Below are 72,089 nucleotides of genomic sequence, written 5' to 3'. Positions count from 1 at the left end.
GGAGACAGCAGCAATGGGAGGCCGTACAGGGACCCATGAGAGACTCTGGACTTGGCAGCAGCATGAGGAGGTGGTATATAGGGGCCCATGGCAGATTAGGGGCCTGGCAGCAGCTATGTGAGGCCCGTAATCTGCCTGCACCCTATGTCAAAAAATTTAACACACCAGCAGTGTGAAGAGACCTGAAAGTGGCACATGGCAGCAGAGTGTGGCGATGGAGACAGCAGCAATGGGAGGCCGTACAGGGACCCATGAGAGACTCTAGACTTGGCAGCAGCATGAGGAGGCGGTATATAGGGGCCCATGGCAGATTAGGGGCCTGGCAGCAGCTATGTGAGGCCCGTAATCTGCCTGCACCCTATGTCAAAAAATTTAACACACCAGCAGTGTGAAGAGACCTGAAAGTGGCACATGGCAGCAGAGTGTGGCGATGGAGACAGCAGCAATGGGAGGCCGTACAGGGACCCATGAGAGACTCTGGACTTGGCAGCAGCATGAGGAGGCGGTATATAGGGGCCCATGGCAGATTAGGGGCCTGGCAGCAGCTATGTGAGGCCCGTAATCTGCCTGCACCCTATGTCAAAAAATTTAACACACCAGCAGTGTGAAGAGACCTGAAAGTGGCACATGGCAGCAGAGTGTGGCGATGGAGACAGCAGCAATGGGAGGCCGTACAGGGACCCATGAGAGACTCTAGACTTGGCAGCAGCATGAGGAGGCGGTATATAGGGGCCCATGGCAGATTAGGGGCCTGGCAGCAGCTATGTGAGGCCCGTAATCTGCCTGCACCCTATGTCAAAAAATTTAACACACCAGCAGTGTGAAGAGACCTGAAAGTGGCACATGGCAGCAGAGTGTGGCGATGGAGACAGCAGCAATGGGAGGCCGTACAGGGACCCATGAGAGACTCTGGACTTGGCAGCAGCATGAGGAGGTGGTATATAGGGGCCCATGGCAGATTAGGGGCCTGGCAGCAGCTATGTGAGGCCCGTTATCTTGCAGCACCCTATGTCAAAAAATTAAACACACCAGCAGTGTGAAGAGACCTGAAAGTGGCACATGGCAGCAGAGTGTGGCGATGGAGACAGCAGCAATGGGAGGCCGTACAGGGACCCATGAGAGACTCTAGACTTGGCAGCAGCATGAGGAGGCGGTTTATAGGGGCCCATGGCAGATTAGGGGCCTGGCAGCAGCTATGTGAGGCCCGTAATCTGCCTGCACCCTATGTCAAAAAATTTAACACACCAGCAGTGTGAAGAGACCTGAAAGTGGCACATGGCAGCAGAGTGTGGCGATGGAGACAGCAGCAATGGGAGGCCGTACAGGGACCCATGAGAGACTCTGGACTTGGCAGCAGCATGAGGAGGCGGTATATAGGGGCCCATGGCAGATTAGGGGCCTGGCAGCAGCTATGTGAGGCCCGTTATCTTGCAGCACCCTATGTCAAAAAATTAAACACACCAGCAGTGTGAAGAGACCTGAAAGTGGCACATGGCAGCAGAGTGTGGCGATGGAGACAGCAGCAATGGGAGGCCGTACAGGGACCCATGAGAGACTCTAGACTTGGCAGCAGCATGAGGAGGCGGTTTATAGGGGCCCATGGCAGATTAGGGGCCTGGCAGCAGCTATGTGAGGCCCGTAATCTGCCTGCACCCTATGTCAAAAAATTTAACACACCAGCAGTGTGAAGAGACCTGAAAGTGGCACATGGCAGCAGAGTGTGGCGATGGAGACAGCAGCAATGGGAGGCCGTACAGGGACCCATGAGAGACTCTAGACTTGGCAGCAGCATGAGGAGGCGGTATATAGGGGCCCATGGCAGATTAGGGGCCTGGCAGCAGCTATGTGAGGCCCGTAATCTGCCTGCACCCTATGTCAAAAAATTAAACACACCAGCAGTGTGAAGAGACCTGAAAGTGGCACATGGCAGCAGAGTGTGGCGATGGAGACAGCAGCAATGGGAGGCCGTACAGGGACCCATGAGAGACTCTGGACTTGGCAGCAGCATGAGGAGGCGGTATATAGGGGCCCATGGCAGATTAGGGGCCTGGCAGCAGCTATGTGAGGCCCGTAATCTGCCTGCACCCTATGTCAAAAAATTTAACACACCAGCAGTGTGAAGAGACCTGAAAGTGGCACATGGCAGCAGAGTGTGGCGATGGAGACAGCAGCAATGGGAGGCCGTACAGGGACCCATGAGAGACTCTAGACTTGGCAGCAGCATGAGGAGGCGGTATATAGGGGCCCATGGCAGATTAGGGGCCTGGCAGCAGCTATGTGAGGCCCGTAATCTGCCTGCACCCTATGTCAAAAAATTAAACACACCAGCAGTGTGAAGAGACCTGAAAGTGGCACATGGCAGCAGAGTGTGGCGATGGAGACAGCAGCAATGGGAGGCCGTACAGGGACCCATGAGAGACTCTGGACTTGGCAGCAGCATGAGGAGGCGGTATATAGGGGCCCATGGCAGATTAGGGGCCTGGCAGCAGCTATGTGAGGCCCGTAATCTGCCTGCACCCTATGTCAAAAAATTTAACACACCAGCAGTGTGAAGAGACCTGAAAGTGGCACATGGCAGCAGAGTGTGGCGATGGAGACAGCAGCAATGGGAGGCCGTACAGGGACCCATGAGAGACTCTAGACTTGGCAGCAGCATGAGGAGGCGGTATATAGGGGCCCATGGCAGATTAGGGGCCTGGCAGCAGCTATGTGAGGCCCGTAATCTGCCTGCACCCTATGTCAAAAAATTTAACACACCAGCAGTGTGAAGAGACCTGAAAGTGGCACATGGCAGCAGAGTGTGGCGATGGAGACAGCAGCAATGGGAGGCCGTACAGGGACCCATGAGAGACTCTGGACTTGGCAGCAGCATGAGGAGGCGGTATATAGGGGCCCATGGCAGATTAGGGGCCTGGCAGCAGCTATGTGAGGCCCGTAATCTGCCTGCACCCTATGTCAAAAAATTTAACACACCAGCAGTGTGAAGAGACCTGAAAGTGGCACATGGCAGCAGAGTGTGGCGATGGAGACAGCAGCAATGGGAGGCCGTACAGGGACCCATGAGAGACTCTAGACTTGGCAGCAGCATGAGGAGGCGGTTTATAGGGGCCCATGGCAGATTAGGGGCCTGGCAGCAGCTATGTGAGGCCCGTAATCTGCCTGCACCCTATGTCAAAAAATTTAGCACACCAGCAGTGTGAAGAGACCTGAAAGTGGCACATGGCAGCAGAGTGTGGCGATGGAGACAGCAGCAATGGGAGGCCGTACAGGGACCCATGAGAGACTCTGGACCTAGCAGCAGCATGAGGAGGCGGTATATAGGGGCCTATGGCAGATTAGGGGCCTGGCAGCAGCTATAGGAGGCCCGTAATCTGCCAGCACCCTATGTCAAAAAATTAAACACACCAGCAGTGTGAGGAGACCTGAAAGTGGCACATGTTTGAGGCATGATTCATGGCGGATTTAGTCAGTTGTGTCAGGAACTGGTGGTTTGAAATCCAGACTAATCCACGCCTGATTCATTTTCACAAACGTGAGTCTCTCCACACTTTGGGTGGACAGTCGTGTCCTCCGCGGAGTTACAATACCTCCTGCCGCACTAAACACGCGCTCCGATGCCACGCTACTGGCCGGGCATGACAGCCTTTCAAGGGCAAATTCAGCTAGTTGGGGCCAAAGGTCAAGTTTCGTTGCCCAGTAGTCAAGGGGATTGTCTACCTCGGTTGGCAGGGTGCTGTCCAAGTAGGCCCAAGCCTGTTGTTTGAGCTCCTGCTCCAGGTCCACCTGATGCTGCTGCTGCTGCTGCGGCTGGTTAGTAGTTTCCTCACTGCGCTGGTGAAGAAAGCTACTCATCATCGACTGCAGACTGAGGCAGCCACTGCTGGTGGAGCTGCCACTGCTCCTACCACCCCACCCCTCCCCTGCTGCCATGCCAGCGGAACGCGAGCGCACAGGGCCCACAGTGTCTGAGGATGGACGTTGGCGCACAAAGGCAGAGACCAACTGACTACATAGGTGGTTTTTATAGTACTTTATTTTGGCCTCCCTCTCAGCAGGTGTGAAAAAGGCCACCATTTTGGACCGGTAGCGAGGGTCCAACAAGGTGGACAGCCAAAAGTCATCCCTCTGTCTGATGGTTATTATTCGGCTGTCGCTACGCAAGCAACCGAGCATGCTATGGGCCATTTGTGCCAAGGAATGCGAGGGACTCCCTGCCTCCATCTCCACAGCATACTGCCACGGTGCGTCTGGGTCCTCTGTCTCCTCCTCCTCCTCCTCTACCAGATGCTCCTGCTCCTCCACTCCTGTCCGCTGAGTGGAAAAACCACCCATTTCACTCAATAATTCCTGAGCACAAATGTCCTCCTCTACCTCCTCCTCTTCTTCCTGTCCTGCCCCCACAGGGGTCATGTGGCGTTGAGATCTGTGCGCCACGTCTACCGCACCCTGACCAGCCATTGTTAACAGCATTTGTTCCAGGACGTGCAACAGAGGAATGACGTCGTTCATCCCATAGTCCTGCCGACTCACGAATAGCGTGGCCTCCTCAAAGGGCCTGAGCAAGCGGCAGGTGTCACGCATGAGCTGCCAATGGCTGACATCTAAGTTACACAGGGGAGTACCTTTATCCGCTTGTAACATCAGGAAATCGGTGATGGCCTTTCGCTGCTCGTAAAGGCGGTCTAACATGTGTAGGGTTGAATTCCACCTTGTTGCAACGTCGCAGATCAGGCGATGCTGTGGAATTCCGTTCTGCCGCTGCAGCTCAATGAGGGTGTTCTTTGCGGTGTAGGAATGGCTGAAATGCATGCACAGTTTACGTGACATTTTAAGGATGTCTTGCAGTGGGATGGTGGATTTTAGGAACCGCTTGACAACCAGATTGAACACGTGAGCCATGCATGGCGCATGGCACAACCTTCCTTGACGCAGAGCAGACACCATGTTCTTTCCGTTGTCAGTCAACATGGTTCCGATTTTTAGTTTGCGCGGAGACAGCCATCTGTCGATTTCTCTGTTCATTACACTCAGCAGTTCCTCCCCTGTGTGACTACGTTCGCCAAGGCATACCAGGTGCAGCACAGCGTGACACCGTTGCGCCCTGCACATGTGATATGCCGGTCGGGTAATGGGACTTGGCACGGGGGTGGCGGCTGAGGACACGGCGGAAAAAGAGGTGGTAGAGGCGGACATGCTTGCTGGACCAAGGACGTGCAAACGTGGAGGCAAAAGCGTCGTGACCTGTCCAAGTTGCTGGTGCGGCTGTGCCGGCACCACGTTCACCCAGTGGGCCGTAAATGACATGTACTGTCCCTGACCGTAGTTACAGCTCCACACGTCGGCGCTGCCGTGCACTTTGGCAGAGACCGACATGCTCAAAGACTGAAAAAATAAAATAACAGCGCAAAACATAGACCTCTACATAAAATCAAAAAAGTGCAAAAAAAAAAAATTTTGTAAAACAAAATACAATTTTAAATGGTGCAGTCCATCAAATTCTTATATAAATAGTGAAATCCATCAAAATAAACAAAAGTTCAAAAATATTCAAAAATATATATGTGCAAAAAAAGAAAAAAAGAAAGAAATCTTTTCACATTCTTCTTGTAAAGAAACTTCCACCTTCCACCCGTGAAAACCAATATCAAATGCACTCACCAGATATAGGTGAATAAACCGCCTTTTAGGAATTTTATGGGATCCTACACCCTCTTTCGTATCCACTCTATAGGAATCCTCTCCTCCAACATGGGCTCCACCATCCGACCAGGGAGAAAAAAATCTCAAATAGTGTGATATTGTAAGACACCATTTCATATGTGAAATCAAGGATTAAGGCCACTCACATTAATTTCACTTTAAAAAGGCATATTTATTGAGGCAAGCTTCTCTCCAGATGAACAGTAGATGCAAGGTAACCTCTCACAGAATCTCACATCACAGTCCCAGGTTCCAGCAGAAGCTCCACAGAGACCACACATATATAAATCCCACAAAGATGGCCGCTGGAACGCACCACTCAGCGTGCGCTCCACTCACCGGAAGTGACGTCGGACATGCAAAATAAAACCGGAAATGCGTCAACGCGTTTCGCCCCTCCCACAGGGCGTTCTCAAGACCTTGAGAACGCCCTGTGGGAGGGGCGAAACGCGTTGACGCATTTCCGGTTTTATTTTGCATGTCCGACGTCACTTCCGGTGAGTGGAGCGCACGCTGAGTGGTGCGTTCCAGCGGCCATCTTTGTGGGATTTATATATGTGTGGTCTCTGTGGAGCTTCTGCTGGAACCTGGGACTGTGATGTGAGATTCTGTGAGAGGTTACCTTGCATCTACTGTTCATCTGGAGAGAAGCTTGCCTCAATAAATATGCCTTTTTAAAGTGAAATTAATGTGAGTGGCCTTAATCCTTGATTTCACATATGAAATGGTGTCTTACAATATCACACTATTTGAGATTTTTTTCTCCCTGGTCGGATGGTGGAGCCCATGTTGGAGGAGAGGATTCCTATAGAGTGGATACGAAAGAGGGTGTAGGATCCCATAAAATTCCTAAAAGGCGGTTTATTCACCTATATCTGGTGAGTGCATTTGATATTGGTTTTCACGGGTGGAAGGTGGAAGTTTCTTTACAAGAAGAATGTGAAAAGATTTCTTTCTTTTTTTCTTTTTTTGCACATATATATTTTTGAATATTTTTGAACTTTTGTTTATTTTGATGGATTTCACTATTTATATAAGAATTTGATGGACTGCACCATTTAAAATTGTATTTTGTTTTACAAAATTTTTTTTTTTGCACTTTTTTGATTTTATGTAGAGGTCTATGTTTTGCGCTGTTATTTTATTTTTTCATATATTTGTGTTGTTCACATTGCACAGCAGCAGGATAGTACCTGTAGTAGAGTGTCTCACTAGGCGCAGGAAGATATCTTATAAAATGCTCAAAGACTGGCCCACCATCTCTTCTACATGTGAATGCAGGGCTGGCACTGCCTTTTGGGCAAAGAAATGACGGCTTGGCACTCTCCACCGCGGCGCGGCACAAGCCATCATTTCTCGGAAAGGTGCTGAGTCCACCAGTTGGAAAGGGAGGGACTGCAGCACCAGCAACTTGGACAGGAGGACGTTCAGCTTTTGCACCGTCGGGTGCGTGCTCGCAAACTGTTGTCTCTTGGATACGGATTCCAAGAAAGACTGTTGACGGAATCCGAGAAGAGGAGTAGCAGGAGAAGGAGCATCTGAACGAGCGGAAGATGCCAACGAGCGACAACTCCCCTCAGCAGAGGTGTTGGAGCCTTGACTGGCTGATAGAGGGCGATTGACGACGTCGGGTGACGGAGCAAGTAACGGAGCGGGTGATGGAGCGGGGGCTGGGGCAGGCAGAACCGCCGTATGTTTATCACGGTTTTCCCAGGCCACCGAATGGTGACGCTGCATATGCTGACGCAACGCTGTAGTCCCAACATGGGCCCCCTGGCCACGCTTGACTTTCTGGCCACATAGTCGACATACGGCTACGTTTACTTCCTCGGGCGGCTTGAGGAAAAATTGCCACACCACCGAGTAGGAAACTTTGCCCCCGCTACTCTTCACTGGCTGACTGCTACTTCCTCCGTGCGCACCGGCACCACTACTGGCCGTGGTGGTAGGCTGCAGTGGAGCTGGTGCTCTACTCCGTGGACGTTTGGCTCCACTGACACTGATGCGACCCTGCTGCTGTCTCCTGGGCAACCCACCGACTGTTTTGCTCGCTGCCAAGCTGCCACCCTCTTCTCCTGATGATGCGGAAGAAATTGCCTGATGACGACGAGGCTGCCAAGTGCGATCAACCTCCTCATCATCAAGTAGGGTCTCCGCCTCACTACTAGCCCCCTCGGCTGCGTCTGGGTCAGGAGACAGACCTGTCTCTAGACCGGCTACCGAGCCACTCTCCTCGCCAGTACTTGTTCGCTTGGCTGCTGAAAAGGCCGATGTCTCCCCCCGTTCCTGACCGCCCTCTGTTAGCTCTTCCTCACTGTACAGTGGGGCTGAGCCCACAGCATGCGATACTTCGCTTGGTGAGGGAACAGCAAAGGACAGGGGCAGGTAGAGGACACGTGATTTCAGTGGGCTTGGTCCCGGGCCATGCCAACTAACGGTTGTGTCTGACGTACCCACCGACCGTTGGCTGTAGGTGTCAGAGGTGACCTGGGAAGAGGAAGACGACCGAGCCAACCAATCAATGACGGCAGGGTTGTCGGTGGAGACACGACCGCTGGATGACACCGGGAGCACTGGCCTCTGGCTGCGAATACTGCTGCCTCGACCCCTTCCTCTGCTGCCACGTCTGCTCGCTCCTAAAACATTGCCTCCTCTGCCACTCCTCTGCATGTTGTCTGACATACTATTTAATTCAACGATTAGGTGTCCCTGAGTAACAATTCTCTGGCACTCAGTAACAATTCTGTCTGTCCCTGAGTATGAATTCTGTGGCCCTGAGTAACAATTCTGTGTCTGTGCGAGTAACAATTCTGTGTCTGTGCGAGTAACAATTCTGTGTCTGTGCAAGTAACAATTTTGTGTCTGTGCGAGTAACAATTCTCTGGCACTCAGTAACAATTCTGTCTGTCCCTGAGTAACAATTCTCTGGCACTCAGTAACAATTCTGTCTGTCCCTGAGTAACAATTCTCTGGCACTCAGTAACAATTCTGTCTGTCCCTGAGTATGAATTCTGTGGCCCTGAGTAACAATTCTGTGTCTGTGCGAGTAACAATTCTGTGTCTGTGCAAGTAACAATTTTGTGTCTGTGCGAGTAACAATTCTCTGGCACTCAGTAACAATTCTGTCTGTCCCTGAGTAACAATTCTCTGGCACTCAGTAACAATTCTGTCTGTCCCTGAGTAACAATTCTCTGGCACTCAGTAACAATTCTGTCTGTCCCTGAGTAACAATTCTCTGGCACTCAGTAACAATTCTGTGTCTGTGCGAGTAACAATTCTGTGTCTGTGCAAGTAACAATTTTGTGTCTGTGCGAGTAACAATTCTCTGGCACTCAGTAACAATTCTGTCTGTCCCTGAGTAACAATTCTCTGGCACTCAGTAACAATTCTGTCTGTCCCTGAGTAACAATTCTCTGGCACTCAGTAACAATTCTGTCTGTCCCTGAGTAACAATTCTCTGGCACTCAGTAACAATTCTGTGTCTGTGCGAGTAACAATTCTGTGTCTGTGCAAGTAACAATTTTGTGTCTGTGCGAGTAACAATTCTCTGGCACTCAGTAACAATTCTGTCTGTCCCTGAGTAACAATTCTCTGGCACTCAGTAACAATTCTGTCTGTCCCTGAGTAACAATTCTCTGGCACTCAGTAACAATTCTGTCTGTCCCTGAGTAACAATTCTCTGGCACTCAGTAACAATTCTGTCTGTCCCTGAGTAACAATTCTCTGGCACTCAGTAACAATTCTGTGTCTGTGCGAGTAACAATTCTGTGTCTGTGCAAGTAACAATTTTGTGTCTGTGCGAGTAACAATTCTCTGGCACTCAGTAACAATTCTGTCTGTCCCTGAGTATGAATTCTGTGGCCCTGAGTAACAATTCTGTGTCTGTGCGAGTAACAATTCTGTGTCTGTGCAAGTAACAATTTTGTGTCTGTGCGAGTAACAATTCTCTGGCACTCAGTAACAATTCTGTCTGTCCCTGAGTAACAATTCTCTGGCACTCAGTAACAATTCTGTCTGTCCCTGAGTAACAATTCTCTGGCACTCAGTAACAATTCTGTCTGTCCCTGAGTATGAATTCTGTGGCCCTGAGTAACAATTCTGTGTCTGTGCGAGTAACAATTCTGTGTCTGTGCAAGTAACAATTTTGTGTCTGTGCGAGTAACAATTCTCTGGCACTCAGTAACAATTCTGTCTGTCCCTGAGTAACAATTCTCTGGCACTCAGTAACAATTCTGTCTGTCCCTGAGTAACAATTCTCTGGCACTCAGTAACAATTCTGTCTGTCCCTGAGTATGAATTCTGTGGCCCTGAGTAACAATTCTGTGTCTGTGCGAGTAACAATTCTGTGTCTGTGCAAGTAACAATTTTGTGTCTGTGCGAGTAACAATTCTCTGGCACTCAGTAACAATTCTGTCTGTCCCTGAGTAACAATTCTCTGGCACTCAGTAACAATTCTGTCTGTCCCTGAGTAACAATTCTCTGGCACTCAGTAACAATTCTGTCTGTCCCTGAGTATGAATTCTGTGGCCCTGAGTAACAATTCTGTGTCTGTGCGAGTAACAATTCTGTGTCTGTGCAAGTAACAATTTTGTGTCTGTGCGAGTAACAATTCTCTGGCACTCAGTAACAATTCTGTCTGTCCCTGAGTAACAATTCTCTGGCACTCAGTAACAATTCTGTCTGTCCCTGAGTAACAATTCTCTGGCACTCAGTAACAATTCTGTCTGTCCCTGAGTAACAATTCTCTGGCACTCAGTAACAATTCTGTGTCTGTGCGAGTAACAATTCTGTGTCTGTGCAAGTAACAATTTTGTGTCTGTGCGAGTAACAATTCTCTGGCACTCAGTAACAATTCTGTCTGTCCCTGAGTAACAATTCTCTGGCACTCAGTAACAATTCTGTCTGTCCCTGAGTAACAATTCTCTGGCACTCAGTAACAATTCTGTCTGTCCCTGAGTATGAATTCTGTGGCCCTGAGTAACAATTCTGTGTCTGTGCGAGTAACAATTCTGTGTCTGTGCAAGTAACAATTTTGTGTCTGTGCGAGTAACAATTCTCTGGCACTCAGTAACAATTCTGTCTGTCCCTGAGTAACAATTCTCTGGCACTCAGTAACAATTCTGTCTGTCCCTGAGTAACAATTCTCTGGCACTCAGTAACAATTCTGTCTGTCCCTGAGTAACAATTCTCTGGCACTCAGTAACAATTCTGTCTGTCCCTGAGTAACAATTCTCTGGCACTCAGTAACAATTCTGTGTCTGTGCGAGTAACAATTCTGTGTCTGTGCAAGTAACAATTTTGTGTCTGTGCGAGTAACAATTCTCTGGCACTCAGTAACAATTCTGTCTGTCCCTGAGTATGAATTCTGTGGCCCTGAGTAACAATTCTGTGTCTGTGCGAGTAACAATTCTGTGTCTGTGCAAGTAACAATTTTGTGTCTGTGCGAGTAACAATTCTCTGGCACTCAGTAACAATTCTGTCTGTCCCTGAGTAACAATTCTCTGGCACTCAGTAACAATTCTGTCTGTCCCTGAGTATGAATTCTGTGGCCCTGAGTAACAATTCTGTGTCTGTGCGAGTAACAATTCTGTGTCTGTGCAAGTAACAATTTTGTGTCTGTGCGAGTAACAATTCTCTGGCACTCAGTAACAATTCTGTCTGTCCCTGAGTAACAATTCTCTGGCACTCAGTAACAATTCTGTCTGTCCCTGAGTAACAATTCTCTGGCACTCAGTAACAATTCTGTCTGTCCCTGAGTATGAATTCTGTGGCCCTGAGTAACAATTCTGTGTCTGTGCGAGTAACAATTCTGTGTCTGTGCAAGTAACAATTTTGTGTCTGTGCGAGTAACAATTCTCTGGCACTCAGTAACAATTCTGTCTGTCCCTGAGTAACAATTCTCTGGCACTCAGTAACAATTCTGTCTGTCCCTGAGTAACAATTCTCTGGCACTCAGTAACAATTCTGTCTGTCCCTGAGTAACAATTCTCTGGCACTCAGTAACAATTCTGTCTGTCCCTGAGTAACAATTCTCTGGCACTCAGTAACAATTCTGTGTCTGTGCGAGTAACAATTCTGTGTCTGTGCAAGTAACAATTTTGTGTCTGTGCGAGTAACAATTCTCTGGCACTCAGTAACAATTCTGTCTGTCCCTGAGTAACAATTCTCTGGCACTCAGTAACAATTCTGTCTGTCCCTGAGTAACAATTCTCTGGCACTCAGTAACAATTCTGTCTGTCCCTGAGTAACAATTCTGTCTGTCCCTGAGAATGAATTCTGTGGCCCTGAGTAAGAATTCTCTGGCACTCAGTAACAATTCTGTCTGTCCCTGAGTAACAATTCTCTGGCACTCAGTAACAATTCTGTCTGTCCCTGAGTAAAAATTCTGTGGCCCTAATAACGTTTCTGTGGCCCTAAGTAACAATTCTCTGGCACTGAGTGAAAATTCTGTCTCTCCCTGAGTATGAATTCTGTGGCCCTAACTAGCGTTTCTTTGTCCCTAAATAACGATTCTGTGGCCCTCATTAACAAGTCTGTGTCCCTGAGTAATGGTTCTCTGTCCCTAAGTAACTTCTCTCTGTCCCCAATTCTCGTTTCTGTGGCCCTAACTCTGTCCCTGTCCCTAGTACAGAGCGGTCTGCCTCTGTTCAATGACTGCAGGCAAATGAAGATTTCCAAAATGGCCGCTATATATACCTCGACCATTACACAGTGCTGGCTGGCTGGCTGCTGATTGGCTGATGCGATCACATGTCGTTGAGGAATGCATTATGGGGCAGCGCGCCTTGTCTGCGCGCCTTCCCCGACATCCCCGCTCCGTCGCCGCACATGTCAGCCGCCATTTTCGGAAAAATTTCGATTCGCGCGTCCGAATTAGGCTGTTTTTCGGATTCGGCACGAATCGAAATTTTTCCGATATTCGACTCGAATTCCACTTCGGATACTTCGATTCGCTCATCTCTAGCCCTAATATATAGGTGGGTGGCCTATTGATTCATTTATCTATTTATTCATATATATTTTTTTATTTATTCACCCATGTATTAATTGATTATTATGCACTTTATTTAGGTTGTGACTTACAGTGCAGCATTATTTATTTATTGCTTTGATTACATGTGGTATGTGCTATGTCTGGATTTAGCTGTGTGCCTGAAGTTCATCTTTAAGCTCTTCATACTCAGCAAATGTGCACTTGCGTTACTGGGAAAGTTCTTATGCTTTGATGATGAAACACCTAAAACCTAACTCAGGATAATTTCTTTTTTAATATCGGCCCTTCAGCAGGGTATAAAAGCAGCTCAGGCTGCAATACTTAAAGTGTTACTAAACCCAGGACCCTGCACTCACTATATCTGGTCTCCCACAGTACACACAACATGGAAATGTATTTATTTATTTCAGGTACTTATATAGCACCATCAATTTACGCAGTGCTTTACATATATATGTTGTACATTCACATCAGTCCCTAACCCTCAAGGGGCGTACAATCTAAGGTCCCTAACTCACATTCATACATACTAGGGCCAATTTGGACAGGAATCAATTCACCTACCAGCATGTCTTTGGAGTGTGGGAGGAAACCAGAGTATCCGGAGGAAACCCACACAAGCACAGGGAGAACATGAAAACTCCATGTAGGAGGTGCCATGGTCGGGAATCAAACCCATGACCCATTTACTGCAAGGCAGACATGCTAACCATTAAGCCACGGTGCCGCCCAATGCAAATGCAAATATTTTAGTAAATATAAACTGCTAAATACTTTTTCTCATCAGCAGTTAGAGCAGTCTTGTGACTTCTATCAGTGTCCAGCCCAGCACTAGCTAAAGCTTGTAGGAGGAGTTTTCTTTCTGCTCTAGGAGGATGCAAAACCTCTGACCCTCTGTCTGGAGAGTGCTGATTGGCCCTGTGCTGTTCACATGCACTCCCCCAAGAAAAAAAACATTCTAGCAATACACACCAAACTGAGCATGTGCAAAATGCCTGTGGTTCAGTCTGTCTTATCAAGAGATAAGAGGTGGTCACTTGAAAAAGGGGAGAAACCGAGAAGAAAGGATCAAAGGGCATTTTTACACAATGCAGAAGATTAACCCGTTAGGTTCCACATTGAGTGTAACAAACATCCTTTACTGCATATACAGACTGATTTACTTTTGTGGATTTTGTAACAATTTAACCTAATCCAGAGATGCCCTCCATCTTCCTGGCTGAATGAGATGGCACCACCCTAGGGGAGAATCACCATAGCCTCTTCATTTGAAGTATGTTGAAGCAGAGAGCAGTGCTGATGTCTTCATGTCAGTGATGCTCTCTGTATCAGCATAGGACTGCCCAGGACTAGAGAGTAGGCCAATAGGAAGAGGACCCAGAGCATCATCTGACCAGCTTTAACTGCTTTCCCATGCCCTATAGAAGATATACTGCTACAGGGCAGCAGGGGTGCGCAAAATCACATATATACACGTGATCTTGCATTTCCAGCTAGGGGGCACGCACGAGCCTCGCGCGCACAATACCAATGCCGCTATTCGCGGCCGTCAACCACTGGGTGCTGGCCGGTGATTACTCGCTGGCACCCGGTGATCGAGGAGCTTTACCGACGGAGGGAGAGAACTGTATGTAAACAATACTGTTCTCTCCCGTCAGCTCCTGCACACTGTTTTGCATGGCTCTGCATAGCACAGCCATACAAAGCAGTGTGCTTGCACAAAGTAAAACAGCACACAATTAACCCTTTGATCGCCCCACATATTAACCCTTTCCTGCCCGGTGCCATTAGTACAGTGTCAGTGCTTTTTATTAGCACTGATCACTGTATAGGTGTCATTGGGGATGTCAGTAACACCAAGTCGCTGATTGCCGCCATTACAAGTAAAAATAAAAAATAAAAAAAAATCCCAGCATTTACCGTCATTTGAAAATGCTATAACTTTCACGTAAACCAATTCATTTACACATAGTGGGATTTTTTTCAGCAAAGACATGGAGCAAAATACATTTTGGCCTAAATTTATGACAAAATTTGATATTTTAAAATTGTTTACTGGACACGTTTAATAGCAAAAAGTAAAAAATATTGTTTTTTTTTCTCAAACTTTTTTTATAGTGCAAAAAAAACCCCGTACAGGCGATCCAATACCAAACAAGCTCTATTTGTGGGAAACCCCATAAATTTAATTTGGGTACAGCGTTGCATGACCACACAATTGTCAGTTAAAGTAACGCAGCGCCGTAACACAAAAAATGGTCTGGTTAGGAAGGGGGGGAAATCCTCTGGAGGGCAAATGGTTAATAAAACTAATGAAATAAGTGTGTTTAACCACTTGCTCTCCAGAGAATTTCCCTCCCTTCCTGACCAGACCAATTTTTGCAATACGACACTGAGTTATTTTACCTGACAATTGCGCGGTCATGCAACGCTACACCCAAATGAAATTTATGTCCTTTTTTTCCCCCCACAAATCGAGCTTTCTTTTGGTTGTATTTGATCGCCTGTGAATTTTTTATTTTTTGAGCTATAAACAAAAAAAAACTTGACAATTTTGAAAAAAAAAACAATATTTTTTTACTTTTTGCTATAAAACATGTCTAGTAAAAAAATGTAAAACTCAAATTTCCTCATAAATTTAGGCCAAAATGTATTCTGCAACGTCTTTGCTAAAAAAAATAAATCCCAATAATTGTATATTAATTGGTTAACATGAACGTTATAGCGTCTACAAATTGCATTACCGGTATATATACTGAAATATATATATTTTTTTATACTAGTAGTGGCAGCAATCAGCGACTTATAGAAGGACTGTGGTGAGCATCCCAATGGCATTGACATCCTTACTGACACTAATACCGTGATCAGTAATAATAAAAAGTACTGACTCTGTTCTAATGGCACTGGGCAGGAAGGGATTAACATGTGGGGCGATCTAAGGGTTAACAACATATTGTGCTTTGTGTGTTTTACTAGGGAGCCATGCTGTGCAAAGAAATACACAGCAGCATGTCCTTGCTGGCAGGAGCGAGACCTGTGTTGATTACACACAGATCTCTCCCCTGTCAGCTTTCCCTGACGATCGCTGGGTGCCTGCAGGCAATCTCTGGCTGGGAACCGATGACTGACATCGGTAGCCGCCAATAGCAGCGCAGGTAGAGCGGTGTGCCTCCCTACTCGGAAATGCAAAATCATATATATGTGGCTTCTTGCAGCCCTGCAGCAGTAGTTCTACAATAAGGAGTTGAGCAAGCAGTCAAAAAAAGCAAAACATACACGAAGGGGGAACTTTGATGGGGGGATTGGAGGGCTGAGCCTGGAGTTGAGCTTGAAGTCTATCTTACACATCAAAGTATGACTGTAGGATCCCCTTTAAAGTACAACGACAGGCAAAACTTTTTTTTTTTAACTTCTGGATAGAGTGAAAATGGATTAGGACAGGGCTTAAAACTTCAAGTCCTGAGCTACTAGCCAGGCCTTAAGAGTTACTCGCCACCAACAAACACACACAAACGGAGACACGTGCACACACACAGGCATGTACATACACACACGCACACACACAGAGACACATGTACACATACACACACAGAGACACATGCACACACATACACAGAGACACATGTACACACACACACACAAACACACACACATACACAGAGACACGTACACACACACACAGAGACACATGTACACACACACACACATATACACACACAGAGACACATGTATACACACACACACAGACACATGTACACACACAGAGACACCACACACACAGACACATGTACACACACACACATGTACACACACAAAGACACATGTACACACGCACATACACACGCAGAGACACATGTACACACACAGACAGATACATGTATACACACACAGGCACGTACAGACACGCATACACACAGATACATGTACATACACAGAAATACACATCTTCCCTCTCTATCTCTTCTCTCTCTCCCCTCTCTCTCTTCCCTCTCTCTCTCTTCCCTGTCACCCCCTCTCTCTCTCCCCTCTCTCTCTTCCCCCTCTCTCTCCCCCATGCTCTCTCGCTCTCCCCCTCTCTCTCTCCCCCTCACCCCCTCTCTCTCCCTCTCCCCTCTCTCCCCCATCTCTCTCTTCCCACCTAACCCCACATGCTTGCTCTCTCTCCCCTCCCTCCCTCTCTCTTCCCCCTCTCTCCCCCCCCTCTCTCCCCCCTCTCTCTTCCCCCTCCCCCTCTCTCTTCCTCCTCCCTCTCTCTCCCCTCTCTCTTCCCCCCTCTCCCCTCCCTCCGCCGCTTCTCTCTCTCTTCCTCTCTCTCTCTCTCTCACCCCGCTCTCTCTTCCCCCTCTCTCTCTTCCCCTCCCCCGTCCCCCTCTTTCTCCCCCCTCTCTCCCTTCCCCCTCTCTCTCTCCCCCCCTCTCTCTTCCCCCCTGCTCTCTCTCTCCCCCCTCTCTCTCTCCTCTCCCCCTCTCTCCCTCCCCCATCTATCTCTCCCCCCTCTCTCTTTCCCCCGCTTTCTCTCCCCCCTCCCTCTCTTCCCCCTGTCTCCCCCTCCTCTCTCTCTTCCCCATCTCCCCCCTCTGTCTTCCCCCCCTCTCTCTCTTCCCTCTCTCTCTCTTTCCCCCCCTCTCTCCCCCCCTCTCTCACCTGCTCCGGGCTTATTCCGCTCCGACACTTCTCCTCTCCCTGCTCCAGGCTGTCCCTTGGTCTCAGCTCATCAGCTGCTGGAGGGAGAGGTACAGGAGCATCGCTCTGCAACTGCCCTCCCCCACATTGATTCTCCTGCTGTCTGGGCCACTGCAAGGGTACCGGTGCAGCCCCTCTGCTGGCGATCCTGCTTGGCTCTGTTCGCTGCTGCCCAAAAGGTCCCTTCTTCTGGGGAGCGGTGTCGCCCCCCTAAAAATTGCCACCCTAGGCAAACACCTTGTTTTCCTCGCTGTAGATATGCCCCTGCCATGGGGGACACACTCGCCCCCACCATGATTCACCATTGGTGAGCAGGAGAGTGGAAATTTCAAGCCCTGGATTAAGACACCTGTCAGGTTTTTATTGCTCTTTGTGTCCCTGTTTTACCCTCTCTATTTTCCCATTTACCATTATCATTGAAAGTGAAAGTAAAATAAAACCCCAAATTTTGGGTTCTCCCTAGAAAAGTAATAGAGGAGAAATCTTACAATGGAAATGAGGGTAAATATCCCTAATGGGGCAGAAATGGCAAAAAATAAACTGACGGGTTATAACTGTAGCACTACTCCCTTAGGAGTTGCAAGATATTGGGGTCCCCCTATAGTCCTGCACAGCCAGGCATCACACATTTCCTCATTCAGACTTGCATTAGGAGACAGAAACCAGTTCTTGAGCTTGTCTTGAAGTGTTATTAGGGGTTTTAGAACTTATATTAGGTAAGGGGGTTTATGGGATGCCTGAGGGTTTGCCTGAGGGTTTCTGTTCTAGAGAGAGCTAGCCAGCATCTCCTGTAGTACCGCCGCAGACCCCAGATGACTCCTTTCTTCATCCAGCTGTACTGGGTGAATCCTTGTGCAGGGAATCCAGTGCCGGCCACTGCAGTGTGAAACAATCCTGGATAAGATAGCAAATCCAGTTCCCCACTAGAGTGCTCATTCCCCTTACTGGCCCAGAGGGTGCAGGTGTACTCTCTTGGTGCCTCTCCTGTGCTGCCGGTGGGTTGGTGGCTGCTTCTAGCTGGGCCGCTCCTTCCCTGCCACACAGGGGGTCCTTCCTCAGAGGGCTGATGAAGTCCAGGTTTTCCATCTTCCAAGGTGAGCCCTCTTCAATTGGGCCCCCTCACAGGCTCCTGCATCCAGCCTCACGTTCTTTTCTCTCTTCTATGGCTCCCCTCCAACTCTCCTCTGCTGAACAAGCTCTTTTACTTTGAAGGGTTGCCCTGGCCCCTTGCCAAGCCTCCTGTTGAGGATTGGCCAGGATCCCTCAAGAGTACAAACCAGCCACTCCTCATGTATTAGCCTGTGCACAGAAGTTCGTCAGGAGGAGCCAGCTTGTCTACTGGCATGCCCTACCTGGTCCAGTCCCAGTATGTGGGGGACCATCTGCAAATGAAGTGGTCAAGCATAACACCCGTTCACTACCACAGTAACCATCACCCTATGCCAAGTCACTTGGCTGGTTTGCTGCCTTTAGCAATAATACATACACAATTGTCCCCAACAATGGCAATATAGCCTTTGCTAGACAGCAAACCATCTTCTGGACTAAAATGTACAGTACCTATGCTAACCTACAGTCCCCTTTTGATGTTTTTTTATACACCATACAATGCAGTTCTTTGAGAGACTCCAGACCATGCATTTAAAGGACTAACAGTCTTTATTGAAGTAGTGCAAACATACAGGAACAGTTCTTCAATAACAGTATCACATACATTCCTGTCTAGAGGCTCTCTAGTGCCCAAAGAGTGATCAAACCTGAATAGCAACAAGTCCATAAACAGTCCTTTAGTCCATTAAGACAAATAAGCCACGAAAGTAGCAAGTAGTCTTGAGAGTCCATTACTGACATTACCCTCCCTGGCAGTATTCCCGAGTGTAGCTCGGGGTTAAGTTTCAGCACCACAAGCGGTAACCCCGAGCTACACTCGGGAATACCCTGCAGCATTGCTCCGGGATCTCTCATCACATTTTGTCCCTAGTGCTTTGTCCTGTGTCCTGCCTGCATTTTTACTGTTCTTTCTGCCTGGAAACTGAGAAACGTCCATGGCGTCCAAAAAGTGTCCCTTTAGGTCAAAAGCGGTTTTAGACCAGCTAGAGAACAGCGATAGTAAATTAGAACCACTTGCAGAATTGAGTGATAATGATTCGTGGGGAAATTCGTCATCAGACACTGAAAACGATTTTGCGACTTTGCTCAGTGATGTGCGAACTTGGCGCTGTATTTCAAATTTCAGTGTTTTTGATTTGCTTATATTATTTAATTAAATGTATTATTATTATATTATTATTTTTATGATTATATATTATATAATAATTTATGATTTTGTGTTTCAAATTTTATCATACCCGGGATGTTTACTAGACTCTTGTTCGGACAGATTTCAGTGAGTTATTCCTAAAAATTACAGGCCTACAATAAAAAAATACATATTTCCATGCAAAAAAATGTACCGCTTTGATCACAGAAATATGGACATAATCAGACCGCTAGGGAGGTTAATCCACAGAAGGGTAACCAGTCCATGCTGGACAGCTAAGGGTCCATAAAGTTATTATTATTATTATAATACAGTATTTATAAAGCGGCAACAGTTCACTCAGCGCTGTACATTACAAAGGGGGACAGAACATGCAACAGTACAGTAACAATACAATACAATACAATGTGATACATGAGGGGTTCGAGGGCCCTGCTCTTTCAAGCTTACAATCTAGGAGTTCTCCGGTTCCTAGCCCCTGTAAGAAGCCCAACTGCCCCCCCCCGCCCCAGATTTTGTAAAACAATACACCAGTCTGTGTAAGAGTTGTGAATTCATTAGAGCAATCAAAAAACAGCTTTCTAATTTTATATTCAAATACTTTTTATTAACGTTTTAACATACAAAGAAAATGTGTGATAGTCAATCATAACTGGTTCACATTTGAGAAAAGTAACATTAAGAGCATAAACTTGAATAGATTGAGAAGTGATGGTTCCCCACCAGGTGGCCGGGGAGCCTATCTTCCTTTACGTATATAAATGAGAGGTATGCTCAGTGTGTTGTGAACCGTTCAAGGAAACTGGTGAGATATAAGGGGGGGAAGAACATAGGATTTGGGGGGGAGAGGAGGATAGGAAATAGTAAACTAGGAACACATGGAGGGGAAGGGAAGAGCACCTACTCAGTGTGGATAGGGAGCCTTGTGCTAATATTGAGAGTAATCAGATTATTGAACATTTGGGGTTGTTTAACCAGCGTGACCATTGGGTTGTAAATTTATGAAAGGAGAAGTTATTGAGTGCTGTTCTTCTTTCCATCTCGCATTGGAGATTTAGGTCAGATATAAGACGGGACAATGAGGGGGCAGTGATGGATCTCCATAACCTGGTGATGTTGGATTTTGCAGCTGCTAAAATGTGGATAATAATGGTGCGTACAGTTATAGGAAATGTGTCTATTCCAATGTGGAGGAGCGCTAAGGCGGGGTTTGGAGTAGCTAAAGTACCTGAGATTGAGGAGATTATCTGAAATATTTTATTCCAGTATGATTTGAGTGATTTACATTCCCAGAGTATGTGAAGAAGTGATCCTCTTTCTCCACAATGTCTCCAGCATGTCGGCGAGTGTTGGGGGTAGATTATGGATAGTTTGGTTGGGGTTAAGTACCAGTGATGTAGGATTTTCAAATAAGTTTCCCAATGGGAGCTACATTTGGAAGCTTTAAAGGTGGTGGTAAACGTTTTTTCCCAGGTGTTTGGGTTTATTGTCTGGGAAAGATTTCGTTCCCAGTTAATTAAGGAGGAGGTGTATGTAGTGAATTGCATTTCGGTTATGAGTGAATAGAAAGTCGAAATTCCTTTCTTAGGGTAATGTATTCTCTGGAAAAAATGTTGTGCAGTTGCAGGAATTGTTATTTCAATTGGAATTTTTGTTTTGTAAATGGAGTGGGCTATTCTTATATAGGTAAATTGTTCCTTGTCAGGAAGATGGAATTTTTGTTGGATAGCGGAGAAGGAGTCTAATTTATGGTTTGTAAAGATATCCCGGATATGAAGTATACCGAGGTTTTTCCATATTGATATGTTTAAGTGAGGGGTTAGGAAGTGCAGTGATGATAAGGGGGTTGGGATTTTCACGTTACTTTTGTTTGTTTGAGTGCGGGTGCAGAAGTCAAGCCAAGCATTAAGTGAAGCCTGTATACAGGGGTGTGTTTGTAGGGTTTTAGGTTGAGCTGCTCGGGGTATGAATAGTGTATCTGTTATTGCTTGTGGTAGGCTCAAGGAGGTTTCCAGTTTGGTCCAGATCTTCTCCTCAGTAGGATGCCACCAGAAGAAGAGCTGGTCCAGTAGAGCAGCTTGGTAGTAAGATTTTAGGTGTGGGAGACCCGCTCCACCTCTAGAGGGTGGGCGTAGTAGTAGGTTCGTGGAGCATCTAGGTCTTCTATAGTTCCATAAGAATTTGTTTAGTGTGGTTTGAAGTTTGGAGAAAAAGGTGTGGGTGACTGGAATAGGAAGTGTCCGAAAGATATACAATATTTTAGGTAAAATGCACATTTTCATAGTTGCTACTCTTCCTAGAGTCGATAGAGTGGTCGTGCGTAAACTTTTTAACTCTTGAGGAATGGTTTCCAGTAATGGTTTGTAATTAGTTGCGTAGAGCTGGTTGGTAGTTGCGGTAAGTTTGATCCCTAAATAGGGTATGCTATGTGTTTCCCAGGTGAAGGGGAAGTTTTTGGATATTAAGGTTTGGGTTTCAATAGGCGTATGTAGATTTAGTATAGATGATTTGGGTTCATTAAGTTTGTAGTATGAAACATCCGCATATCTGCGTATACAGTTGTGACCAAAATTATTCAACCCCCACTGAAATTGAGTGTTTTGGCCAGTTTGACATTGCTTTTGATCATTCAGTCATCTTGCTTACATTTACATTAAAGAGGCACTTGTAGGTCAGACAAATATAACATAACAGTTATAATGAAATAACCACAAATGTCTTTTCTGTGCTCACAGCATTATCAGTTTTATTCAACCCCCAAGTGACATTCAATCTTAGTACTTAGTACAGCATCCTTTTACAGTTATAACAGCTTTTAAACGTGAAGCATAGCTTGACACAAGTGTCTTGCAGCGATCTACGGGTATCTTCGCCCATTCTTCATGGGCAAAGGCCTCCAGTTCAGTCACATTCTTAGGCTTGCGCACTGCAACTGCTTTCTTTAAGTCCCACCAGAGGTTCTCAATCGGATTTAAGTCTGGTGACTGCGATGGCCACTCCAAAATGTTCCAGCCTTTCCTCTGCAACCATGCTCTAGTGGACTTGGAGGTATGCTTGGGATCATTGTCCTGTTGAAAGGTCCAACGTCTCCCAAGCCTCAGGTGTGTGACGGACTGCATCACGTTTCCATCCAATATCTCCTGGTACTGAAGAGATTTCATGGTACCTTGCACACGCTGAAGCTTCCCTGTACCTGCAGAAGCAAAACAGCCCCAAAGCATGATTGACCCTCCACCATGCTTCACAGTAGGCAAGGTGTTCTTTTCATCATAGGCCTTGTTCTTCCTCCTCCAAACATAGCGTTGATCCATGGGCCCAAACAGTTCTAATTTTGTTTCATCAGTCCACAGAACACTATCCCACAACTTTTGTGGTTTGTCCACATGGCTTTTGGCATACTGCAGTCGACTCTTCTTATTCTTTGGAGACAGCAAGGGGGTACGCCTGGGAGTTCTGGCACGGAGGCCTTCATTACGCAGTGTGCGTCTTATTGTCTGGGCTGAAACTTCTGTACCCACATCTGACAAATCTTTTCTCAGTTCCTCAGCAGTCACACGGGGACTTCTCTCCACTCTACGCTTCAGGTAGCGCACAGCAGTCGAAGTCAGCATCTTCTTTCTGCCACGACCAGGTAGCGTTTCAACAGTGCCCTTTGCCTTGAATTTGCGAATGATGCTTCCTAAGGTGTCTCTTGGTATGTTTAACATCTTTGCAATCTTCTTATAGCCATTGCCCTTCCTGTGAAGAGAAATCACCTCTTCTCTTGTCTTCCTGGACCATTCTCTTGCCTTCACCATGTTTGTAACCACACCAGTAAATGTCTAGAAGGAGCTGAGTATCACAGTCATTTTAAAGCTGCCTAATTGGTGCTTATTATGCTTGATTGCTGCTCGGTGACATCCACAGGTGTTTTCAATACCTGATGGAAAGCACCTGTATGAACCTCTGTTCTTCAGAGTGGTAGTCTTTAAGGGGTTGAATAATTGTGGCAATGAAGAAACCACATAAGAACCATTTACTACTGTATTACATAAACAATTGATGTCATTTTAGTTGCATTTGGGTAGTTACAACGTCCTTGTAGGATTTGATTCTGAATACAATTCCAAATGTACACTATAGTCCCTAAACCCCTTTACAGCATTGGGGGTTGAATAATTTTGGTCACAACTGTATGTGTGCGTATAGAGTGAAGTGATTTGTAGGGGTTTGTAATCATAAGGATAATATCGTCTGCAAAAAGACTAAGCTTGTGTTCCTGTTGGTGGAATTTAATTCCCGTGAAATTTTGGTCGTTTCTAAGATTAGATGCTAGTGGTTCAATAAGTAAGGCAAAAATTATGGGGGATAAAGGGCATCCTTGTCTAGTACCGTTTGAAATGCAAAAGGGCTGAGAGAGTGTACAATTGGTCAGTAGTCTGGCAGTGGGTTTGGAGTAGAGGGATAAGATTGCCGAGAGCATCCAGTCTGTTATTCCGAATTTTTGTAAAGTGAGGGTCATAAATTTCCAGTGAATTCCGTCAAATGCTTTTTCCGCATCTAAAGATAGGAGAATAGAGGGTTGATTATTGGTCTCAAGATGGTGTAGAAGAGATATAATTAGTCTTGTAGCGTCAGGAGCTTGTCTACCGGGTATAAATCCTACTTGATCGGGATGGACTAGCGTGGGTAGATACGAGAGTAATCTTAGGGCGATTATTTTGGCGTATATTTTTATGTCTGTATTTAGTAATGAGATCGGTCTGTAGTTTTGTATTAGTTGGGGATCTTTGCTCGGTTTCGGGATGGTGGTGATTATAGACTGTAGCATGCCAGGGGGGAATTCTCCATTGGTTGCAACATGGTTATATAATGCAGCTAAGTGAGAGGTAAGATTGGGTTCTAGTGATTTATAGTATTCATTGGTATAGCCGTCGTTCCCTGGTGATTTATTTAGGGGAAGAGTATTTATGGCTTTCTTAATTTCTGCTGGTGTTATCGGTACCGATAGCAATTCAAGTTGAGAAGGGGTAATGCGAGGAAGATTTATGTTCTGTAAGAAATTTACAATGGAGAGAGTAGTTGGTTGGGTTGTTCTTGAGTCGTCTTTTATATTGTATAGGCTCTGATAATATGTTGCAAAAGCGTTAGCTATGTCCTGTGGGTTTGTTAATATGGTGTGTGTATTGGGGTGTTGGATTGTGGAAATTTTAGCTTTGATTCGTTTTTGTTTGACAGTTTTGGCAAGGAGGGCGTTTGCCTTGTTTCCTAATGTGTAAAATTTGGTTTTAGTTTTTAGCAGATTAGCCTCATAGTTGTGAAGTAAAATAGTGCGTAGTTTGTTTCTGTCTAAGGTTAGGGCTGCAGATGTAGAAGGGTTCGGGGTCTTTTTGTTAATGTCTTCATGTAAGCGGATGGAGGTCAGTAATTGGTCAATGTGTTGGGATCTCTGTTTATTTATGCGAGATTTCAGTTGTATGAGGATACCTCTCATGTAGGCTTTGTATGTTAACCAAAGTGTAGTGACAGAGACATCTGGGGTAGAGTTCGTATCGAAAAATAGGTTGTGGGCCTCTAGAATGTGCTTCTGGTTTTCAGGATTTTTTAAAAGTGAAGAATCCAGTCTCCAAATGGGTGGAATTGCTTGGCGTATATCGTCGTCTAAGGATATACTGATTGGAGCGTGATCCGACCAAGTTATGGTTCCGATTTTGGATGATCTCACATGCTGTAATGACCATTTGTCCGTGATGAAATTGTCTATTCTCGAGTACGAGAGGTGTGAAGGGGAGTAGTAGGTGTAGTCCCTCTCGGTTCCATGTTGACATCTCCAGATGTCATATAAGTCGTGGTCATGTAGGAAATGGTTAAAGTCAAGTTTGGAGGGTTTTTTAATGGAAGAGGAATCTAAGAGCGGATTACCCATGACATTGAGATCGCCTCCAATAATAAGTCTGCCTTGCTTATGACGTGATATGGTTTTGTAGAGCTTGCGGAAAAAAGACGGTTGTTTACTGTTTGGGGCGTAAACGTTCACTAAAGTGTAAATTATATCGTTCATTTGACACACTAAGATATGGTATCGACCATGTGAGTCGGATATGTTTGAGATGGTTCGGAGTGAGATGGTGTCTTTAATGGCGGTAAGGACTCCATTTTTCTTTTTAGTGTCAGTTGCCATAAATGATTGAGAGAAGTGTTGAAGCTGTAGCTTAGGGACTTTCCCTGTGGCGAAGTGAGTCTTCTGTATGAAGAAAATTTCAGCCTGGGATTTCCTGACTTCTTTGGATAGCATTGATCTTTTGTAGGGGGAGTTGAGGCCTCGTACATTGAGGGATGTGATTTTAATCATTTAATGACCTGTTTCTGAGATGTGTACTTGAGTGGTTTGTTATTTGAGAGATGCGTAGTTTGGTGGATGATTGTTTGCGAGAGATGGGGTTTATATCACTGTGGTGTGGATTAGATGCGAATGGTGAGCTGGATTTAATCTTCCATGTAGAGTCATGTTGAGTAGATCCTGGGTTGGGGGTGTCCAGTTGATGGTGCCACATTTGGGGAGGGAAGGGGGAACATAGAACAATAAAAAAAAACTTGCGAAAAATGCAAGCATTCCAGGTAACTTTCATAGTTACTGTAAAACTGGGGGTTTTGAACGAGCTTTGACCGTTTGAAGGGTCAAGCCAGGTGTAAGCGTGTATAGCGAGTTTCATCTATTTTTGGCCGAAAGCCAGTAGATCGGTGTTGAACAAGAGCCTCTGGGGAGAGGTTTAAATATGGTTTTGCCTCAACGCATCTTGGTCTGCGTTATTAGTTATGTCGCCTCCATATGTTGGACAGGAGGAAGAGTATTTCCCTGCGTATCTTCTGGTATGATGTTCCAGGCTTTTAGTAAATCTAGGCCTGCTTCAAGGGATCTGATCGTGAAAATTCTGCCTTGGTGTCGTACTGTCAGTTTCGTTGGAAACCCCCATTGGTATGGTATGCTGTGGTTTCTTAGGGCCTTGGTAATGGAGATCATTTTTTTTCTATTGAGAAGCGTGGCCTTCGATAGATCTGCATACAATCTGAGGTTAGCATGTGTTGGCGGGAGTGGCGGTGGGTTTCTGGCCGCTGTCATGATGCGCTCCTTGATATGATAAAAATGTATTCGTGCTAATACATCTCTTGGGATCGCTGCTGACAAGAATGAGGGTTTGGGCAATCTATGGGTCTGGTCGATCGCTATCTCCAAGTCAGGAATCGATGGAATAAGGATTTTAATGTATTGTTGTAGATAAGGGATCAGTGCCTCATTGGTGACTGATTCGGGGATCCCTCTAAACTTGATGTTGTTACGGCGCGATCTGTCTTCCAAATCGGCCAATTTTAGGTTGATTTGCTCAATGTCAGAAGTGTGGTCTGAATGGGCGTCTATCAGATCATTATGTGCTTTTATTATATCTCCTATGCTGGTTTCAATGTGATTTATTCTGCGTTCTTGCTGATTTATAACGCAGGTAATTTGATTGAGCGATGCAGAGATGTCAGAATGCAGGGTCTGACGTAGTGACAATAGCATGTTTTTCATGCATATTTCTGTCAGTGATTGGTCTGAGGCAGGGAATGCAGCTATGTCAGGAAAGGGTGCTTGTGGTTGCTGAGGTGGCTGAGGTAAGGAATTTATGGCCTGATATGCAGGGTCCAGGTCTTGATCTAGCCGTGGCCGAGATTTGGCAGGGCTACTTGTTGTGGGGGACAGTGGAGGTGACAACTCACCAGGGTCCCCTGGGTAAAGTGGCTGTTTTAGCCTAGGATCGGTCTGCTGCTCCCTGTAGTCCTCCTCCTCCTGTCTGTGTCTGTCTCCCTGTGCGCCGCCGCGGGCGCCATCTTGGATTCCCGACCCGACGGCCGGGAAGAAATTAGTCAGTTTCCCCGGGTGCCCCGGGGTTTTCCTTCTGCGGGGCATGTTCCCGGAGGTGCGGGTGCTTGTCATCAGCGTGCGTGGGCTGCCTGCGATCCCCAGAGCCGGTGAGTGCCGCTAAATACTGGTGGGTGGACGGAGCCGCGGTTAAAGCACGTCCATCTTAGTGCCGGCCGCGCATGCGCCCCCCAGCTTTCTAATTTTATATTTAATGTCTCCAGGATGGCAGTACAAAAGGGATTCAACACAGAAAAAGTATTTCTCCTGCTCCTGGCAGAGCAAAAAGCTGGAGTTCAACGCTTGGAGTCTAACATCATCTCTGTGCAACCAAGCGTTTGCACAAAGTTTTATGATTATGCGCTACAGGGAATGGAAGTTATGAGCTACAGGATCGGTTTAGACAGGGGCGGACTGACCATTCTAGCACTCGGGCACTGCCCGAGGGCCCGGGGTCAGTAGGAGGCCCCATGAAATGCCCCTGGTACCTTTTTATAGGCTTTTTTGGGTGTGCTTTGAGTGTGGGCAAGGACACGGGGGCCCCATGATCCCCTATTGCCCGAGGGCCCCATGAGTTGTCAGTCCGCCCTTGGGTTTAGATCAATTTTAACACTCCATGCACACTAGCATTATTTAGGCTCCTAGAAGCTATTATGAGCACTCTTTTCAGCTACAAGACGCTGAGAGTGTTATTCTGTGTCCATGCACACTATTTTATGCTAGAAATGTTTTTCAAGCTTCAGCGTTTAGAAACAAGAAAACATTTTTTTGTGGAATTTTTGGGAGCGTTTTCCTGGCTGAAAAAAAAAACGCTGAACGTGTCCTATTTTTTCAAATGTTTTTTTTTTTCTTCATGTACTACAGAAATGCTAATAAATCACTAATGCTCCTAAACACTACTACAAGCCAGCACAAAAACGCTATTATCAGCATTTTTCATCCAGCATTTGTTTCTAGCGTTTTTTAGAGTTTATAAAAAATGCTAGTGTGCATGGAGCCTAACATGCGGCTTGTATTCTTCAGTGGGAGGGCATTGGATAGAATGACAATGCAGAAGAACAATTAGGAGACGCAGTATGACCACAGTATAAGTACAGTCACCCCATTAATAGGAAGTGCCTGAACAAGGACCTTCATAAGATGAACACCTAGTATTATTTCAAGTAAAGCTGTAAATTTAAAAAGATTAAAAATAATTTTATTTAAATTATTAAAACGTATTAGCGCTTTTATAACATTTTAGTGACAGTGTTTACTTATACATTAACCAGTTAAGGACCGCCCTACAGCAGACATACTGCTACAAGGCGGCACCTGAGCACAGAATCATGTGTATGTATATGTGATTTTGCATCTCTGGTTAGGAGACGCGCATGAGTGGCCGCAGATATCAATCACTGGGTCCCGGCCGGTAATTTCCCGCCGGCGCCCGGTGATTACCAAGCATTTCCGACAGGAGGAAGATTGTTTTGCTTACAAACAGTCTTCCTCCCTGTCAGCTCATGCACACTGCTTGGGATGGCTGTGCACAGTACAGCCATCCTGATCAGTGTGCTTACAGTGAAGAACCCACCCCCTAGTAAAACACTCCCTGCACAAGGTTAACCCTTTGATCACCCCTCACATTAACCCCTTCCTGCCCAGTGCCATTAGTACTTTTTTCTAGCATTGATCACTGTATTGGGGTCACTGAGGTGTCATTGACACCAAGTTAGTTCCCCCCCAGTGTCAGAATATCCACCGAAGTCCTGCTAAAAGTCGCTGATTGCCACCATTATTAGTAGAAAAAAAAATCCCATTATCTATACTGCCATTTGCAAATGCTATAACTTTGACGTAAACCAATTAATTTACACGTATTGGGATTTTTTTTTTTAGATAGAGCAGAATACATTTTGGCCTAAATTTATGACGAAATTTGATTTTTTTAAACTTTTTAACTGGACATGTTGAATAGCAAAAAGTCAAAAATATTGTTCATTTCTCAAAATTGTCGGTCTTTTTTTGCTTATAGCGCAAAAAATTAAAAGCGCACAGGTAATAAAATACCTCCAAAAGAAAGCTCAATTCAATTTTTGTGCAGCTTTGCATGACCGCGCAATTGTCAGTTAAAGTAATGCAGCGCCGTAACTCAAAAAATGGCCTGGTCAGGATGGGGGGTAAATCCTCAGGAGGGCAAGTGGTTAAATCTGGAAGATGGTATATTTTGATATATTTATTGTTTTAATTGTTTTTTTGCTTATGTCAAACTTTACAAACCAGGAATGCCCAGGTTCTCCGCATCATTTAACTACTTGAATACTAGATACTTTCACCCAGGGTGGATTTGATTTAAATCAAACTGATTTAAATCACGATTTAAATCACGATTTAAATCACTAGTCAGTAAGGCTTGATTTAAATCCTAGTTTTTTACATAAAGACTAATTCTTGCTGGTATAACTTTAATATGCAAGTAGATGAAGATTTTTAGAATAACAACTTTTCATATTAGTTTTTTTATCCCCAGTTTAATATATTTGGACAACTTTTCTGTTGTATGTAGGAAGGAGAAAAATAATCATTACCTTAATAATAACAATTTAAATAGATTTATTCAACTGAAACAATAACATTACAGCATATGTTATTTGCTTAAACAAACATCCATGTTTGTTAACTAATTTGGCTAAACAAAATATATATATTTTAAGAAACTTAGACTGTCAGCCCCTTCCTCCTCACACTTAGTTTCACTTTCTTCTTGTGCAGATCTATTCCACTCCAAACAATCAGAAAAATATTGTTTCTATTGTATTCACCGAACGTCTTGAAACTTAGCACTGAAGGGGTTGATTCTGTATTCATAGGTTTGTAGAAGTTAGGATTAAGGTCTTTTTCTTAACTCTGTTCATGTTATAACATTTTTGCTGTGAAGAAGAGGCATGTGATCTCTGCTGAGTCAAATTCAGTTTTGAGAACTGCAAAAGTAAACCAAGCATCTGTGATAATATCTTGTAGGCAGAGAAACTGCCCAATAATCTTACAAAAACCTCTGGAAGAGCATGACATTGTGAATGGATTAATGGAATTTATTTACCAAAAAAATTAAACATATGCAGCCTTATTCTACATAATTAAAAAACTAATCTTTATTTCATGATGGAATAACCTTTGGATGGTAATATATTTTCCTCAAAAAGCATTTTATTTTAAAAAATCCGATTTAAATCAAAAAAATCCAATTTAAATCAAAAAAATTTGATTTTTTTGATTGTTTTTGAAAAAATCATTGATTTTTATCCACCCTGCTTTCACCCTCTTTTTGCCCCAGCCAATTTTCAGCTTTCAGCACTGTTACACTTGAATTGCTTAGTCATGCAATACTATACCCAAAACAAATTGTTATCATTGTTTTGAGATAGTTTTCTTTTGGTGGCATCTAATCACTACTAGATGTTTTTGTTTTTTATAAAAATATTAAAAAAACAAATTTTTTCTTTGCTTCTGTTATACAATTTTGCAAATTCATAAATTTAGGCCAAAATGTAAACTGCTGCATTTTTTTTTGGTACAAATAACCTGTATCAGTGTATATTATTTGTCTGTGTGAAAGATATTGAGTCTACAATCTATGGTATATATCAGTGTTTGCCGAATACGGCCATTTGCTTGCCTTTATCAGGCCCTTGAAGCATTATTCCTGCCACTGACACCAACCATAGGGCATTATTCCTTCCACTGACACAAACTATGTGGCATAATTCCTTCCACTGACAACAAAGTTGGGGCACTATTCCTCCAACTGACAGCAAAGTTTTTTTCCTCCTAATACCAAAGATTGGGCAGTGTTTACTCCCATTGGGCATAGTTCAGCCCACCCTAAAGTCTAAAGTCTGTAAACTGGCCATTTATTTAGGCAGTATGGAGACCCCTGGTATTTATCTTTGAATTTTGATTGACCCTGATATACTGACAGCCTATCTCATTTCTTGAGTATCTAAAATGTCAGGACAGCACATGTATCCTCCAAATTACCCTTTATATAAAGTAGACAGTCTGAGGTATTTATTAAAAGGTGTGGTGAATTTTTCTGAGTTGTAATTTTGTGTCACAATTTTTTGGAAAATGCAGAAATTAAATAGAATTTTTTTCACAATTTTTTACATACTGTCACCAGAGCAGTACAATTTCATTATATGACTGGTGTGGCAGTGATCAGAAATATTGACTGGTGACAATATGTAAAAAAAAAAAATATTTATTTTTTTACATTTTTTCTTTTTTTTTCCAATTTTCATTTTATTTTTCACAATTTTTTCATTACACACGGAGACCAGAGCAGTGCAGTGTTGTACTATTCTGGGGAGTTGATCAGGATTTTTTAAAGATATGATTGCATATAACATTGATAATTGCATATAACAGTTTAATGTTTAAGTTTCATTTAATGAATGGCTTTCATTCATAGCCACTATGTACTATTGTGAGAGCTTTGACTGGCCACAGCTATCACATGGTACAGATGGGCTGTGATTGGCTCTGTCTGTACCAAGTGATCACCATGACTAATCACTGATATCATAACAATAGTACACAATGAATGGATAGGAATGAAAACCATTCATTTTGTACAAATGTTATGTGATCACTGTGTTTGGTCACAGCAGTCACATAGTACCAGGACCGGCCTGCTACACAATCTGTTCTCTCTGCAGCACGACTGCTAGGGCCATAAGATGTCTCCCCAAAACCAGGGAGCTCTCGCTCGCCCGGCTTTTGACAATATTCAGGGCGGGAGGGGATTAATAAATAAAAGTCATCATAAACATAAATAACAGCAAAAATACGAACAGATTAAGACAAATCTTCTTCTTCGTGGAAAATGAAGTCTTTTAGTTGCATTTTTGGGGTTTGATAAATAAAATTAAATCATTGGGGATACACAGTCTTTTGGGTTGTTGGATGATGGAGAACGATTATCTTGAGCTAGAAAAAAAGTGAAGTTATTTAGGTGGCAGGAAAATTATGTTAGTTTTTTTACATTGATTTAATTGTATACACCATATAAAAACAACAAACATACACATTGTGCTCACACTTTAGAAAAGTATTTACCCTAATGCAGACCATACATGGTTTGAATCCCTAACGATTTTTCGTCCGAAAATCGAAAACTTTGTTTGCTCGGTAATCCGATGATGCCATCAATGATTTCGACCAAGTCATAAAGTTCACCCCATATAACAGGTGAAAATTCTGTTCCTTCTAGGTCACGGATCATGCGCATATTCTTTTTGGAAAAACGAGTGTACAATTTGACCATCATTGAGTCGAAAATCTTCATGAATTTTTCAACATGCCCGATCACAGAAAAGGGGAGGAACCACGAAAATCATCCGGTGCCATTGATCCACTAACAGAGCGATAATCAGCCAATTATTCTTAGGTCTGATTTTTGGACAAAAAATCTGTTGAATTTCGACCCAAGCATAGCCTGCCTTAGAGCTGGTAATGTTAGCTGTTTGGTTATTTCTACTAGTATATAATAACGTAGAAAATAACAGCTGTGTTAATTGTGCAGTGTTCCTGCAGGGATTCTCATCTCCTTATCATGTTCTATATACACCACACACTATGGAGTCTATGTATAAAAAACTCACAGTGTAGATGTCTTAAGCATTTACACATGCACAATGAATGATCACTGTATTGTTTGTAATATGATTTTTTCCTATGACTGTCAGTTCCAGCTAGTAGTGATAATGTGGTATTTTTCTGAAATACCTCAATAAAATAATACTGCAATATGGCCACTAGATGGAGCTGACACTTATAGGAGATAATCAGGATACATTTATTATACTGCAACAATGTGATGGATGCATTAGTTTTGTTATTTAGGCTTGTCTTCCTTTATCTTGCCAGTAAGTCTGTTATTTTTCAACAGAACAAGCTGTCCTGTGGATGTAGCAGTTAGGGGGTTAAGGCAACTCATTTAACACTGACAGGGGTGTTTACAATGATCAGCTTTTATTTGTGTAAAACCTTTATCCCAAAGGTTCACCTTCTGTGGTTGTCCCAGTATATGAAGTAGAGGGGTTTCTGGCAAGGCACTCCCCATGCTTTCAAGGTCTGACAATACAAGTTTCCAGTCCCATATAAAAATTCTTTCACTTAACACCAATAAGGGCTTGAATATTCCAGAGAAAGGATCTCCTCCATGAGTTTCAAAAACATAGGGCCCAGGGTGTATTTATTCAGGAGATGCATTTTAAGTCTCATTGTGTTCCCAATCACAGATGCCAGACAGTGTATCATGCCACTGCTCAGAGCTCTAAATCCAGAGGAATACCTATGTGGTTTTTCAGACACACTCAGTTCATTTTAAGCACGCAAATGTGGACCGGAACGGCCGCTTCTTATTTTTGAAATGTAAGTGCAGATCTAGGCCAGTGATGTTGTCTAATGTGTATTATCCGAATGAGAGGCAGGTTGTTGTTTTTTTTCAGGGAAGTTTGTATGCAATTAAAGGAGTTTCATGAAGGGTTTTTGTGCTAGGGGGTAACTTTCATGTCCCCTTCACCTCTGCTCTTTATACTTTGATGGGCTTACCCTCCTTGCCTTACCGGGCTACACCGTGTATCAAGTCATACCTGTTGGAGTTGATACTTCAAAAAGCTTGGTGCACATTATATCCTTCAGCGAAGGATTACACTCTCTTTTCTGCATCACATCAGCAATATTCACACATTTACTACTTATTTCTTTCTCAGACAGGCTTGAGATAGCTCCACTCAGCTTCTATAGAACTAATGTTCCTTTCAGATCATCACCCCATCACTCTAACTCTTCATTTTCCTCAGCTTGAGGGATGAAAACTTGGCAGTTGAACCCACCTTTTTTGAGCAACCATATTCACCCAGGGGCTCTTCAGTTGCCTATGGGCAGTAGAACCCTTCCTTTTTGAGCGACCATATTTGCCTACAGGCTCTTCAGTCGACCCTACAGTCCTACTTTCAGCTGAATGACACCCATGTCACTTCCCCACTTACCCAGTTGGAGGTGCATAAATGCATGATGCATGATGACTTTATTGCTTTAGCAATTTCTCAAAGGCCAGTCAGCAGAAGGTTAAAGAACTTGTGAAAACCGTTACCACACTAGAAAAGGTCCATAAGGGTACGTTGGTTCAGGCTGCGCTTTTGGACCTCATTCGGGCCAGATCAAAGGTCAAGGAGGAACTGGGAATTCATACCAAGAGTAATTTCCTCTTGACTCAAAAGCTCTTCCACGAGCATGGGAATAAACACGAGAAAATGGCAAGATCCCTCCACGCCAAACACTCCAGATCCATGCGATCCATGACAAGGAGAGTCTACTCCATCACAACACAGTGGCAATTGCAAAACAAATTCAACACTACTATGAAAACCTGTATAATTTGAAGGCGTCAGACAATTTGCCTTCTTCTGTCGATGCAAAAAAGGAGTGCATACAATCTTTTCTGCCAGGTAACTCAATGTTTGGAGGCTTCCCTTTTGGCCAAAGAGCCTGAGCAGGCCTTCAGGCTTATGAAACTTGGAAAGAGCTCAGGCCCAGATTGTCTCACTATCTAGTACTATAAATGCTTTCATCAGATTTTGGCCTCTCATTTTCTGGCTCACTTCAATTCTCTATCCGCTTCTAGTGTGCACTTTCCCTCCTTGCTGGAAGCCCATTTTACTTTGATTTCCAAGGAAGGTAAAGATGTAACTCAGGTCAAAAATTATAGACCTACAAAAATATTGGCACCCCTGCATTTCTTTCAGATAATGTACCACTTCACCCAGAAAATTGTTGTAATTTAGGCATTCCCATGTTTATGTCTTTTGTTTGTATTGGTATGACAAAAAAATTAAGAAACAAAAGCCAAATCTGACACAGTCTACACAAAACTCCAAAAATAAACTGGACAAAATTATTGGCACCCTCAATTAAATATTTGGTAGCGCACCGTTGGAAAAAATAACTGAAATCAATCGCTTCCTGTAACCATCAATGAGTTTCTTACACCTCTCTACTGGTATTTTGGACCACTCTTCCTTCGCCAACTGCTCCAGGTCTCTCAGATTGGAAGGGTTCCTTTTCCCAGCTACTGTTTTGAGATCTCTCCACAAAAGCTCTATGGGATTGAGATCCAGACTCATTGCTGGCCAGTTCAGTACACTCCACTACTTTGTCTGAAACCAATTCTGAGTACTTGTGACTTGCTTTTGAATGTGCTTTGGGTCATTGGCCTGCTGTAAGACCTATGGCCTCTGATGGAAACCCAACTTTCTGACACTGGGCCCTACTTGCGCTCCTGAATTCCTTGGTAGTCTTTCTGATAATGTCATGCACACGGTCAAGACATTCAGTGCCTGAAGCAGCAAAGCAACCCCAAAACATCAGTGAACCTCCACCATGTTTGACTACAGGGCCTGTATTCTTTTATTTTTCTGAAAACAGTAGAATGATGAGCTTTACCAAAAAGCTGTAATTTTGTATCGTCTGTCCACAGCACATTGTCCCAAATGGATTTTGGCTTCCACAGGTAAGTTCTGGTAAACTCCAGTCTGGCTTTTTATATGTTTCTGTGTCAGTAGTGGGGTCCTCCTGGGTCTCCTACTATAGCATCCCTTTTCATTCAGATGGCAAAGTATAGTGCGAGCTGACAATGTTGTACCCTGGGCCTGAAGGTCAGCTTGAATTTGTCTGAAAGTTGATCAAGGTTCTTTATTCACCATTTGAGCAATCCTTCATTGATCAGTTTTTTTTATCCATGTCCAGGGAGATTAGCGACTGTAAACGTCTTAACAATGTTGCACATAGTGGACACAGGAACATTAAATCTGGAGATGGACTTGTAACCTTGAGATTGTCCATGCTTTCCACATTTTTTGTTCTCAAATCCTCAGACAATTCCTTTCATGCTCTTTCTCTTCTCCATTCTCCATGTGGCACACAGAGACACACAACAGAAAGGTTGAGTCAAATTTTCACCATTTTAACTGTCAGTACCTGCTAATTAATACAGGTGAGTTTAATTACAAATTACAGCAGCATCACAAACTTGAAATGCAATTATTTCTTACAATTTTGAGAATGTGCCAATAATTTTGTCCAGTCCATTTTTGGAGTTTTGGGTGGAATGTGTCAGATTTGGCTTTTTGTTTCTCCACTTTTTTGTGGCATACCAATACAAACAAAAGAAATAAACATGAGAATGCCTAAACATTTGTAATTGCAACTATTTTCTGGGCGAAGTGGTGTATTATCTGAAAGAAAGGCAGAGGTGCCAATATTTTTGGCCATGACTGTATTTCCCTGATTAGCGTCAATGTTCAGCTTTCGGCAAACAGGCTTCTTCCCTTTTTGCCCAAATGGATGTCTCTTGATCAGTTGGGGTTTGTCCTGGGCAGAGAGACCCAGGACAACACCCTTAAAGCCCTGAATTTTCACCACTGCATGAGGACCAATGGGCAGAAGAGGTTTTTCTTTTTGTTGGATACTGAAAAGGTGTTCAACTGGATGGCCAGGAGAGATCCTAAATTGACAGCAGTTGCTGATGATATTTTACTGTTCCTCTTTGACCCACAATCATTTTTGCCCACCTTACTGCATGATTTGGACAATTTTAAGCTACTTTCAAACTTGAAAATTAACTATGCAAAATCGAATGCCCTTAACATCTCCTCCCTGGCTGAAGGGGTTTCATACTGCAAAAGGCACTTTTCCTTTGCGTGGAAGGCAGGTGCTATTACCTATTTGGGAGAGAGTTGCTGGCTAATCTGTCCAACCTGTATGATCTTCCTCTCCTATCTCGCATCACCCATGATTTGGACTCTTGGGATAAATGTGTTTTTTCCTGGTTTGGCTGGGCTGCCATTTTGAAAATGAATGGTTTGCCCTGTATGCTGTATATATTACATATAATCCCTATAGCTCTCCCTACAGCATTCTTCTCATCCTTGAAGCATACAATGCTTAAATTTCTTTGGCAGAGTAAAACTCATTGTCTCAGCTATACTTTCCTAACCTTTCCCAGAGCACTGGGCAAATTTGGCCTCCCAGATATCAAGAAATACCACTGGGCCTGTCATTTAGCAAGAGTGATTAATTGGTCAGTCCATTAGTGCATAAAGCACTGGGTTATGGCAGAACAGATGTTTTCTCACATCCCTCATAATTATGTCCCCAGGCTTCTGTAGACCCCCTCCTCTAGAAAATTTAAACTGCATTCTTTCAAAGGCTTGACCCTCCACATTTTCCACCTTGCCTGTAAGGCATACTCCATTCCCTCGTTAAAGGGACCCATTATTCCTCTCTCCCTCCCGTGTGTTTCAGGTAGGTGTTAGGTTTTTATTAATTTTTCAATAAAATACAATTGAAAGTGAAAGGGACCCATTATGCCCCTCTGCTTTAACCCGGACTTCCCTTCATGTCTTGGTAGCCTATTCCTACCCTGCTCATGGCCTAAATCCATGATGAGAGCTTGCCATATTTTCGACAGGGGACTCTTCCTGGATGGCTCCGCAGTGCCCACCTGATCCTCGGATATCCCAATGCTCCTCTGGACTAATTTTCAGGTTCGCTACTTTTTAAAAGCTTCACCTGTTCGGTAGTTAATGCACAGCTTTTGAATCTGCTTTCACTTCTGAAACACCTTGAGTTCATACAATTTCTTCTACTTACCTGTAATAATTTACTCCCTTGGCTCACAGTCTCATTCAAAATGAGAAAGACTTGGGGATCTTCCTTTCTGAGGAGGACTGGGAGCTGATTTACCTGATGACTCATAAGGGCTCTCTATCAATGTGCAGGAATGAAGCTTTAAGCTGCAAACTCGCTGGTATCGCACTCCTTCGGTTTTAGACAAATACCTCACCAAAGTCTCTAAAGAATCCTGGAGATGCCATAAGGAAGTTTGCTCTTTGATTCACATCTAATGGCTGTGTATGGTCTTGTAACCTTTCTAGAGCGAGGTTCACTGCATAACAGTGGAAGTTTCAAGTCTCCCTCTGGAGTTTACTCCTGCACAATATTTAATATACCATTCCAAATTCCTCAAACACCAATAATTTAAATAATTAGCCATGCATACGGTCAATGCAGCCAGACGATAGTGGAATGGTTCTTTCATCTGAATAAAATCTCAGCCATGGAGGAACTGATCCATATCTCTCAGGACAGACTCACACAGTTTCTCAATACTTGGCCAAGTTGGATACACTACAAATATGCCACAGTATGCTGCTCATCATGTTTGAGTGTGCATATGTGTACATGAGATAATGATCTACAAGGGCTTAAGCATGGAATTATCAAGTCTCCTAGCTCACAGTCTTGGTCTCCTTCCTCTGGTTACTCCCTGTCCAAAAGTGACCCAGGTGTCCCTCTGCTCCTTCATCCAGATTGGGGGCACCCTAATACAGGAGGTGTGTTACTGTCCACATCACAAGGTGAAAACAGAGGATAAAAAGCCTATTTTAATGATTGGTATCTGCAATATATTTTTGTTTTGGGTTCAATAACACTTAAAGCATTTGCATATGCACAATGAATGATCATCATATTGCTTGTAATATGATTATCTCAATCTCATTTCATCTATGATTCTCAGCTTCATCTAATGGTTATAGTGTGGTATTTTCCTAAAATAGCTCAATAAAATAATGCTGCATGACCACTAGATAAAGCTGACAATCATAGCAGATAGCCATGATATAAATAATACGGCAATCATTTCTTATTCTAGTGTAAATGCTTAAGTCATTCATATAACAAATGTTTTATACCTAGACCCCCCAAAATAACAAAGATAACAGGTCATGATGGAATACTTACTACTGGTTGTCCTGCAGCCAATCTTCCTCTCTAAAATAAATAGTAGGTAGAATTAGAAACATGAAAATAAACACTACAAGCTCATCATAAACTGTCATATAGAATGTAAAAATTAGCTATATAAGCTGTATGGCCAAACAGTTCCCGCCTGCCCACAATACATTTTCTGCCGGTGGACAGCACAAGTGGGCTAGATAGCGTATATGTATGTCATCCAACCTGTTCCTGGCTAGGGTACACTTCTCTTGTGACTGCTGTGTCCACTGAACACAGCAGATTACTGTTACCGGTAACCAGCCCTTATGAGCCAAGGTATCATGTGAGCGCTATGACTGATCATAGTGATCACATGATTACAATTACAGCCATAAATGGTTTCTATTCATGACTGCTTGTTTAGTGTCGTGAAGCTGTGATTAACTCACAGCTATCATATGGTAGCTGGCTACCTGTACCATGTGATTAGCTGTAGCCAATCACAGTATGTCAATAGTAACTAAGCTGTCATGAATGTTAACCTATGCATGACAGCTAAAGCTATTGCTTATAACAATGAACTTTACTGTTAAAAGCAATAGCAGTGAAAAAAAATCCTGAGCAACCCCCCAAAGTAGTACAGTGTCACTATGGTGACACTGAACTACTCTGATGACAGGATGTAAAAAAAAAAATATAAAAAGAAAAAGTAAAAAAAATGGAATAAATACAGTTTACATTTTTTACATACTGCCACTAGTCAGTATTACTGATCACTGCGCGCATTTAAGAAGGGGAATACCAACACCTTAGGATCTCCAGATTGCATTAAGCAAAAATTGAATGACAGTTGGCAGCAAGCAGGGAATACCTGGGAGTGGATTACAGAGAAAAGAATATACTGAAACATTCCAACAAGTTATAACAGGACTGGCTGGTGAGCACAGCCACCCAGAAACACAAGCAAAACTCACAACAGTGGTCTAGAGGTTTGCAGCGATGCTGACAGCATCTCAAGGAGGAGTGGAAGTTCGGCTTGGCTAAGCTCTGTCCTCACCCGAGATCTCAGAAGGGGTCATGTGGGGACCAGCACCCAATCAGAAAGTTGCTCCCAGGTACCCACAGGAAATCATAGAGGAACTAATCTCCCCAGGACTTCCTTCCCCTGCTGCATTGCCCCTTTGGGTCAATCGGCACCTACAGTGGGGAGTACAGACTGCACCTGCCTACAAGCACATGGTACACATCAGGAATGTGAAATGTTGGGGTAACAAACACTTCCTTAAATGTATATTGTCTTTTTTAAGTGTAGCACCACCCTCTTAGGAGTTGCTGAAGATTTAGGTTGCCCCATAGTCCTGCACAGCCAGGCAACACACATTTTCCACACAGACTTGTATCCAGGGGACAGTAAACAGCCTTTTAGCTTGGTTTTTATGTTTTATTAAGGGTAATTGAACTTGGATGGGGTAAGGGGTGTATAGGATGCCCGATGGAACTGCAACTTCCTGCAACTATGTACAAGTCTTTACACAGCAAAATTCTCTTCTTGGAGAGCTCTCCAGCCCCTCCTGGTGTACCACTCCAGAAACCAGATAATCCTCCTCTATCCAGCTGTCTAAAGGAATCCCTGGACAGGGGATTCAGTGCCTGCCACTTTAAGGTGAACAGTCCTGAGGAAGGAACTAATCCAGGTTCCCACCAGAATGCTTCTTTCCCCTTAACTGGCCCAGGGGGTATACATTCAGTCCTGTTCATATGAGCTGGTGGGTTGGTAGCTGCTTTCAGGCCTTCCGCTGGGCTGGCTCCTTCTCTGCTGCGTAAGTGGTCCTCGCTCTGGGGGCCAATGAGGTCTGAACTTTCTTCCTCTCCAGCACCACTGCCAGGAGGTGAGCCCCTTTCCAACTGGGCCCTCCCACTGGCTCCTGCTTCTCAGCCTTTTCTCTCCATCTTCCACCCAAACTCTCCTGCTACAGAGCAGGCTCAAACACTCTTAAGGGCTGTACTGACCCCATGCCAAGCCTCCTGCTTGGGGGTTGGCCAGGATCCCTTGAGAGTGCAGACCAGCCACTCCTCACCCCTCCCACTGCTTCTAGAACTTTCTCCAAAATTTTAGAGCAGGGGAAAGTTCCAGAAAGCTGGTCTGCAGATCATCCCTGATCGAAATTTGACCCTCTCTGACTATCACCGTAGGTTGCTACTCAGCCTCTAGCTAATAATAATCAGCTAGCTCCCACTAGATACATAGGAGGGTGCTACATACGGTTAATGTCACCTAAGCTGATCACAAGGCTTTAGAGGCTGATTTTAGCTAGATTACAGCAAAGGTGCAATTGATCATTTTGGGGTAAAATCAAGTTCAACAAAATTCATTCCCAATAGATGGTGAGGCCTGAGATAAGCAGTTCTAAAATCATAAAGATTGCTCAGTTCTTACACTTACTCTTGTATACAAATACTCCACAAATAACAGCTGCAACAACAAGACAGATGATGGCAGGAACAATCACAATGGTCCATGGTCTCATGTTGGGTTCTGAGACAGAAACACAGTAGAATGAAACATCATAAGACACTTACGGGTATTCTAATCAAATGATAACATAATTATTACTGGGAAATATAACTCATATGCAAATAAAGAACATTCAGCTCCCTTCCACTAAAAATTTTAAGTGAACAGATTTTCTTGGCGTTAAATCTAGGCAAACAGTTATATATAGTAGTGTAGCACACACGTAGGTGTTGGCTGGTATTTTGATGAATGTTTTCTGGCTCAACCTGATAACTCCCCAGGCTCCCTTTATTAACATGTACAGGAATAGCATATTCTGATTTTATTTAGCTGGTGTACTCTTAAATAGTATATATTATATATTGATATTGTGGAGAATTCAGCTCAACGGTAGAAGCAGTTTTAGTAAACTGTGGTTTTAGAACTTGTAGGCCCGCTTCTATTAAAAATAAAGCCCTTACATCAGGGTTTACCACACAGGATTATTCACTATCAAACAAAGTCAAAATAATACGGAGCCACTTGTCTCTCTCTCTCCAGCAGTGCGACTGCTTAGGCCCCAAACCTTGCTCTTTGACTTTTGATTGGTCGCTCAGACCGTCTCACCCAGCTTTCCTGGCTTCCTGGGTTTTCCCTGCTCTTAGCTTTTAGTTGCATCACCCTGCAGCAAGGGTCCACTTTTTGTCCTCTCCCAGCCTGACACCTCCTGGCTTTTGGGTGGAGCTTGCCTGTCCCCTCAACAGGGCAGACCCGTCTCCTGGGTGAAGCACACCTGGTTCTGAATGGGAGCCCTGAGCTATGCCTAAGATTATTAAAAAGGCTGTGTGCCTGGACACGCACCCTGCTGTTCTTCACCAAGACATGGATACTGAGTTGGAGATTTCTTCCTTCCCAAAGCATGTAGAAATCTCTTAAAGTGGAGTTCCAGCATGTGCAAGCGCAGTGGGCACCAGTGTGAAGCCGCAAGCTTTTTCTTTACAGGGTTGATGGTGAGAACCCCCTGCATGGGAAAATGTGCATGTGAGCTTTTGTGTTACTTTTAACTAAAAGTGGACAGAAAAGGCACTGAAAATGTATCTCAGGTGTGCACTAAACTCACTGTTTTTGCGCTAGCAATAAGCTAAATTTCCACAATCATCACAGTATACATAGAAAAGTAAGAAGCTACTGAAAAAGCTATGTTGTTGTTTTTTTCTGTTTTACTCACCCCATTTCACACTGAGAGTTTCAGTCCCCAGACTGCTGTGGTCCACATGACAGTAGTAAGTGTCTCCCTCCTTGGTTGGCACTTCCACACCGACTCTGATCTGATAGGTGCCATCAGGATGGGGGAGAATTGGACTCATTTCATCTGAAGGTACATGGTCTACCCCATTCCTCATCCACTTCACATCCACAGGTCGGGGGTCAAATCCATACGCCAGACAGTGAAGTCTTGTTATCTCATCGGACTGAGTACGACCCCACACCTTTACCTCTGGAGGAACTGAAAGGAAAGTCAAAGACATGATAGAGATTGTAACCACACATGGGAATATATTTTATATCTCATGTAATGCGCAAAGGCAGGGGAACTGCAAGGATAACATCATACTATGACATCCAGTACGTTAAAAAGTCAACAAACTATAGCCTAATTTATTATGCTTTGCCTATATCTCCCTAAGATTATTACCTTGGCTTTCACATCAAGAGAGGATAATTTACTGTATATAATCTGTATATTCATATATTCATCTTTCAGCTCACAACAATTTCAAGATCACAAGGATAACAAAAGGGTCCACCCAGCACTGAAATTATGTGACAGAAATTATGTCTATCTACTGTACTCAGGGGCGTATTTACCACAAGCCACTTGCCTAGGGTGGCATTTTTCAGGGGGGCAGCACCTCTCCCCAGAAGAAGGGGTGGAAGAAGGGACACGCACGTCATGGGAACCAGGTGGGATCCGAGAGAGGTTGCGGGCTGCTTTATGGTTTATGTAGAGCCTGACTCTCATTACCGGGGATATCCAGAGCTGTGAAGATGAGTGTCCTTCTCTCTATTGCTGGGGGGGGTAGTGGAAGGATCTCCCAGGTGGGGGGCAGGGGTGTTGTTGGTCAATGTCTGGCTCTTTCTGCAGGAGAGGGAAGGGGGGTGGTGTTGGTTCATGTCCGTGGGGGCAGACGATCTTTGTGTTGCCTAGGGCAGCACAAAATCTAAATACACCACTGACTGTAGTATTGATGATCATATGTCCCCATAAAGGCACTGTTAGTTCCAAAACAAAAACAATCAACAGAGGAGTTGCATGAAATACTAAGTTCCTTTCCCCCCTTTGAATTCATAATATGTCTTCAGTTTGTGAAATTAGCAATGCTTATGCTTCTCAAGAAAAACAAATGGCTATATACATGTAACATTGTAATGCAAGTATCACAGTACTGTTCCTGTTTATAAGCTTTAGTACATTACAGTACAAATACAATTTCTCTATCTGACTAGCTAATAGCATGCAAACGTCTTAACAGAGTGAGTCTCTAAAACAGCAAAATTATCTTTAGCTCTATCTTTTGTAATGGCAACATGGAAGCAACCATATTTCAGTGCAATATCAGTAATCAGAATAATCAACCCAAATGTCTGTGAAGGTTCTAAAGGGGAAATTGGTAGGATGCAGGCAGCTGCATCCAGAAGGAAAGACCTGGTGCTGGAGCCTGGAACAGGAGAGCATGAAATTACCCCCGTTTTATAGGACCTCCCCACTGGCAAAGATCCAGGATTCAAAGGAAAATGGAGATTAATTATTTTGACCAGGAGGGAGCAGAGGTATCAGAAGCTGGGATTCATCAGAAGGCCTTCCAGTCTATGATGTAAAGGAATTTTCCCCAGGAGAGCTTGGAATCCAGGATCTGGTGGACTTCTTATTCCTGGGATGGATTGACAGGAGGTGTGGTCAGAGATGAAGGACAGGAAAACTTGTTCAAGAATAACGATTTACTGTAAGAAGCTAAATATAAAAGTAGGTGGGAATATTGTAATTTGGAAGTAAATGGAGCTTGTAACAAACTGGATTGATCCTTGTGGTAATAACATAAGGCCAAATTTCATAGAGGGAGCTTTAAGTCAGAAATTTTTTGTTGCAAGCTAAACTATGTACCGGGGTTGAATAACTGTATCCTTTTGTCGATGTCAGTCAGTTTTATTTTTCGGAGTAGATAATGTAAGTTGACTCTGAACTTGATAATAGATCTGATTCGTATTCTTCTATAAAGCATCCAGGGCAGGAACTTCCAGTTCATTCAGTCTGCCCACTGGATTGCAGATGATAAACTGAAGGAAACAGTAGCTCCAAGGATTTACAGAGACAGAAGGATTACAGAAGTGCAAGGTGAACTGGACCCCACAGTCAAACACTTTAGAAGTTGGCATCCCATGAAGTTTGAAGATCTCTCAAATAAATATTAGCACCAAAGCAGCTGCCAAAAGGTAGAGATAAGATAGGTGGGAAATGGACCATCTTGGAGAATTTACCACTACCCAAATTATGGTACGGCACCAGGGTTCTTCTGGAAAAGGCAGTGGCAGAAGGGGCCCTGCAGGAGCTTGAGAAAATTTTGCCTGGGCACAGACCAGACAAGCTTTAAAATACTGTTCTATATCCTTTCACAGCCCAAGCCACCAGTTCTAGATAGGAGAATAAATATTCTATGAACTCTGGGATGTTAGGAAAACTTAGAAACATGGGCCCAGCAAAAAAAAGTTTGGTGTATATATCCACAGGCATAAAGGTTTTGCCAGGAGGAATGGTTGAGTCTCATATAGAGGTTATATCGAGGTTATGGTTGAGTCTCATATAGAGGTTATGGTTGAGTCTCATATATAGGATTCAAATAGATGGAGCAATAAACTTTGGCTCAAAAAAAGTTTCAGAGTCTTGCATGTCAAATAAATGGGAAAGAGCATCTGCACATGAAGGTAATGACTAGAGATGAGCGAATTATTCAAAAATTTGATTCGGCTGATCCTCCGAATTCGCGGAATAAATTCGATTCGAGGCGAATATATTCGCTGCGAATTTAACTTATAAAAAGGGTGTTTCTAGGCTTCAGAGAGCCTTTATATTAGTGCAGAACACTGTACCTTTAATTTAAATGCCCTTGGAGTCTGCTGGGGAAGAGAACTAATACTGTCAGTCAGTATGACATGCAGATGAGTGCCGTCGATCTAAGAATCACCGCACACTTCACTCATTTGGGCAGTCACGGGGCCAAAACCAGAGTGTGGAGCCACAGTGTGGCGGTGGAGGCAGCAGCAATGGGAGGCCATAGAGCACCCTATGACAAAATGGAACCCACCAGCAGTGTGAGGAGACCTGAAAGTGGCACATGGCAGAGTGTGGCGATGGAGACAGCAGCAATGGGAGGCCGTACAGGGACCCATGACACACTCTGGACCTGGCAGCAGCATGAGGAGGCGGTACAGGGGCCCATGACAGATTACGGGCCTGGCAGCAGCAGTGGGCGGGCGGTGGATGCAGCAGTATTCGGAAGCCAAACACAGGCCTCGGTTAAAAAGCGGAAGCCGTCAGCAGCGTGAGCAGACGACAGAGGCACATGGCGCAGGGTGGCGGTGGAGGCAGCAGTATTCAGAAGCCATAAACAGGCCTAGGTTAAAAAGCGGAAGCCGTCAGCAGCGTGAACAGACGACAGAGACACATGGCGCAGGGTGGCGGTGGAAGCAGCAGTATTCGGAAGCCAAACACAGGCCTCGGTTAAAAAGCGGAAGCCGTCAGCAGCGTGAGCAGACGACAGAGGCACATGGCGCAGGGTGGCGGTGGAGGCAGCAGCAATGGAAGGCCATACAGCACCCTATCACAAAATGGAACCCACCAACAGTGTAAGGAGACCTGAAAGTGGCACATGGCGCAGGGTGGCGGTGGAGGCAGCAGTATTCGGAAGACATACACAGGACTAGTTTAAAAAGCGGAAGCCGTCAGCAGCGTGAGCAGATGACAGAGGCACATGGCGCAGGGTGGCGGTGGAGGCAGCAGTATTCGGAAGCCATACACAGGCCTAGGTTAAAAAGCGGAAGCCGTCAGCAGCGTGAGCAGACAACAGAGGCACATGGCGCAGGGTGGCGGTGGAGGCAGCAGTATTCGGAAGCCATACACAGGCCAGGGTTAAAAAGCGGAAGCCGTCAGCAGCGTGAGCAGACGACAGAGGCACATGGCGCAGGGTGGCGGTGGAGGCAGCAGTATTCGGAAGCCATACACAGGCCTAGGTTAAAAAGCGGAAGCCGTCAGCAGCGTGAGCAGATGACAGAGACACATGGCGCAGGGTGGCGGTGGAGGCAGCAGTATTCGGAAGCCATACACAGGCCTAGGTTAAAAAGCGGAAGCCATCAGCAGCGTGAGCAGACGACAGAGACACATGGCGCAGGGTGGTGGTGGAGGCAGCAGTATTCGGAAGACATACACAGGACTAGGTTAAAAAGCGGAAGCCGTCAGCAGCGTGAGCAGACGACAGAGGCACATGGCGCAGGGTGGCGGTGGATGCAGCAGTATTCGGAAGCCAAACACAGGCCTCGGTTAAAAAGCGGAAGCCGTCAGCAGCGTGAGCAGACGACAGAGGCACATGGCGCAGGGTGGCGGTGGAGGCAGCAGCAATGGGAGGCCATACAGCACCCTATGACAAAATGGAACCCACCAGCAGTGTGAGGAGACCTGAAAGTGGCACATGGCAGAGTGTGGCGATGGAGACAGCAGCAATGGGAGGCCGTACAGGGACCCATGACACACTCTGGACCTGGCAGCAGCAAGAGGAGGCGGTACAGGGGCCCATGGCAGAGTGGCGAAGCGTAAGCAGCTTAAATTGAAGGCCATACAGAGGCCTATGTTAAAAATAATAACATGTTTGGGGCATGATTCATGGCGGATTTAGTCAGTTGTGTCAGGAACTGGTGGTTTGAAATCCAGACTAATCCACGCCTGATTCATTTTCACAAACGTGAGTCTCTCCACACTTTGGGTGGACAGTCGTGTCCTCCGCGGAGTTACAATACCTCCTGCCGCACTAAACACGCGCTCCGATGCCACGCTACTGGCCGGGCATGACAGCCTTTCAAGGGCAAATTCAGCTAGTTGGGGCCAAAGGTCAAGTTTCGTTGCCCAGTAGTCAAGGGGATTGTCTACCTCGGTTGGCAGGGTGCTGTCCAAGTAGGCCCAAGCCTGTTGTTTGAGGTCCTGCTCCAGGTCCACCTGATGCTGCTGCTGCTGCGGCTGGTTAGTAGTTTCCTCACTGCGCTGGTGAAGAAAGCTACTCATCATCGACTGCAGACTGAGGCAGCCGCTGCTGGTGGAGCTGCCACTGCTCCTACCACCCCACCCCTCCCCTGCTGCCATGGCAGAGGAACGCGAGCGCACAGGGCCCACAGTGTCTGAGGATGGACGTTGGCGCAGAAAGGCAGAGACCAACTGACTACATAGGTGGTTTTTATAGTACTTTATTTTGGCCTCCCTCTCAGCAGGTGTGAAAAAGGCCACCATTTTTGAACGGTAGCGAGGGTCCAACAAGGTGGACAGCCAAAAGTCATCCCTCTGTCTGATGGTTATTATTCGGCTGTCGCTACGCAAGCAACCGAGCATGCTATGAGCCATTTGTGCCAAGGAATGCGAGGGACTCCCTGCCTCCATCTCCACAGCATACTGCCACGGTGCGTCTGGGTCCTCTGTCTCCTCCTCCTCCTCCTCTACCAGATGCTCCTGCTCCTCCACTCCTGTCCGCTGAGTGGAAAAACCACCCATTTCACTCAATAATTCCTGAGCACCAATGTCCTCCTCTACCTCCTCCTCTTCTTCCTGTCCTGCCCCCACAGGGGTCATGTGGCGTTGAGATCTGTGCGCCACGTCTACCGCCCTCTGACCAGCCATTGTTAACAGCATTTGTTCCAGGACGTGCAACAGAGGAATGACGTCGTTCATCCCATAGTCCTGCCGACTCACGAATAGCGTGGCCTCCTCAAAGGGCCTGAGCAAGCGGCAGGTGTCACGCATGAGCTGCCAATGGCTGACATCGAAGTTACACAGGGGAGTACCTTTATCCGATTGTAACATCAGGAAATCGGTGATGGCCTTTCGCTGTTCGTAAAGGCGGTCTAACATATGTAGGGTTGAATTCCACCTTGTTGCAACGTCGCAGATCAGGCGATGCTGTGGAATTCCGTTCTGCCGCTGCAGCTCAAGGAGGGTGTGCTTTGCGGTGTAGGAATGGCTGAAATGCATGCAAAGTTTACGTGACATTTTAAGGATGTCTTGCAGTGGGATGGTGGATTTTAGGAACCGCTTGACAACCAGATTGAACACGTGAGCCATGCATGGCGCATGGCACAACCTTCCTTGACGCAGAGCAGACACCATGTTCTTTCCGTTGTCGGTCAACATGGTTCCGATTTTTAGTTTGCGCGGAGACAGCCATTTGTCGATTTCTCTGTTCATTACACTCAGAAGTTCCTCCCCTGTGTGACTACGTTCGCCAAGGCATACCAGGTGCAGCACAGCGTGACACCGTTGCGCCCTGCACATGTGATATGCCGGTCGGGTAATGGGACTTGGCACGGGGGTGGCGGCTGAGGACACGGCAGAAGAAGAGGTGGTAGAGGCGGACATCTTTGCTGGACCAAGGACGTGCAAACGTGGAGGCAAAAGCGGCGTGACCTGTCCAAGTTGCTGGTGCGGCTGTGCCGGCACCACGTTCACCCAGTGGGCCGTAAATGACATGTACTGTCCCTGACCGTAGTTACAGCTCCACACGTCGGCGCTGCCGTGCACTTTGGCAGAGACCGACATGCTCAAAGACTGGCCCACCATCTCTTCTACATGTGAATGCAGGGCTGGCACTGCCTTTTTGGCGAAGAAATGCCGGCTTGGCACTCTCCACCGTGGCTCGGCACAAGCCATCATTTCTCGGAAAGGTGCTGAGTCCACCACTTGGAAAGGGAGGGACTGCAGCACCAGCAACTTGGACAGGAGGACGTTCAGCTTCTGCACCGTCGGGTGCGTGCTCGCAAACTGTTGTCTCTTGGAAACGGATTCCAAGAAAGACTGCTGACGGAATCCATGAAGAGGAGTAGCAGGAGAAGGAGCATCTGAACGAGCGGAAGATGCCAACGAGCGACAACTCCCCTCAGCAGAGGTGTTGGAGCCTTGACTGGCTGATAGAGGGCGATTGACATCGGGTGATGGAGCAAGTAACGGAGCGGGTGATGGAGCGGGGGCTGGGGCAGGCAGAACCGCCGTATCTTTATCACGGTTTTCCCAGGCCACCGAATGGCGACGCTGCATATGCTGACGCAACGCTGTAGTCCCAACATGGGCCCCCTGGCCACGCTTGACTTTCTGGCCACATAGTCGACATACGGCTACGTTTACTTCCTCGGGCGGCTTGACGAAAAATTGCCACACCGCCGAGTAGGAAACTTTGCCCCCGCTACTCCTCACTGGCTGACTGCTACTTCCTCCGTGCACACCGGCACCACTACTGGCCGTGGTGGTAGGCTGCAGTGGAGCTGGTGCTCTACTCCGTGGCCGTTTGCCTCCACTGACACTGCTGCGACCCTGCTGCCTCCTGGGCAACCCACCGACTGTTTTGCTCACTGGCAAGCTGGCACCCTCTTCTCCTGATGATGCGGAAGCAATAGCCTGATGACGACGAGGCTGCCAAGTGCGATCAGCCTCATCATCATCAATTAGGGTCTCCGCGTCACTACTAGCCCCCTCGGCTGTGTGTAGGTCAGGAGACAGACCTGTCTCTAGACCGGCTACCGAGCCACTCTCCTCGCCAGTACTTCTTCGCCTGGCTGCTGAAGAGGCGGATGTCTCCCCCCGTTCCTGACCGCACTCTGTTAGCTCTTCCTCACTGTACAGTGGGGCTGAGCCCACAGCATGCGATACTTCGCTTGGTGAGGGAACACCAAAGGACAGGGGCAGGTAGAGGACACGTGATTTCAGTGGGCTTGCTCCCGGGCCATGCCAACTAATGGTTGTGTCTGACGTACCCACCGACCGTTGGCTGTAGGTGTCAGAGGTGACCTGGGAAGAGGAAGACGACCGAGTCAACCAATCGATGACGGCAGGGTTGTCGGTGGAGATACGACCGCTGGATGACACCGGGAGCACTGGCCTCTGGCTGCGACTAGTGCTGCCTCGACCCCTTCCTCTGCTGCCACGTCTGCTCGCTCCTGAAACATTGCCTCCTCTGCCACTCCTCTGCGTGTTGTCTGACATACTCTTTAATTCAATAGTGGTTGTGAAGCAGAAAGTAACGATTCTGTGTCCCTGAGTAACAATTCTGTGTCCCTGAGTAACGATTCTGTGTCCCCGAGTAACGATTCTGTGTCCCTGAGTAACAATTCTGTGTCCCCGAGTAACGATTCTGTGTCCCTCAGTAACGATTCTGTGTCCCTGAGTAACAATTCTGTGTCCCTGAGTAACAATTCTGTGTCCCTGAGTAACGATTTTGTGTCCCTCAGTAACGATTCTGTGTCCCTGAGTAACAATTCTGTGTCCCTGAGTAACAATTCTGTGTTCCTGAGTAACGATTCTGTGTCCCTGAGTAACGATTCTGTGTCCCTGAGTAACGATTCTGTGGCCCTAAAGTCTCTGTGGCCCTAACTCTGTCCCTAATACAGACAGGTCTGTCTCTCTTGAATGACCGGAGGCTAATGGAGAATTCTAAGATGGCCGCGATTTATAGCTCCACCATTACACAGTGCTGGCTGGCTGGCTGCTGATTGGCTAATGCGATCACATGTCATGAATGAATGCATTATGGGTCAGCGCGCCTTGTCTGCGCGCCTTCCCAGAGATCCCCGCTCCGTCGCCACACATGTCGCCGCCATTTTTGGGAAAATTCGATTCGTGCATCCGAAGTTTGCTAATTTTCGGATTCAGCGCAAATCAAATTTTTCCTAATCTTCGAAACGAATTCCACTTCGCCATGTTCGATTCGCTCATCTCTAGTAATGACACTATCAAACCAGAAAAATAATAAGCACCAACAGGCCTATCTATGATTGAAGTGATGTGCAGATTGAAGGTGTTTGCAGGTTCTTATGATCTTATAGATTGTGATTTGCTGATGCAAACCTTCCAAGTGATATTGCCATTCTTCCAGGCCAAGTCATTTTTCTCTACTGGAGCAAACTTCTTCGAGAAAAAAGCCACATGGGTGCTTAAGTCCACTAGGGGACTAAGAAAGGACTGCTCCAACTCTTACAGAAAGTAGCTCCTACAGAACTTCAATAGAGAAAGGCTTGGTAATGTCCGGCCTCAAAAGAACAGGCCATAAAGGAAAGCTTGTTTTAGCACGAGAAACGCTTCTACGGCTTCGGGTAGCCAGTTCTTGGTATTGGCGTTCTTCCAAATAAGAGCTATGCTTGGGGCCATGAATTGAAGCAGAAGTTGGTGAAACTTAGGAAGCGCTGGGTAGCCTTGAAGCTGCTAGGCAAGGGCCAGTTGTTCATAGCAGCAACCTCTTCAGGATCCATGGAGAGTCCATCCTTGCAAATCGAATTTCATAAAGATTTGAGCCCCACAGAGACAATCAAACAATTCAGAAGTGAGTTGCAATATGTAACAATTCTTTATTGTGATAGCAATCAGGCTTTGATAGTCTATGCAGGGGCAAAGCCAACCACCTTTCTTCCCAACAAAGAAGAAACCCACTCCGGCGGGGCATGTGGATTTTGCAGATAAATCCCTTTCTTAAGGTTTTCCACAATATATTCAGACATGGCCTTGGTCTCAGGAAAGCTGAGGTGGTATATCCGTCTACAGAGACACTAGCACAAGGAATTAAATCAATGACACAGTTATTCGGCCTGTGAGGTGGAAGCTGCTCTGCCTTAGGCTTAGAAATAATGTCTGAGAGACTGTTAGACCTATTAGGCATTCAGAAGTCCAGAACAACTCCTTACCAACTGCAAGAAACCCACATTCAGAACAATTTGATCGCATGCTTTTAGATATGTTCAGGAGATGCTCAGGATACTCCTGAAAAGATGAAACAAGACAGGAGCCAGTATATTTTAGAAGTCATACATGCCTACTGTATAATAGAGAACAATGCCAAAAGGTACTCCTTCTGTATGTTCATGTTCAGGAGGGATGCCTAACTGCCAGTTGACCCAGCATTTGGCACGTCCTCAGACCAAACTTCAATGACTGTTTAAGGAAGAATCTGAAAACAACATACGAGAAAGCCCAGGCTGCCTCAGACATCCGAAGGGCAGCAAAACAAAAGATAATGATGTGAAAGTAAGGATACAGGACCTACTGCCTAGTAATAGAGTGCTGCTGAGGAATCTGGGCATCCCTGGGAATCATAAACTAGCTTATATGTGGAAGTCTCAGCCCCATGTTAGTTGCCCAAATTGCCGGAATACCAGATTCACCTGGAAGGAAGAACAGGTCCATAAAAGACTTGGCACTATAATCAGCTATTGTCACTTGCAGAAGCAGTTTGTGTGCCTCCGCAACCACATTCATGGCCTACCTAGGTTGTATCTCAAAGACTACGTCCAGTGACTAGATATCAGTCTTTGTCACCCCCTTGCACATCTAAGTGAGCCATCCACAACATCTCCAGAATACACCCCTTTTTAACCAATGATACCACAAAGCTCCTAATACACTCCCTGGTTATCGCTCGCCTCAACTACTGCAACTCCCTCCTCATTGGCTTACCTTTACATAGGCTATCCCCCCTCCAGTCCATTATGAATACTGCTGCCAGGCTCATCCACCTTACCAACCGTTCAGTGTCTGCTATCCCTCTCTGCCAATCCCTCCACTGGCTTCCACTCGCCCAATGAATAAAATTCAAAATACTAACAACAACTTACAAAGCCATCCACAACTCTGCCGACAGCTACATCACCAACCTGGTCTCAAAATATCAACCAAACCGCTCTCTTTGATTCTCCCAAAACATTCTGCTCTCTAGTTCCTGAGTCACCTCCTCCCATGCTCATCTTCAGGACTTTTCCTGAGCTTCTCCCATCCTATGGAACTCCCTACCCAAATCTGTCCGGCTGTCTCCTAATCTATCCATCTTTAGACTATCCCTGAAAACCTCTTTAAAGAAGCCTATCCTGCTTCTACCAAGTAAACAACCATTTATTTCCTCCATCAGCTCATCCCCCGAAAAGCTATTAAACTTTTGTATCACTCAACCCTTCCTCCTAGATTGTAAGATCTAACGAGCCGGGCCCTCTGTTTCCTCTTTTACCAAATTGTATTGTAACTGTAATGTCTACCTTCATTTTGTGAAGCACTGCGCAAACTGTTGATGCTATATAAATCCTGTATAATAATAATAATAATGGACATAACTTCACTTCTTCTGACAAATGGCGGGAGGTTCAAATTCCTATGCTAACGTGAATCATTTGGTTTTGTGTAAATGCTAACTTTTAAGTTTTCTGTTAGCTGTTCATTTAAGTTAATCTAAAGCTATAGACATTATATGCCATTGGACGCTGCCCTTGTTTGGAGATCAAAGACTTCTGGAAGGGGGAGCGTGTAGCCAGGTGCTTGTCTAAGAATGACAGTGAGAGAAACAATGGCTGCAGCTGGTCTCTGTAGGTTCTGAACTGCAGTGCTGAACTGGTTAACAGTTATTTCAGCAAAAGGAGGGAGCTGCTGATCTGGAAGAATTCATTAGACGGAGTCATGCAGCAATGCACTGTGGGAACTGAGGAAAGGCTGTATTGTGTAATCAAAAGCTTTTGAACTACATTACCCAGAAAGGAGATTGCTGGGAGGAAGAGAAAGAATTGTGCAACTGGGCCCCAATGCTAGCCAGCTGAGGAGCTAGACTAAAGACTGCTCCTTTACAGCTGCTAACCAGAGACCTTTACATATGCTTATGCTAAGGGGTACTTCTCAGGAGACATTGAACCTGTCCTAGCTATTTTCCTAGAGTGCACACTAGACTAGTTATAGTATTATTATCCACACTGCAGTTTATAGCTATATGTGCTGCTTAATGCTGACTTAGCTAATTTATGAGTTAATTCCAGTCTAGTGGCATAGAACTCTATTCTAAGTTACCTTGGCATAGTGATTATCGTGCTCATTTATGCTCAAACCACCATTCATTCTAATCAGTACCAATACTCTGTATTAATTTGCCATTGAACAGACTTGTGTCCCTTTCTGGTACTAACTCACAGCCTATTTAAAGGTGTCCATACTGGTGTTCTTATTAGTGCTTGCAGTAACTTTTATTCAACAATGTGTGTCAGAGGGATTGAGGTTATTTTTGGAGTCAAGGCACACAACAGAGAACCCAAATTAACAAGTGACTCCTTTGGGGGTAGCACTACACTTAAAATAGAGTTATGTACCACTAGACTGGATTGAACTAATGAACCAACAAAATCAGCAATAAAGAGTGCATATAAACCCTAAGTGCAATGTAAATAATGGTGCTATAATTTGTTTAGAATGCAATCTAGGAGAATGGCTAAGATATAGTGCATGATCCCTTGAGAGGTACCTTGGAGTATAAGCAATAGATAAAGGTCTCTGTGTAGAAGCTGAAAAAAGGAAATCTTCAGTCCTAACGCTTCAGCCAGCTAGTGTTGGGGCCCAGGTACTGGTGATGTACATGACTAGAGTCCCAATTACACCTGCAGGCAGCAAATAAGACTACTAAATAGATGTATGGCCAGTTCCTAAATGGCTCAGTCTCTTTCTCCAACAGCAGATAGTGAATCCCCACAGCAGCAGCAGCTCACCAGTCCCACCAATATTGCAGCTCGCATCCGGTTACACGCAGCAATTAATCCACTCTCTTCTCTGCACCCAGGTGGCTCTGACTGTCAGCACCCCTCAAGACTCCGGATCCCGCTCAGGCCGCCGATATGCAGCAGTGATGGTGCACCCTGGACAGCAATGTGCACTCTCGAGTCACCCTCATGGCACCCAGGAAAATGCAGCTTTCCTCTCCTCCCAGCAATCTCCTCCCTGGGGGAATGTAGTTCAAAAGCTCTTTGTTATACACAGTAGAGTCTCTCCTCAGGACTACAGTTCCAACAGTACATTACTGCCTGACTTACTCTATTGAAATATTCCTGCTTAGCAGCTCCCTCCTTTTGCTGACATAGCTATTAACCAGTTCAACAGCACAGTGCAGCAATTACAGAGAGCAGCTGCAGCCAGTGATGGTCTCACTCTCATACTCTCATGTATAATTTTTTGTTATAATATATAGTCACCTTTCTTCTTCAGCTCGTTTATTCCATATTTGATATATTGTTGCAGCTTTGGAATACAGAATCCCTCCAAATAATACTTTGATCTCTCTCCATCTCTGTTTTCAGGACTGTTCCATTCTTGTGTAGTGATCTCAGCCTTGAGCGTGATTGGGATATAGATCCATCTCTGTGTGTCCAGGTAGGCAAAATCTGTCTCATCATACCCAATGCGCAGATATCTATTAGTGTTGCCATCATCATTCAGTTCACAGCCAAACATCACCTGGAAGTAATGGATCCCTGCACACAGCATGAGAAAAAAACTGTTACATAGACGTAGAATAAGTCACATAGGGGTAGATTTACTAAAACTGTCGCACTCAGAATCTGGTGCAGCTCTGCATGGTGGATAATCAGCTTCTAACTTTGACAATAAAACTTGGAAGCTGATTGGTTTCTATGCAGAGTTGCAGCAGATTTCGCACTATTCAGTTTTAGTAAATAAACCCCATAATGTCTGACATGTCATAAGTAATTTGTTATGAATACATTATGGTTTTGTACACATTTTCTTTATTTATAATTATGGTCAAGATTTACCACTTGCCCTTCAGAGGATTTACCCCCCTTCCTGAACAGGCCATTTTTTGCATTACTGCGCTGCGTTATTTTAATCGACAATTGCATGGTCAAGCAACGTTGCACCCAAATGAAATTTGCGGCCTTTTTTCCCCCACAAATAGGGCTTTCTTTTGGTGGTACTTGATCGCCTGTTTGTTTTTAATTTTTTTTTTTTCAAAAAAAGTTTGTTTTATTGAAATGTAAGCTTCAGGTACAAATGTTGCACAGTAACAATTAAGTGAAACAGTACAGTCATTACAGCGAATGAAATTAACATTCAACACATAAATGCGAGAGGAGAGAAAACACAAAGAAAAACAAATTATCAATACATTGTCAAATGTATAGGTTTATAGCTCCTCCATACACTATTTGACATTGACATTGACATATTGACATTGACATATGGAGTAATATGATTGCATGTCCAGCTTCTAGTAACCCTAAGGAGTCGAAAGGAAAATCTCCCCCTGTTCCTTTCCTTTGAAGCTCTCATAACCTAGTGGGGTGGATATACCATCTGATCTGGGCAGTAAGAACGTGAGTACATAAGCAGTTCGGGGAGCTCATATGATTCTTGGTGGAAAGTAGACCTATTGCTCTGTGGCCAGTGCTGCCCCCTGATTGGTTTTATTGGTCCGATCCAACAGCAATCCACCTTCGTAGTGCTGAGGAAGAGGGGGTTGGGATTAAGGGGAGAAAGGGGAACATGAAAACAGAAAAAAGTCAGGAGGAATTAGTTTGGAATAATACAAGTGAAACTCAAAAAATTCGAATATCGTGCAAAAGTTCATTTATTTCAGTAATGCAACTTAAAAGGTGAAACCAATATATGACATAGACTCATTACATGCAAAGCAAGATAGTTCAAGCCGTTAGTTGTCATAATTGTGATGATTATGGCTTACAGCTCATGAAAACCCCAAATCCACAATCTCAGAAAATTAGAATATTGTGAAAAGGTGCAATATTCTAGGCTCAAAGTGTCCCACTCTAATCAGCTAATTAAGCCATAACACCTGCAAAGGGCTCCTGAGCCTTTAAATGGTCTCTCAGTCTAGTTCAGTAGGAATCACAATCATGGGAAAGACTGCTGACTTGACAGTTGTACAGAAAACCATCATTGACACCCTCCAAAAGGAGGGAAAGCCTCAAAAGGTAATTGCAAAAGAAGTTGGATGTTCCCAAAGTGCTCTATCAAAGCACATTAATAGAAAGTTATGTGGAAAGGAAAAGTGTGGAAGAAAAAGGTGCAAAAGCAGCAGGGATGACCGCAGCCTGGAGAGGATTGTCAGGAAAAGGCCATTCAAAAGTGTTGGGGACTTTAACAAGGAGTAGACTGAGACTGGAGTCAGTGCATCAAGAGCCACCACACACAGACAGATCCTGGACATGGGCTTCAAATGTCGTATTCCTCTTGTCAAGCCGCTCCTGAATAACAAACAATGTCAGAAGCGTCTTACCTGGGCTAAAGAAAAACAGACCTGGTCTGTTGCTCAGTGGTCCAAAGTCCTCTTTTCTGATGAGAGCAACTTTTGCATCTCATTTGAAACCAAGGACCCAGAGTATGGAGGAAGAATGGAGAGGCACACAATGCAAGATGCTTGAAGTCCAGTGTGAAGTTTCCACAGTCTTTGTTGATTTGGGGAGCCATGTCATCTGCTGGTGTTGGTCCACTGTGCTTCATTAAGTCCAGGGTCAACGCAGCCGTCTACCAGGAGATTTTGGAGCACTTCATGCTTCCTCCTGCAGACGAGCTTTATGGGGATGCTGACTTCATTTTCCAGCAGGACTTGGCACCTGCCCACACTGCCAAAAGCACCAAAATCTGGTTCAATGACCGTGGGATTACTGTGCTTGATTGGCCAGCAAACTCACCTGACCTGAACCCCATAGAGAATCTATGGGGCATTGGCAAGAGAGAGATGAGAGACATGAGACCAAACAATGCAGAAGAGCTGAAGGCCGCTATTGAAGCATCCTGGTCTTCCATAACACCTCAGCAGTGCCACAGGCTGATAGCTTCCATGCTATGCCAAATTGATGGAGTAATTGCTGCAAAAGGGGCCCAAACCAAGTACTGAGTACATATGCATGCTTATACTTTTCAGAGGTCCGATATTGTTCTATGTACAATCCTTGTTTTATTGATTGCATGGAATATTCAAATTTTCTGAGATTGTGGATTTGGGGTTTTCATGAGCTGTAAGCCATAATTATCACAATTATGACAAATCACGGCTTGAACTATCTTGCTTTGCATGTAATGAGTCTATCTCATATATTAGTTTCACCTTTTAAGTCGCATTACTGAAATAAATGAACTTTTGCACGATATTCTAATTTTTCGAGTTTCACCTGTAGAAGGGGATCTTGTATTGGCCCTCTGAGAATTGGTCAATCCCAGTCTCATTTACCAACCCCATCCCCGTATCAGTCCCAGTAGGGATCAGGTATCAGAGAAACAGGCAGATCGTGAGAGTGGGGTTGGTCAAAGATGGTCTCCTGTTTAGGAGAAGAACACTGGAATAAAGTGAGGAATGTGGTTCAAAAGGCAATAACATTAAGCTGAAGGGTGTTTACTCGAGTTGTTGTTCTAAAGCTACTTGAGGATGTCGTTATTAGTCTACAGTATCACAATAGAGTTCAGTGGATTTGAAATGAATCCAACACATCCAGGTTTTAAGAAATTTAGATGGTGAATCTTTGGCGTGTTTGCGCTATAAACAAAAAAAGACTGACAATTTTGAGAAAAAAACAATATTTTTTTACTTTTTGCTATTAAACATGTCCAATAAAAAATTTTTAAATATCAAATTTCATCATAAATTTAGGGCAAAATGCATTCTGCTACAGAAAAAATCCCAATACATGTAAATTAATTGGTTTACATGAAAGTTATAGTGTTTACAAATGGAGGTATTTATATAGTGGAATTTATTTTTTTTACTAGTAATGGTGGCGATTAGTGACTTATAGCGGGACTGCAGTGGGCATTCTGACACTAAGGGGAACTGACTTGGTGTCACTTACATCACCAGTGACACAGATACAGTGATCAGTGCTAATAAAAAAGCTGACACTGTACTAATGGCACTGGGCAGGAAGGGGTTAACATGTGGGGTGATCAAAGGGTTAACTGTGTGCTGAGTGTGATTTACTATGGGGCTGTGTGTGTGCTTTCCACTGTAAGCAGGAAAGCACACACACACAGGAAGGGTTAACTGTGTGCTGTTTTACTTTGTGCTGTGTGTGTGTGCTTCACTGTAAGCACACTGCTTTGTATGGCTGTGCTATGCAGAGCCATACAAAGCAGTGTGCAGGAGCCGACAGGGGAAAGAATTGTATTGTTTACATACAGTTCTCTCCCCCAGTTGGTATTACTCGGTGATCACCAGGTGCCGAAGCCGCGAATGGTGACGCGAGAAGGGCGCTTACCCCCCCTGCCCGGAAATGCACAATCACATATATATATGTGATTTAGCGCACCCCTGCCGCCCTGTAGCAGTATTTCTGCTATAGGGCGGCAGTAAGGCGGTTAAAACAATATAAAAATTGTGACTTATTTAGCATATGCTACCTATACCCTATACAATTTCCCAAATCATATCCTTTATAATTAAGTCCGATGACGAAACGTGTCAAGGGAAGTGACGTCAGACGCACACGGCGGAACCGGAAGTGACGGAGCAGCCATCATGGTTACTGGCAAGTCCTACCAAACACTTGTGGATGATACCAGGACTTCCTAGAGGTTTGAAGTGGTTGGAAATATGGCGTTTTAAAAGCTGCTATAATGTAAGCACAATAATAAAGTATGGCTTAAAGGTGTATTGCGGTATTACACTATATTCTGTCTCATTTATGGTGTGCGTCGGTGGAGCTTGGTATTAGAAGGAGTATGGCGTATGCAGGCTTGCTTTACTCAGATGACATCAAGGAGATTGATCCATAAGGCTGTGATGACATCTTAAAGATCTTCTCTTAGGAGTGCGTTCTTTGGAATTGTATCATACCTTGGTGGTGTTTAAGGCGTGATTATTAATTTAATTTGGTAAGGGTATTTACTCCTTACACAATAGAAGTGTGCACAGATATTGACACTTGTTTGATGTTTCTTCTGGGTTCCGTTCCCTGCGACGTCAGGACGTACGGGGACGGAACTGTGGGAAATTTGAAAGTTGTAAAAGTGACATTCACTAAATTTACTAAAATCACCACAAATTAGCCACAAGGGAACATTCTATGCATTTGTTCATAACAATACCATCTTGTCTATTATACCCCTACTTTTCCTTAGTATAAACTGAGGAGAAGAATGTATTTAACACAGTTGATTTCTCATTGTCACTTGTAAACAAATTCCCTGTCATTTATGGGGAAGGTGTGACTGCAGGTACAAGCAGTATTTCCGAGAATACTGATTTAGAGGTCCTTTAGTTTAATATAGCTCCTATGTGCCTGAAATCATTTTTAGGACGCTCCATATTCCTCTAACTTTGTCATTGGTACTATTGAATACCGTGACAGCTGGGTCCTCCCCAGCCCTGCCCAACAATCTGTCCATCTGATTCAAGTGTTCTGTAAACAACATACTACTATTTGGCAGTCATGGTCTTTGTGACAGAACCCTATCTGACCTAAATAATTGAGTCCCCTACCACCAGTATCTTTCTATACTTTCCTGTAACCTTTCCCCCATTCTCACTGAATGAGTTATTGCCCTGGCTGGTAGGGGAGTCCAATAATGCCACTCCTTGACTGATATACCCAACATCACGTAACTGGGCATTTTTATTGGGATATATCATCTCAGACCTGGCCTCTTTAAAGCTGCTCCCTTTACCCCATGTACCCATCTACCTTGTTTTGGTGCATGTATCTCCATATCTCCACCCACCTCTGTACTAGCCCCTGCTTGCACCTGAGGGGTACAGTCTAAACTCTCTTTCAGGTTGACAGTGCTATGCAGTGTTGCCAGTTGCCGTCCTAGATTCAGGATCTGGGTTTTCAGGGAAACAACCTGCTCACACTTTGTGCAGCAGTATTCACCTTCAAATGGTTGTTCAAGGAATGTGTACATGGCGCATGATGTGCAACGAGTTGCCTGCCGGTACTCCTGTTGTTAACCACTATCGTAATTGGGGATAATACAGGAACACAATATTATATTTTATATATTGTATTCTTAATCTTCCTAACTTTTTATGTTCTGAACATTAGTTGTTTCCCTAACTGATTATACGAAGCCCCCCCCAGCGTCCTTTCTTTCTGATCCTAGTCACTAATCACAAGGCCCCCAGTGTTTTCTCCTCCTGCTTCTGCTCGCTGTTTTTTTGGCTCCCAGTGCCCTTTCCTCCTGCTCTTGCTTACAGGGCTCCCTAGTGGCCTCTCCTTCCACTCACTGATTATAAAGCCTCTGGCATCCTCTCCTACTGCAAAGGACACCACTAAGTGCAGTAATAAAGCAGCCAAATGCACACTCACATAAATCCATGAAAGGAGATCTTGTCTTTACAGTGCATCTGTAGTGGGATTGTTCACACACAGTGAAAGAGTGCCAGCAGCAGCTATCAGCATAGATGGATAAGCCAGGGAGCCACACGTCAGCTGGAATAGATGAGCGAAACCACTGTGGAATGCAGATCCGGACGTGAGGGACAATTTGTTGCCTAGGTAATGCGTTTTGGAGCACCAATCAGCTCCTTTGTCAAACCTTATTATGGGTTGGAATCGGCCCCTTGTAAAGGCCTTGAAAGTATCCCAAGTGACTGCAGGAGATATAGAGTCTGAATGTACCTACCTACTGATAAGGCTCATCAACCTTTGGATTGGAAAGCCAAAAATGGGAGTAGTCCCTCAGAAGAGACGTTAGACTGGAGCATGGTCCAATATGCCTCATGGCAGTATAGAGATGCCCTGAACTGAGGTGGGTTTGTCCTGTCCTTCCAGCATCATAATTGATAAATATTTGAGACCCCATGAAGAATGTTTACCCTCCTATCCTAAAGATACTTTACATGTACTTATTATCTTGGATGTAACAATTACACAAGATGCTATTCTAATATCAACAGATATGGAGTCGTATTTGAATATTCCTCATATTGAGGGTAAAGATTATTATTATCATACAGTATTTATATAGCGCCAGAAGATTTGCTCAGCGCTGTACATTATAGCGGGGGACAGAACATGAGACAATACAGTAACAAAACAATACACGAGGGGCCCTGCTCTTTCGAGCTTACAATCTAGGAGGGAGGGTACAGGAGGAAGTGGCTGTGGGGGATGGAGTGGTAGGAGGAGTGGAGGAGATCAGCTGTTAAGTGAGGGTGGGGTAGGCTTCCCTGAAGAGATGGGTTTTCAGGGTGCACCTAAAGGTGAGGAGGGTAGGTGACAGTCTGATGGATTGGGGTAGTGAGTTCCAGAGGATGGGGGAAGTCCTGGAGAAGTCCTGCAGTTGGGCGTGGGAGGAGGAGACCAGGCAGCTAGAAAGTAGGAGGTCTTGTGAGGAGCGAAGAGTACAGGTCGCGTTATGAATAGCTTTGTATGTCAGTGTTAGTATTTTGAATTTAATGCGTTGGGCAATCGGAAGCCAGTGGAAGGAATGACAGAGGGGGGGGTGGCAGAAGCAGAGCGGTTGGTAAGGTGGATGAGCCTGGCCGCTGAGTTCAGGACAGACTGGAGCGGGGATAGCCAGTGTTGGGGTAGGCCGGTGAGAAGGGAGTTGCAGTAGTCCAGACGTGATAGGTACTTTCCTAAATGAATGTGGTGTAGAACCATGGGAATACAACACCTTCATTTTGACTCTTCTTCAACCTCACACATAATGTCTTTGTTTTCAACAGCACCCACTAACTCCAGGTGCAGAGCGTTGTGGCCCATCATATGCCAACCTGTACCTGGGAGGTGGGAGCGTTGGGTGTTTTCTTTGGATGACATGTCGGTGTATCTTTGCCATGCTGAATTGTTGCAGAGGTACATCAATGACATCATCATTTTCCGGAAGGGTCTATCTGATTTCTTGAGAGTTTTCTGAGGTTCTTAACAGGAACTGTTTCAATTTTGTCTTTACATTGACCTTAGATAGGAATAGCTTACCTTTGGATCCGTTCATCTATAGAAAGGCTAAAAATAAGATTGCACAAAAAAAAAAATATTTCAAACCAGCAGCAAATAACTCCGTATTACACTGATTAATGTTGTCCTTATGGGACAATATTTAAGAATTCTTGGAAATTGTTCAAATTTAGACGTTTTTGAGGAGGAAGCTTTGAAATTGTGGAACTGATTCTTAAGAAGGGGCTTCAGTAATGCTTGTTAAAACATGCCTATCACAGAGCTAAAGATAGCCCACGTGGTCTCCTCTTATTTCAGGGGAACAAGGAAAAAGAGACTCGGAGAGCCAAACTGGTTACCACATTTAATAATCAATCAGCTCAATACAGAGCATTCTTAAGAAGCATTGGCATATTTTTAAAGATGATGAAGTATTGGGTGAACTAGTCAACTCCACAACAAGAATAATGTTCCATAAAAATACATCAAAGATTTAGTAGTGTCAAGTCACTATCAATCTGAGTTTAGCATTGCCATAGAGGAGGTCTTCCTGAGCGTGGGCTGCACAAAGGACTAGGAGCAGCTGGAAAATAAAAGTGTCAGGTGGTGGGAGGGCCTCCAGCCATGGCAATTCAGTGAGCACACTCCACTGTGAAGAAGAAGATCTTAGCATTAGATAGCAATTGCACCAGGAGGTTTTCAGTTAAATCTGTGGTGTCAGCCCCTTCAGCAGCTTCAGGGAGACCCCAGATACACAAGTTGTTCTGACAGCTGTGATTAGCTAGTCAGCCCAGTGTTGGAATGCAGTTGGTCAGTTTTAGGTGTGATTGCCTCCTGGAAAGTAATAATGGTATTCATGATAGCAGTGAAGTCGGCAGCACTCTGCTGCTGAGGGTCCAGCTCCTCTGTCTGTGTAGCCATGTGCGCAATAATGGTGTTTGTGAAAAACGCGTTGTCTGGTCACTACCCTCTTCACTAACTTGTGACAAATGACTGGTCAACTCGCACCATGCTGTCACTGATACACGACAATGACTCTCAGTCTAAGTGCCAACAGACTGAGAGCGATTGTCATTGGGTTTAGTTAACTCTTTGCGCTGCCACCAAATATATCTTATCATAAAATATCAAATGTTCACAATATTAGCAATAACACTTGTCACTTATATAAATGTCTGTAATACACAGCTATAGCCAGAGATTTACACTGTATTAGCACTCTTCAAGAGACAAAAATTCTATAAGTTCTGAGTTAGTGCATTGGAACACTTTTCAAAATATGGTTTAATAATGAAGAGGTAAAAATGAGGCAAATAAAATATTTACAGAAAAAGGGTATTACAAAGGAAACAAATAGACAACAATACAACAGCAAACCAAAAGGTATGAAGAATGAAAAATACTTATCAAGCCTTGGTTCAGCAAAGACCAATCAGCAAGGAATATGGTACAGTGGGTCTCTTCACAGGCCTTCCTTGTTTTGATGTTAGAGGAGAGCTGTCAAGCATGTCTGCAGTCCCTCCTTTCTAGACCTTGAAGGGGGTCTTGACACAAATATGGCTGATGGGATGTCACCAATTTACGACCGTAAATTGACCACTCCCTACAAACAATTTTATACAGATATTAATATATTTTAATATGTACAGATTGCATTCTGGGAAATGGTAGATTATTGTCCAGCACTGAATTTCCTTTCTGTAGGTCTGTAACCCAGGAGGTGGGACACAGCTATCTTGCCTTCTGCATACCATAGCCTAGTCATATGTGACATTGATTTGTTCGGTATTTTCTTCCCCATTCAGATATATAACTAATACTGATATATCTTGATCCTGTGTCATTTTATGAATTATGTGTAGCTTTTGAAACTGTGAGTGAGGCAGAGGTCTCTTGCAGGTCACTTCAGGCCTAAATGGGCTTTTTTTTATATCAATTAGCCCTGGGTAAGACTTTTTATGGCACATCACAGATTCTCAATGGGTTTAATTACCGTGAAACTCCAAGCGTGACAGAATTAAAAGGTTTTCCAATTTTATGAGGGCGCTTAAAGTTAGATTGAAATGTGTATTCGGGTTATACTCTGCTAATTCCATCAAAGTACTGAAAAGGATATTTGAAATGCAGCTAAAAATTGTTGATTGTATACACTGAAGTCCTAATGTCCATGTCCTGACAGGGAGGAAGGTCACTAAGGACCTGTCTCTTGTTCTGAAAAAATGGAATAGTTCACCATGGACGTGAACAACATGGCTTCCATGTACAGCTTTTCATATGCCCAGTACTCAATATCAATGCGGTGCTGGTATTTACTTCTCTTGCCAAGTCCTGAGGATTAGTGAGGGCTCCTTTGCCATGGCTTTTACCCCTACTCATGTCTCCATATCAGGGAAAGGGATTCCAGACAGGTTAGTGCTTGCCACACCAATGTAATAATGGATAATAGGCTCTAGTTCTCAGTTCTTCTCTATCAGATGTCCTCTCCCAGCACCATCTTGGACTTGCCCCCTTGGTTATTTCATTTTATTTTTTAATGACATTGTGTATGATCACTACATGATGTAATTAAAAGACCATAATCATAAAGATAGATAACACAAAATATAGTTTTAATAGTGCATTTCACGTATGTTTACTTGCAATTTTTTGTGTGTTTTGTTATTTTTGTATTTTAGAACATAGAAAAATAAATATAACAGAAATTTAAAAAAAAACTATACAGCAATAGAACACACAAAAATGAGGAGAAAATATACAAATACAATTTTTGCCAATGTACATTTTTTAGGTAACTATTCATACCTTTTCTCATATTGCCATAAAAACATTAACACTAAAATCTAAACAATAAAACACTCAGAATAGCTTTGTGCAGGTGACAGGTCCTCTTTATGGAGACATCAGCAGTCTATTAAACTCCCAATATCTCCCGTGCCCTCCAATGCAGCTAATCATGCCACAACAAACCACTGGATGGGAAGAGCATACTGTATAACCACAAATACATACATATGGAGCGTGTATAAATCTTTATAAAATATATATATGTCCACATGAGTTGGTGCCACTAGAACAGGGTGTCAAACGGATGGCCCTCAAGCTGTTGCAGTACTACAAGTCCGATTATGCCTCTGCCTGTGGGAGTCATGCTTGTAATTGTTATCCTTGCAGTACCTCATGGGTAGTTCTGCAACAGCTGGAGGGCCTCCAGTTTGACACCTGTGTGCTAGAACATATACCAAAGAGTCCTGGAAATGCAAACGCATAAAAGAGGTTCTCAGTGCACACAGAGCCTATAGCAACAGACGGACACAAAATGGTTGTGGTTGTATTGTGCAAGAAAATTTAAATTGCATGGGTAACTGGATGGAATGTAGTCTTTGGGAAAGAAACATTCAATTATATGTGAGGTCCCAAAACCATTGTGAAGGGCCCAAAGAATCCATCAAATCCATATATTGAACAAAAAGCAGGTGCTGAGACACTAAGTCCTCTTCATTAAGAGTAAACATACAAAAATGATGTTGTGCCACTTACTTTAAGAAGGTGTAACAAATCCACACCCCACATGTGACCTGCTGCTGGTGAAGTGAGGTATCATCTATGTCACCTGTGCCCACAGGTGAACAAAGGATGGGAGGATGGATGGACCAGCCAGGAGGAAAAATGTCAATGGTGAGTAGCGTATACTCCAAATCATGAAGAGCTGTTGACAAGACTGGAAATGACATCACAGGAAATGATGTCACAGGAAGTGATATCTCACCAACCAGAATTCAGGAAGCTGAGGGAGGCAGACAATCTCAGTCTCTGTGGAAAGGTTTTGAGACTTCGCCTCTTAGTCAAGCCAGAGGATTGAATACATTGTATGAAATTATGATCGATTATTACAAACAGAGATCATTGAGCCTGGGATAAATGTAATCATAAAATTATATATGGACTGCTATCAAGAAAATAGAATCAGAAAATTATAATCCATATGCTCAAAAGTAAAAACCACCACTTCATTATATATCAATAAACAGTCTCCATGCACCACGTATATAATGGAAATTCTATTAGAATACATAATGAAAGAAGAAAAGAAAAAGAAAACAACAATCCAATATATATATATTATATATTGCCAAATATATATTGCCAAAAGTATTGGTCGGCCTGCCTTTACACACACATGAACCTTAATGGCATCCCAGCCTTAGTCCGTAGGGTTCAGTATTGAGCTGGTCCGCCCTTTGCACCTATAACAGCTTCAACTCTTCTGGGAAGGCTGTCCACAAGGTTTAGGAGTGTGTCTATGAGAATGTTTGACCATTCTTACAGAGGTCAGGACTCTGTGCAGGCCAGTCAAGTTCCTCCACCCCAAACTCGCTCTTCCACGTCTTTTTGGACCTTGCTTTGTGCACTGGTGCACAGTCATGTTGGAACAGGAAGGGGCCATCCCCAAACTCTTCCCACAAAGTTGGGAGCATGAAATTGTCCAAAATATCTTGGTATGCTGATGCCTTAGAGTTCCCTTCACTGGAACTAAAGGTTCAAGCCCAACCCCTGAAAAATAACCCCGCACCATAATCCTCCCTCCAGCATACTTTACACTTGGCACAATGCAATCAGGCAGCTACTGTTCTCCTGGAAACCGCCAAACGCAGACACATCCATTGGATTGCCAGACAGAGAAGCGTGATTCGTCACTTCAGAGAACAGGTCTCCACTGCTCTAGAGTCCAGTGGCAGAGTGCTTTACACCACTGCATCCGACACTTTGCATTGTACTTGGTAATGTAAGGCTTGAATGAAGCTGCTCAGCCATGGAAACCCATTCCATGAAGCTCTCTACGCACTTTTGTTGTGCTAATCTGAAAGCCACACAAAGTTTGGAGGTCTTTAGCTACTGACTCTGCAAGCAGTTGCTGAATTCTGTGCACTGTGTACTTCAGCATGCTCTGACCCCGCTGTCATTTTTAAACTCATCAATGCATATGAATACAAAAACCATGCTAGAGGGAGCATAAACATCCTCTAATCATTCCTCCAAGGAACTGAATAAAAAGTACTCATAAAAACAGATGGAGAAAAAAGCCTAGAGACGTGTGGTGTGTATATACATGGAATTATATGTGCACATGCGTATACCAATGCACAGCCACAAGATCAGTAGTACAAAGACATTCTGCCCAAACTACTGTGTATACAGTACATCAATAAACTCATTAAATCCATTCAGGGAGAGGGAGTTTAGTTTGTGTATCCAGTATGTTTCCTATTTACAAAAACTTGTAGTTCCTTAAAGTGGTTCTAAAGGCTCAAAGTTTTTTACCTACATGTATTCTTTGTATGAAGGTAAAAAACCTTCTGTGTACAGCATCACCCCCAGCCTCCCTAACATTCACCTAAGCCCCCTTTCGATCCAGCAATGTGCACGGGAGTCTCAGCTATCAAGAGACTTCCTCTTCTTATTGGCTAAGACACAAGCGGGAGCCATTGGCTCCTACTGCTGTCAATCATAGCCAGTGAGCCAATGAGAAGAGAGAGAGAGGGCGGGGCCAAGGTGCAGCTCCATGTGTGAATGGACACATGGAGCAGCGGGTGCCCCCATAGCAAGCTGCTCGACAGGAGGGAGGGGACAGAAGAGGGGGATCCAGGCTGCTGTTGTGCAAAACCATTGCACACAGCAGGTTAGTATAGACACGTTTGTTATTTTTATTTCAAGAAAATAAGGCTTTAGAATCACTTTAACATCCATATTGTGTTTGAGCAATAATTGCTGAGGCACACTATGTTTAGTGGAACATTCTTGGTTGAATCTACTGTGCTTCCCCACCCTTTTTCATAAAGTGCCCCAACATAAAGTAAACTGCATGAATACTGTAAACAGTAAATCACGTACTAATAGAGTAAGTATGCAGCGCTCATAATGTAAACTTATTATAATATAAAAACTGTTAATAAATGTGCCAATTTTTCAGGATAATGAGAGAATTGCAATTGCTGATAAACCATACCTGGTCCCTATCAAATCCCTGTCAAGGTTGTTAGTATCCTCCTCCTCTAAATATCTTATTTATGCTTTATCCACTAAGTCTTCTGTGTAGCCTTTTTCCAGGAATTTCCTAACCAGTTCTTGGCTTTGTTCAATGTAATCATCTAATTTGGAACAATCCTTCTTCAGATAACAGAATTGTCCAGTGGGTATGTTGTCCTCCCAGGGCAGATGATGACAACTAACATAATGTAAATATAATTTTTGCTCATTGGTTTAAAGTGTTTTCTAGTCACTAACTTCCATCCATACGTGTGAGCTCTAAATGTGGAAAAAAAAGCCGGATGGGATCTGCCACATGCATGAATGACAGCCCGAAGTCATTCTGATTGCAATGGCCCAGGAAGGGGCCCAGCATCTGGGTACCATGCTCCAAAAGATGATGATGTCATTGATGTACTTGCTGTAGTATACAATATACTCAGCAAATGGATTGTTACACTAGATGTTGAGCTCCTCCAAATGACCCATTGTGAGAGTGGCATAACTGGGGTTCATAATTTGCCCCCATAGTAGTCCCATGGATCTACAAATAAAATTTGTCCAAAAAATTGAAATATTTGTGCATAAGGCTGAATTCAGTGCAGTCTATTAAAATCTGGGCCTGTCTGATATGCATGTTGGAATCTTTAGGAAGTAAGAACTGTAAAACTTGAAGGTTCACCACGTGTGATATTGAGATGTAAAGCAATGTAAAGCAAAGGATGTTAATCCAGGGAGACCCATACATAGCCAATTTCTCAAGTGTAAATTTGGGATTATATACATAACATACTGTATATATACTTATATCTACAATACATACATTTTACATCTACAGTCATGAGCTTGTTTTAACTACATGCTGACAGGTTCTATCTATCTATCTATCTATCTATCTATCTATCTATCTATCTATCTATCTATCTATCTAACTGACGGTCAACAGGTTGTTGAATAATGAATATGCGGTTTGAAAGCACCAAGCATATCTACTGTGCCCTGTTTTTAGATGACAAGCACATAAAAAATACTACGATAGAACATTGACCAGGGTAGTATGAATATATCTATATATTTAGCAGACATCTCACCTCCAGTGTGGTTGAGGTGACTCATTGCAGATTTCATCCTTTGCCTAAATATAGTTTCCGCAGCCTTAAAATTCTGTGTCTCACATTCCCAGTTCTCAGGGCCTTCATTCTCCTCCATCCATGGAGCCACAGGAAGGACAAGACGCGATTCACTGTTTTAATTTGCAATTTCTTTATCATCCACAAATACAGCTGCAAAGAGCTCAGGCTCAACTGATTCTTTATGTGAGATCATTGTTTAGTAATATTGCAAAGTGTGAAACTCTGAGAGAGAAATACAGACAGTTACATATCATCACACACTGTGAATGGCATTATTTGTATATATACTCACTGGCCACTTTATTAGATACACTTTGCCAGTACCGGGTTTGACCCCCTTTTGCCTTCAGAACTGCCTTAATTCTTCATGGCATAGATTCAACATGGTGTTGGAAACATTCCCCAGAGATTTTAGTCCATATTGACATGATAGCTTCACGCAGGCGTTGCAAATTTGTTGGCTGCACTTCCATGAATAGTTGTTACAAGGCAGGATGGATCCATGCTTTCATGTTGTTTACACCAAATTCTGACCCTACCATCTGAATGTCACAGCTGAAATTGAGACTCCTCAGACCAGGCAACATTTTTCCAATCTTCTATGGTACAGTTTTGGTGAGTCTGTGCGTATTGTAGCCCCCGTTCCCTGTTCTTAGCTGACAGGAGAGGCACCGGTGTGGTCTTCACTGGTTTAGCTCATCTGCTTCAAGGTTGGACATGTTGTGCACTCAGAGATGGTATTTTGCATACCTTGGGTGTAATGAGTGGTTATTTGAGTCACTGTTGCCTTTCTATCATCTCAGACCAGTCTACCCATTCTCCCCTGACCTCTGACATCAACAAGGCATTTTCGTCCACACAACTGACGCTCACTGGATATTTTCTGTTTTTCAGACCATTCTCTGTAAACCCTAGAGATGGTTGTTTGAAAATCCCAATAGATCAGCAGTTTTTTAAATATTCAGACCAGCCCACCTGGCACCAACAACTATGCCACTTTCAAAGTCACTTAAATCCCCTTTCTTCCCCATTCTGATGCTCGGTTTGAACTTCAGCAAGTCATTTTCACCACGTCTAGGTTCTTAAATGCATTGAGTTTGTGCTATGTGATTGACTGATTAGCAATTTGTGTTACCATGCAATTGAACCTA

General features: G+C 44.3%; 1 protein-coding gene across 1 annotated transcript; it reads right to left on the bottom strand.

The window, feature by feature from the left end:
- Positions 1–32,300: 32,300 nt before the first annotated feature.
- LOC149460292 (class I histocompatibility antigen, F10 alpha chain-like) lies at positions 32,301–61,802 on the bottom strand. The gene is made up of 6 exons (XM_089679896.1): positions 61,583–61,802; positions 56,120–56,398; positions 43,065–43,343; positions 41,786–41,878; positions 39,367–39,396; positions 32,301–32,487 (listed from the first exon to the last, which is right to left on the bottom strand). Exons 1-6 carry the CDS (start codon positions 61,800–61,802, stop codon positions 32,426–32,428), a joined length of 963 nt encoding a protein of 320 aa, XP_089536022.1. The 3' UTR covers positions 32,301–32,425.
- Between the last annotated feature and the right edge of the window lie 10,287 nt (positions 61,803–72,089).

This window comes from Staurois parvus, unplaced genomic scaffold (genome assembly GCF_062004578.1).
Source record: "Staurois parvus isolate SC_StPar_1 unplaced genomic scaffold, SC_StPar_1.0 ptg000232l, whole genome shotgun sequence".
In the NCBI taxonomy this organism is placed as follows: domain Eukaryota; kingdom Metazoa; phylum Chordata; class Amphibia; order Anura; family Ranidae; genus Staurois; species Staurois parvus.
Note: the sequence above shows the minus strand (reverse complement) of the source record. Positions and strands in the feature narration are given on the sequence as shown.

Excerpts from the sequence above, each read along its gene's own strand:
- LOC149460292 (XM_089679896.1), bottom strand. The coding sequence starts at position 61,802 with ATGTACACATTCCTTGAACAACCATTTGAAGGTGAATACTGCTGCACA. Across the intron at positions 56,399-61,582 it reads GATACATGCACCAAAACAAG|GGATCCATTACTTCCAGGTG; the intron begins GTAGATGGGTAC and ends TGCTGTGTGCAG. Across the intron at positions 32,488-39,366 it reads TGGCTGCAGGACAACCAGTA|CTCAAGATAATCGTTCTCCA; the intron begins GTAAGTATTCCA and ends CTTTTTTTCTAG.